Raw genomic sequence first — 72,089 nt, 5'->3', positions numbered from 1 at the left:
TAGTCAGCAGCAGAGCCTGTATTTGACCCTAGACAGTTTGCCTTCAGAGCCTATACCCCTGAAAACTTTGCAACTGAAATGAAGGCTTTAAATGCAGCACTCTTGTCTTGAGCATCTCTAGTTCATGTTTCAAGATGCCAACTTTGTAGATCATTCTGGTGAAAAACAGGATTTGATGAAACTGTGCAGTGAAAAAGTATGCTGTCTTTTCTTGCATTGTAGTTATTGCTGCCTCTCAACTTGATCTTTAGGCAAAACAAAGTAACTTCTTTTCATCTCTTCTTGAAAACTTACTTTTCAACTCTCAGAAGTACTGTGTTTTTAGAGAAAGAGGGGGAAAGGAGCAAAGCATGAAAGAGGAATTGGAAGAATAAGATAATTAGACAGAGTAATGTTCAGCTGGGCCTGTTTCTATATACATGGTTTAATATGAAGTACATCCTAGCAGGTCATAGAAGAAGCTTGTTTGATGTTTTCTTTGCCTTTCTGCAAAATTTCCCCATCCATTCTCTCCTCGGAACTCCTGATATAGGAATCTCAATTACACAACTTAGTATTTGACTTTGTGCTGTCTAGATATTTCTCAGCTGCAAGATTTCCTAAAATTCTAAGATTTTAGAAGTTAGAGTTAAAAGACACATTGGACACCATTTTTCCAAGTCTCCCATTTCCAAATGTGGAAATGGAGGCCTGGGCAATGTAGATTACTCGCCTAAGTTCACACAGCAAGTGAAGGACAGGGCCAGAATTGTAAGACAGTTTTGCTTGCTGTCAGACTAGGAGTTTGGATTGCACTGATTGCACTGCCTCTTGCCTTCTAAATTAGATTTTTAAAAATCTCATCCAAATATTCATTCTTGCATTCAGCTAACAGACATTTACAGAATGCTTCCCATGTGTCACACATGCACTAGGAATTGAGTTACAAGGAATAAACTATGGTCCCACCTCAAGCAGCTCAGGTATGGAGACCAAACATTCCCTTGAATATACACCCTCACAGGTGGTGAGCATTAACAGAGGTGTGTACACAGTACACCCACTCTGGATGGGTGTATTGGTCCTCTCTGTGTGTCCAGATAATTCCCTGAGCAGGAGTCTCCCAGGCAGGGTGGGAGGCAAAGAGCACCCATGCTGAGCAATGAGTTTTTGAAGTGGAGGAGGATGGTGTGGCATATGAGGTAAGGAGGTGTGAGGATGAGATAGCATACCTGGAGGGAGGGAGCCTCTTGGGGAGCAGTGGGCAAAGAGGCTATAGGGAAAGGGACAAATTGTGAAGGGCATAATATGGCATACTGGAAAGATAGACTTTATGCTGTAGGGAATGGGAAACTACTGCAGGTTTTTAAGCAGGAGAATATGTTCAGACAATATTCCCTCTACTCTTCTTAAATCTTCACCTAGAGTCAGGCTGGTGCTGGGTAGATAATAACATGAACTTAATTGACTTAAAAACAGAAACAAGAGGCAGTGGAAAATTTCCAATCACGTGTACACTTTCTCTTTCAGGAATTTCTGGGAAATAGCATGCTTTATTTTTTAAAATTTAACAGTATTTTTGGAAACAGCTACAATGCTTTATTATATTCGGTGGTTTTGCTGTAAAATTTACAGTCTTTGAAATAAAGCAGTAGCTCACTTACTCTCTCTTTCTTATTTTTTATACGTTTTGTTTGAGATATAATTCATATACCACAAAATTTACCTTTTACCTTTTAAAAGTGTATACTTTGGTGGTTTTTATTTTAGTATGTTCACAAAGTTGTGCAGCCATCACCGCTAATTTCAGAACATTTTCATCACCTCCAGAGAAATCCTGTACCTGTTAGCAGTCACTTCCCATTCTTTCCTCCTCCCCCAGCCTCTGACTACCACTGATCTACGTTCTGCACCGTTTTTTCCCAAAGGATTGGCCTATTCTGGACTTTTTGTATAAACGAATCGTACAATAGGTGGCCTTTTGTGAATGGCTTCTTTCACTTAATGTTTTCAAGGTTCAGCCACATACCAGCATGGATCAGTACTCCATTCCTTTTTATGGCAGAGTAATATTTTATTATAATATATAGCACATTTTGTTATCCATGTATCAGTTGATGGACATTTGGGTTGTTTCCACTTTTGGGCTATTATAATGTCACTATGAACATTCATTTATAAGTTTTTGTGTGGACATATGTTTTCAGATCTCTTAGGTGTATGTTTAGGAGTGGAATTGCTGGATTGTATGGTAATTCTATGTTTAACCTTTTGAGGAGCTTCCAGACTGTTTTCCACAGCAGCTGCACCATGTTACCTTCCCACCAGCAGTATTCAAGGACTTCACTTTCTCTATATCCTCCCCAACACGTGTTTTTATTTATCCTCTCTTCTGAAGGAGTGGTTCTGCACTTGGCATTAACACCAGAATCTCGCTATAATGCTGTTCTACAGGTAGGCATGTAGATAAAGAAACGTAGAAGGAGACAGCACGGATTAATGGGAGATGCTTACAGGGATCCATACTGAGCACTTAATGATCAGAGGTAGACAGTTAGTGGGTATTTCAAACCCACCTTAACCTTCATTTCTCTTTGGGCTGTTTCCTTATATACTGATTAGATTCTGTATTTCCTTCTATGAATAGTGCCAAATAGTAACATTCTCCAATATTGTTTAAAAATATTTTTACAGTCTCCTTTTGTGATTCTAGAATAAATTGAGAGCCTTCACTTTTCCTGGGCTTGCTTTGTAGATGTTTGTAAACTGACCTTTTGTCTTATCTGTGATACTTGGATATTAAACCTTGCAGAAGATGTTGTGAAGCTAAATTTTATAAATTACAAGTCCTTGTCCTTATCTGGGGCCTTTTCCAGTGATAATAGACAGGACCATTTATCTCAACTCGCAAAGAACCCATAGCAAGAAGATAACATTCCAAGATGAGATCCACAGAGAGACATGGCAAAGTGTTCTCCTTTCGCCTCTTTCCATAATATTCCCCATTGTTTATTTAATGACTGAAGTGTTGTGGTGGAAGAGAGGGTGTTTGTTGCCCTGGGAGGGGATTAGGAAATAGGCTGCAGTTTGGTGAAAATAGTAGAGGGAGTGGGTGCTCCGCTCTTACCATGTTGTTGGATGTATACCAACCCGAGGTGTAGATGCCTACGCCTGCATCTCTTTGCCTGAAGGCTTTTTTTGATCACCTTAGGGCACTCACCTGCCTTCAGGCTGGAAGTACTGGGGAATTAGCACCCCAGGAGTAGTCCCTAACCAGCAACTCATAAGAGTTGGTGTATGTATTAGTTTCCTCTTGCTTTTGTAACAAATCATCACCAACTCAGTGACTTAACACAAATTTATCATCTTACAGTTCTGGAGGTCAGAAGTCCAACACAGGTCCTGTGGGACTAAGTCGAGGTGTCAGCAGGGCTGAGTTCCTTCTAGAAGACCTAGGGGAGAGTCTGTCTCCTCACTTTTTCCAGCTTTTAGACTTCTTTGGCTTGTGGCCCCATATTACTTTGACCTCTGCTTCCATGGTCATATTTTCTTCTCTGACTTTGACTCTCTTGCCTCCTTCTTATAAGGATTACTCTGGACCCGTCCAAATAATCTCCCCATCTCAATGCCCTTCCTTAATTTAATCACACCAGCAAGTCCCATTTGTTAGCTAACAACATATCTACAGGTTCTGGGCATTAGAACACAGACATCTTTGGGGGTCATTATTCTGCCTACCTCAGTGTAAAATAACCCAGTTCCCTCACTCCTTGAGTGAGATAGCTCTGAGCATATGTTCTGCACAGTTTCCAGAGTTTCCCAGCAGGCCTTTGCTCCAGCTATCCATGTTGATTACTTGCTCGTTAATATACCCTTTCCTGGTTTCCTTCCCTTTCCTGTTTCACTAACCCCCCATTTCCTGGAAGAACCTCCCACATTCAAATACTTATGGTCCCCAACTTACGATTGTTCTACTTATGATTTTTCAACTTTACAGGGGTGTGAAAGCAATATACCTTCAGTAGAAATTGTACTTTGGATTTTGAATTTTGATCTTTTCCTAGGCTAGTGATATGTGGTATGATATTTCCTCTTGATGCTGGGGAGTGGCAGCTGCATCTCCTGGTCAGCCACACAATCACAAGGGTAAACAACCAATACACTTACAATCATTCTGTACTCAGACAAACATTCTGTTTTTCACTTTCAATATAGTATTCATTACATTACAGAAGATTTTCAATACTTTATTATAAAATAGGCTTTGTGTTAGATAATTTTGCCCAACTGTAGGCTAATGTTCAGAGCATGCTGAAAGTAGGCTAGGCAAAGCTATGATGTTCGGTAGGTTAGGTATATAAAGTGCACCTTCTACTTAACGGTATTTTCAACCTACGATGGACTTATGGGGATGTAACCCCATTGCAAGTCAAGGAAGATCTGTACTTCCATTCAAATCTCAGGGTCTACTTCTTTTTTTTTATTTTAACGTCTTTATTGGAGTATAATTGCTTTACAATGCTGTGTTAGTTTCTGCTGTATAACAAAGTGAATCAGCTATACACATATACGTATATCCCCATATCCCATCCCTCTTGCGTCTCCCTCCCACCCTCCCTATCCCACCCCTCTAGGTGGTCACAAAGCACCAAGCTGATCTCCCTGTGCTATGAGGCTGCTTCCCACTAGCTATCTGTTTTACATCTGGTAGTGTATATATGTCATTGCTACTCTCTTACTTCGTCCCAGCTTATCCTTCCCCTTCCCTGTGTCCTCAAGTCCATTCTCTACATCTGTGTCTTTATTCCTGTCCTGCTTCAGGGTCTGCTTCTTACAGCTCAATCGCTTAATATCTGTAAACGCTTAGAAGAGTGAATTTCTTTGAGTACTCAAAAAATGATGGGAGTAGGGGCTTCCCTGGTGGCACAGTGGTAGAGAATCCATCCACCAATGCAGGGGACACGGGTTCGAGCCCTGGTCCGGGAAGATCCCACATGCCGCGGAGCAACTAAGCCCATGAGCCACAACTACTGAGCTTGTGCTGTAGAGCCCGTGAGCCACAACTACTGAGCCTGCGTGCCGCAACTACTGAAGCCCGTGCACCTAAAGCCCGTGCTCCACAACGAGAGAAGCCACCGCAATGAGAAGCCCGTGCACTGCAACGAAGAGTAGCCCCTGCTCGCTGCAACTAGAGAAAGCCCGCCCGCAGCAATGAAGACCCAACACAGCCAAAAATAAAATAAATAAATTTATATTAAAAAAATTATGGGAGTAGGTCAAACGGACACAGGAGCCAGCTTGAAGGAACTCCCAATAGCCAAATCGAGACAATAAATAATGATTATAAAGGATTACTCCCTATTGAATAAAGTAAAGATCCATGAGTCCACTGATAAAGAAACAACAAACAGATAAGAAGGGAAAGTTCTTCCTACAGTCAAATCCAACTAATAAATGAAGAAGGGAGGATAGAATCATAAAATCATTATTTGGCAAACATCATAATAATAGCTGATTCAAGCAAGAAAGTTCAGTGGATACTAAAACCAGGGGGTAAAAATTTGGGAATAACAGGAGTTTACGTAGTCTCAAAGTATTTCCCTACAAGGACATTACAAAGGGTAAAAGAGTATAGCTTGACGGTGGAGAAATCTGGTAGCCATCACCTTAAGCAAATTATCTAATTGGTCAGTGGGACATATCATCTGCTTTCCAATGTGAGGCACTGAGAGGATCTCAGTGTATTCCTGCCACAAGGGCATAACTTGAATCTAATCATGAAAAAAAGTGACAGAACCAAATTGAGGAACACTCTATAAAACAACTGGCCTGTCCTCTTAAAAAATGTCAATGTCATGAAATACAAAGGAAGATTCAAGAACTATAACTATTCCAGAATAAAGGAGACTAAAAATACATGAAAACTAAAAGAAATACATGATCTTGAGTTTTTATTTTACTATTAAGAACATTATTAAGGCAACTGAAAAAAATTTTGAATAAGGGCTTTAGATTAGATAATAGTATTTTATCAATATCAATGGCCCTGATTTTATAAATTGTACTGTGGTCATGTACAAGGATATTCTTATTTTTTATGCTTAGAATACTTAAGAGAATTTTATTATTTTTGAGAAATGCACAGTGAATTATTTAAGGATGAAGGAACATCATATAAGAAACAAACAGTTCAGAAGAGAGAGACAGAGAGAGTGAAACAAATGTAGTAAAATGTTATCATTTGGAGGATCTGGGTAAAAGGTATCCGGGAATTTTTCGGTACTATTCTCACAGGTTTTGTCTATATCTTAAGTATGGCAAAAATTTAAAAACGTGAAAAGTATAAGGCATTTTAGTCATTGAGTCATTGCCCTGCTTACCTACAGGTTGCTGTGTTGACATTATGAGATAAATAAAATGTCCTCGGCTTTCTTAAGCCACACTGTCTCTGTCTTCACTGTGTCCCAGAAATATGTTGACTGTTGAGTAGAGTTTCTAATACCTGCAACAGAGCACTGGATTGAGAATCAAGAAACTGAAATTTGAGTTCTGGTTCAGTAGTTGTGTGACCTTTGCTAAGTCATTTTACTTTTCTTGGCTTCAAACCGTGTCTGGAATGTTAAAGATTTTAGCTGTTCTTTGATTCTTCTTCATCCCTTCCAGAACACTCATTTATGATTCTCTAATGTCCTTTGGATGTTTGAATAACTGAATCTTTTCTTCTGGGTATGGTTCATAATGACTTTGCCTTATAATACATTCCACTTGATGTGGCAACTATGACATCAAAGAAATTTCCAGTGGAAGGTTATTATTTGTTTGTTGTTGTTATTGTGAAGGAGGGAAAAACCAGGCAAAATATTCAAGAAAATTATTCAGTCTGTGATTCCACTTATTACATTTCTCACATAGGATATTTTATAAGTTTAGGTAATCAAATTTCATATTAATGACTACTGGGAACAATTTTCTTGGTGTAATAAATTAGCCCTTTTTGCTGAGTTATAGTTTGAGCTGGTTTATTTCCAAAACCTCCAGGCATGTGTGAGTTCCTAACTTACACTGAAGGAGAGAATGAACAGACTAGTGGAAACAGCTAGGAACAGGGGAGTTGAGCTGTCACTGAATCAACCCTACAGCTGCTCTGCTCCTTGGTATTTGGCTGGGGGTAGTTCTCTAGTCATTGCCCTTCCTCTTTTTTTTAAATAGAGGTAATGAGGCTTGAATCTCTCTCCTGCCTCTCAGAAGTGCTGCAGTGATGAATGGAAATGCCATTTGATAACTGCTGTGCATCCTTTGCTAGGGAGATATTTCAGTAACAAAGCATCCTCATCAGAGTACAGTCAGCTCCTGCTATAATGCCAGCACCCAGGGTATTAAGTCTTCTCATATTAGCAGGATCTACAATGTACTGTAGGTAGCCATGCTGAGGGAAAGGAACAGACTGCCCTCTTTCTCCCACACCAGTTATTTTTATTCAGTACTTTCATTTTCTTTAAAACACTTATCATAAGCTGAAATTATTAACTAATTATTTAACTTATTTATCTCTGGTTGCCCGTCAAGAACATAAAAGTTCAAGGGGGGCAAGAACCAAGTATGCTTTGTTCTTCTTTTGTCCCCAGCACCCAGCACAGTGCCTGACAGATAGTAGGGGCTCAATAAAGATTTATTTAGTGATGAATGAATGAATTATATAACCCATGATCTAATCTTCCTGTTCCTTTATGACAGTATTTCACCACATATGCCAAGATGCCAAGATAACTGCCCATGAGATTTCAAATTCCAATAACTGAATAGGCAATTTCCCATGAAAGTGATTTTAAAGTTACCAATTATAGAGAAGAAATAAATAAGTTGACACATGATACCAAACATGTGGGTCTCTCCTATATCAACGGGAACTTCTTAAGGAGCTTTAGCATATGTATCTGGTAGCACTGAAATGGGTAATTCACCAAGTATCAATAGATTCTTTTTAAGTTTGAAAAGTAATTTGTTTATCTCTTTTATTTTTCTGATGAAGAAATTCTTAACACACATTTTGTCGTGTTAAGTTGCTGTAAAAAGTGCACCCTTTTTTTTTTTGTCAGTTTTGAAAAGCCAAACAGTTCATACTACTGAGGCAGAAAGGGGGTGAAGGGGTAGTAGGGATACACACTGAGATTAATCATTTGCCCTAGATAATCTCCAACCTGTGTACCACCTCTATAGGTGATTGATTTTTGTTTCTATACAGCTTTAAAAGGTGAGGCAATTTGTGTGTTGAACCTTCCATCAACCACCTGTGAGGATTTGAGTCACCTGTCCCTCCAGCCTCCTTTGTTCTGGTGCCCAAAGTCTGATGACCTGGAGCTATGCGTGAAATGGGGGTGGGGAAGGGTGGAGACTCTTGCTGACTGCTTCAATTCCTTAATGGTAGTTGAGGTTGGGAAAGAGCCTTTGTTCTTGAAAGCTGTACTTTTTTTTACTCTCTGTATAAATTCTAGGAGGTCTTTTTTGTGTGTATTTTGGACATTTATTTGGGTCTCTTTGCCTTCCTGAAGAATGACATTGATTGTGTTATTGTTCAAAACCCTTCACCAGCTCCCCAACACTTGTAGATAAAGTCTTCAGGATTCACTCCGCACTTAAGTTTTCTTACAATCAAATTCTAGAATAGTGTTGTGTTTACGAGCATAGATTCTGGGATTAAATATCTGATTCCGCCTCTTGGATGACCTCGGGCAAATTGCTTAATCTTTCCAAACCTCCTATTTTCTCAAGGAGCAAACAATGGAACCTATCTCCTGGGGGTTGTTTTGAAGATTAATTAAAATTATGCATATAAAATGCACACTTTTATGCGTACAACATTGTAAAGGCTCAATAAAAGGTTGTTATTTTTACCACCTCTCTCCCCTGATCCAGCAAATGGAACTAATTACTGCTGCAAGCACTATTGCAAGTACCCCATAATTTACATTTTCTTTCAGACTTCTTTTGCCTCGTGCGTTTCCTCACTCCTTCCCCCTCTTTCCCGAGTTCAAATGTTCTTCGTTCTCTGATGCGCTCTCACAGTGTTGCCTCCTGTCTAACTGCTTCCACAAAAGTAATTCCTCCTTTCCTGCTCCCCACACTTCTAAGTGACCTCTCCTTTCTTTACATCCCGTTGACATTTTTTTCTGAGGTCAAAGTGGCAGCCGCTTGAATCAAGGATGCGCTTCTGGACTCCCTTTTCGTGACTGAGATCTGGAGCGTGTTTCTTCCTTTCCCCTGCATCTCTGAGGTAACGTCAGTCCTCCCTAGCATGCTGCTTGGCCTTAACTGGTAAATGCAACTACCCTGTGATTATGTCTAGCACACAGTAGATGCTCAATAAATATTTATTCAGGGAAAGGATCTGTGTGGAGTGAAAGGAACTGTCTATGGCTACCATGTGTATCATTCCATCAGAAGACCGCATTTCATCCTAAATTTGAAATTTAGGTGTGTGTGTAGTGAGGTTCGAAGACCCTTTGAACTTTGAGCCTGGGGAGGATTTGGTGACATGTCAGATATATTTTATGGCTCATGAATTTAGGTTGGTTTTGGGGATTCTATAGGTGAGAGCTGAATCTTTTCAGATCGATAGTTCTCTTCTCTGTGATAGCTACCATTTTCACTCATGATCCAGGTTAAAAGTGATTGCATGGGAAACAGAGTGCTTTGTTATTTGAACAGATTATGATGGATTATTTCTGTCGTCATCTTCCTTCGCAAGATGGTAGAAAAAAAAGATGAAGTCCCCTATATTTTGAAAAAAATGCTTCTTTTCAAGAATAGAATTGGCCTTGGGGCGGGGGTGCTACCTGTGGTTTTGCTCAGCGCAGTTGATATGGGCAAGGTGTTGAGGTTAAAAACAGAAAGGAATTTCCCACCTATATTGTAGGAGTTAAAAGCAGCACTTTCATAACCAGAACACTGTATGACCACAGATTATTTGTCCTTGACAGACTAAATGAAATAAGCCTGATACAAGTATCTTTTTGACGCAAGGTGGGAAAATTTTCGGGGGAAGCTTAAGTTTGCCTGTTTCTGAAATTCAGGAGACCGTGGTTCTTGTTTCAGTTTCTCTACTCACTGGATGGGGAGATTTGGCCAAGTTGGTATCTTTCCCTGTCTCACAATTTAAAAGATAACTTAATGACTAGGACCCTGCCTCTACTCTTCTAGATCCAACTAGAAGTTCTCTTCACTCCCCAGGAGAAAACCCAAGTGAGAGAGGGGCTAGGAGTGATTGTAGAAATGTCAGAGTGCTTTGCTTAGAGAAAATGAGAAAAAAGGGGGGAAAAGGAGACGGATTCACAAAAGATCAATTTAAGAGGCTCTTTTCCAGCAAACTTTGTCCTTTCTCTGCTTCTACCATGGTTGCATGGTACAGAGCTTTTAGGGAGGTGGTTGTCTCTCTGCACTCTGCCCCTAAGCAGTTTTCTGTCTACATTGTCCCCATTGTTTGGCATTTCTACAGTCACTGCATTGCATGGCTTTCTTTCCATTTCTCCCCTAGTGGCATTACTCTTAACAAAACTCTTCCCCAGCCTGCCTATTGGCAGTTGTGAAACCTGAGGGAGATTGTATATGAATTTCTGCTTGTCTGCAAAGCACAAGGCTTTGTGGGAAAAACAAAAACAGAAACAAAAAGGTGGCTGTGCTATTTTGACTAAGGCTTCCAGAGTTTGGGAATTGGGAAGGTGTACTCCACTGAACTATAAAGCATATGTACTCATCTGCATGGGGAGTACTCGAGGCTACCAAAGCCACTGACAGTTGCTAGCGATAATGCCCAGACATTGTAAGCTGTTGTGTGGTGTGTTCAGGAAATCACAACAATCCTGGGTCACCAAAAGTGGCTCAGCTCAAGCAGATGTCCTACGTTGCATGATATCCAGAAACTTGGATTGAAGTTAAGGCAACGTTTCCCAGTCCTCAATACAGAAGAAAAATAGAAAATACAAGAAATGCAGTCTGTTCCCCAAATCAACCAAATGCCATCTTGCTCCCTGCAGCAGTCCAAAAATCTATTACCAGCCAAAACAAAAGCTAACTAGGAAGAGGAATCTGCTCCTAGCAAAAACGTATTTTTCACTCCAAAGTCAAAATTGTGAATGAATTCACTCATTCAACACACTGCTATTGACTTTAGGACTGCCCAGTGTTTTTCATTGTCTACAAAACTGCTTGTCTCAATGTATGTACCTAATGGGAAGATAACTATAACTTACGTTGTCTGGGGAAAACGGATTGGAATGAAGATATCTGTAGAATGGTTATTTGAATCTTTCTCCAGAGAAAGACCAATAATTCAGAGGGTGAGTTGAGGGAATGTGAAAACAGGCTTGGAAAAATCTCCCAATGAAAAAAACACTACTAAATATTATGTCCCACTAATATACTTATTAAGAGCAGAATTAGGAAAATGAAACTTCTCTACCAAACTCTTCTTGCTGTCATGAATTTCTATTCTCAGGAATTAATCACATTAAGAATCCAAAGGAAATCCCATATGAATGGATTCTAGATTCAGAAGTATTTTGTATTAGGTTACACTACAGTGTTTTTGACCTCTTTTACTTGGGGAACAAAGAGGGGTGCAGTGTGTGAGTCTGGAGGTAGATGTGTCAAAGTATGGCTTGTTCTTTATTGCTATTCCCAGCCCAAGGCCTAGTTTCTTACGTTAAAAAATCAGGTTTTTTTCTAAACAAGAGAACCAGAAATATTTGTTTTTAGTGGGTAAGGAGTAAGTTGAATAGAGAATTTTTGTGCTTTAAGATCTCACATAATCAGTTTCCATTTTCCAAACACGCGCTTCCTATTTCCTTGACACCACAATCCCCAAAGGAAACCTGAACTAACTGCAGGCCACTGATGGGTAGACATATGCAATTAGGGCAATCTCTCATTTGTTTAATGCTTGGGTTTTTTGTATTTCTGCGGTTGAGATTCCACATTGAAGCCCCAGGGCTTGGGAGGTTTATCAAGTTGCTCTTGCAAGCTTCTCTTATCTCACCAGGAAGGAACTCCTCCAGGGATTATGTGGAATGGCTAAAAGAAATTAAATTGGGAGCAAAGCTCCTTCTGGGGCCCATAGCCCCCTTGTATTACTCAGCCTCACCTTCTCATCTCTGCACAAAAACTTTCCTCCTGCCTCAGCTTCCTATTTAGTTACTCTGTATTTTTAGTAGCCCTTTCCTCATGGCCAGAATGCCTCCAGAATCCCCAGCTCCTCTGAGAAGCCTTCTTCCATGTCATCGGAAGCTCTATGATCACGGGGACTTGCTTCTTTCACCCAGAACACCCTCCCTCTGAATGTTGGCTCCTTGAATGCTCACCTCATCATTTTTTTAAAATAAATTTATAAAGTTTATTTATTTTTGGCTGTGTTGAGTCTTCGTTGCTGTGCAGTCTTTCTCTGGTTGCGGTGCCCGGGCTTCACATTGCGGTGGCTTCTCTTGTTGAGGAGCACAGGCTCTAAGCATGCGGGCTTCAGTAGTTGTGGTTTGCGGGCTCTAGAGAGCAGGCTCAGTAGTTGTGGCACCCAGGCTTAGTTGCTCCGCGGCATGTGGGATCTTCCCGGACCAGGGCTTGAACCCGTGTTCCCTGCCTTGGCAGGCGGATTCTTAACCACTGCGCCACTAGGGAAGTCCCTCACCTCATCTTTTAATTCTGAGCTTAGGTAGTAAGATTTGAAGTTTGAGCTCCCCAGCTGTCCAGGGTTCTTTTTCCTGTGCTTTCATGCCACGATTTCATCCTCTTGGTGACAGCTCTTATACTGGGTGATCACTTATGTGGATGTTCATCTTTCTTTGTGACTGTGCACTGGAGAGCATGGGCATGGGATGCTTATTTTTATGCCCCTAGTGCTTGATGTAGTAGAAGAAAAGTGCCCCCAAAGGAAGGAATTTTTCAATCACTGGATACCCATATGATTATACAGACTTTAACAACAGGCTTTCCAAGAGAATTTAATAAATAATATGAGAAGATGCTTATTTTTTGCATGAAGAAAAAAAAACCAGTATACAAAATCATATATATCAGGGTTCTAATTCTATATTCATAAATATGTATATTTTATAATTATTGTATATATACATATATAAATATACACACAGAGGGAAAAAAGGCTAGAAGAAAGTACACCAAAATCTCACTTGGTTATTTTGATAAACACTATTTTTTCTTACTATTTTTCTCCAGATTGTCTATAGTGAACATATATTAGTGTCATAATCGAAGAAAAAAATAACATTTAAAAATGAATGGCAGATATGAACTACCTTATGATGGCAGGGGTACACCAAAGCCAGTTAGAATAAAATTTGGTGAAATAGAGCATTGTTATGTGTGATATTCTAACAAGAGGAAAAATAATACAGGAGCATACATTTTTAGTTAATATTCATAGTGGCCTTTTTTTCATAGTTTTATCAGTAGAGTAGGAGGTATTTAAACCAATTTGCTTCTTATAAGATAGAAAGCAATATATTTTAAAATGAAGGGCTATTGAGATCACAAAGATATGGCATAAAAACTCTTCACTTAAAGGTACCCCAGGGAGTTTATCCTCCTGAAAACCTCCTCCACCTCCACCCTCCTCCCATACACATGCACTGGTCCGCTGGAATGATTTACAGGAAAGTTAAGATTAGATTACACTGAGAACCAGAACAAGTCTTTGCTCTGGGTGATGTGGTGTAAAACAGATCAGAGAAATGATTAAAATGTGAGGCTGACCTTAATGGTTACAAAAGAAAATTTTTGGTTACAATGGTTACAAAAGAGAATTTTTCTCTCCACCAAAGCCTGTGGCATTAATCCCAGGTTTATACACCTTTTGTAGGAAGGTCCTTGCAAGATCCTTACAAGGTCATGAAACCTACCCTTTTTCTTGCTGCTCTCAGGGAAGAACTAAATCAATCAAGCAAATGAGATGGCCAGCCCAGTCCTCTGGGTGCCTTTTAGCTACAGAACAGTTTAGTGGTTAGTCTTGGGCCTTAGAGTCTGACAGCCAGGGTTGAAATCTTGGCTTCAAGATTTGACTTCGAATCAGGACTGATGAACTGAGGCTCAGTTTCTCCATGTAAAAAAATGATATACCTATTTCATAGAAATAACCATACTCTGAGTTCCACCCCTACCCAGACTACCCTCCTCCTTTTTTTAAACTGTTTTTTTCTTCTTCAGCTTCAGTGTCTTCCATTTGCTTGCATGTATTTGTTATCACAAATAGTCCTTTACTTTTTCCTCTCTCTGACTTACTATTATTTCCATATATTGATCTCAGGTTTGGGTCTTAAATTAGACCCCTGTACTCTGAGTCCTCACTTCTGGGCAGTGCCTCTCTTTGCTCCATTTTTCCTTCTATCTCAAGTGCCAAATTGTCTTTTGGGCTCTGTGTTCTACACTCCTGGTCCAGATTTAGCCTGCAGACCATTTTATAATGGAAAAACAATAAGTTTTATGCATATAGACCTCAAGTTTAAGTTCTGCCTTTTACAAGCTGTGTGATTTCAGGTAAATTGCTTGCATCTCTGAGGCTGAGTATTCATTTTTCTCCTCTCTAATGGAGGGACAATGGTACCTGCCCAGTACTCACTCCCTGGGGGAGGCGGGTCAATTAAAAGGATTAAATGTAAATAATCTATGTGAAGTTCCTAGCAGAGGGCTATGTACACAAAGAATGTTTCTCCCTCCTTTTTCTTTCATAAGTCACCACTGTAAATTTGTTTTTCTTCCCTCCAGGACCACCCTGTCTTGTTTATGTTAGTAAGACAGGCTGCGGTGCAGACTGTCTTATTAATATACCCAATTCCCATTAAAATGCTACGTAATTCAGGGCAGCCCCCCATTAGGAATTCATGACCATTTTGTCAGGGCCCAGGCTGAAATTTACCTTGTCAGTTTAATCTTATGGGAGAGAGGGAGGGAGGCAAGGTGGAAAGGAGAGGACTGCATGGTCTGACCCACTGTGTACCCAGAGCTACTTTCATGAAGTGAGTGAAACTGGTTTTACTTCATATTAAGTAGAATGTAACTGACAAAATTGGAGTATGTCGGGAGGGCTATCACATTTATTTTAAAAAAAAGAAAGACATCCTTTTAATGTCTTATGGCCTCTGGATAGAATTTTTTTCTGGGGAACAGAGAGAACCCTGAATAAAAATATCCCACCAACTCCACAAACTTGGTGATTGTACAAAAGCCATTTGTTTCCAGGTATGTCATATACACCCTTGCAACTGCCCAGTTATATGAATTTCACATAAGCTTTGGAGCTAAACATGGAGTTTGTTACTAATTTTACATACGCCTTCCATGATTTACTGCTAAGGAAAGAATGAGCTTGGCATTTCCTCCACAAAATCTTTCAAATTTTCTGAGCAGGTAACAGAGAGGAGAGTATAGGAGAACTGAAGGTTAGAATTAAAATTTAGCCTGATGTGAACACAGTTTTGATGGGTAGTTTAGAACTTCCCAGCACATAAATCTTTAAAGGGGAAGAGAGAAGAACATTAAGACATAGAGAAAGTTTTCAGTGTTATCTCCCATGGGTTCTCCTGTATGTACTTACTCTGTTTTCCCCAGGTGCTCTGTGACCTCCAGCCTCTCACCTTCTATAGATACTCCCACCTCCACCTTAGAAGGGTGCTGGATGGATGGAGAGGAAACTGGAAGTGACGGGCCCCATCATGATCACCCACTTACAGAACTGTAGGGTGTCACCAAATGATTACTCCTATGGGCCTTGGTTGTCTTTTCTGTAAATTGCGAAGAATAATAGCCAATTTATCAGGACTGTTTTGGAGATTAAATTAAATCCTCAGTTTCTCAGGATCTGTAGTACAGAATAGTAGCCTGAAATATACTAATGGTCAAACAGCTGTGGGAAATGCTATGTAATTTATATTAGTACCATCAAGTCTCTGAGGAGTTCTACAATACAAGAAACCCATTTAGTTCTGTTAACGTGTACTAGGCAATGCTGAACCAGCAGGTACAAAAATAATGAGTCCCCTTGCCATCTCCTTATTCTTACCATATACGCTAAGTTCCTGACTTGGAGTACAGAGAGAAGGAGCTGGTGCTAGTATTACTGCAAAGGGGGGAGGGGGGAGGACTGAGAAATCATGCCCACGCCAGATTAGATCAAGTCCTGCAGGGATTCTATGCCAAAGTCATTGCAGAGCTCTGGATGGATGATGACCCTCAAATTCATCTTCTAAGAAACATTTTTCCTCCAAGTAATCCCTTATGAATAATAATAAAAAACTCTATTTGCAAGCAGGGTGAGAGTGAAAGAACTGAGGTGAAGAAAGCATTTTCGGTTGTAGTTAGAATGCATCAGAAATAGTTAAAATCCCCCTATCAGTGAATAGAAAGGCAGAAGGCATGGTTTTCCCAGCAAAGTGTTAGGGGTGTGTAATGTTTTTTCCAGTAATGAAGAAAAGAAAATGCCCTGGAAGATGAATACAGAGAGAGGAAGCAAACACCAAGTAAAGGACTGATTGTGGTGTCCTTGGCAAATAAAGGAATGAATAAATAGAAAACCACATGAGAGAAAATAATGGACTTCAGTATTGTTTGTTTGTGAAAGAATGGAGATGACTCCTTTTTGTCAATCACACAGCCAAATTAGAAAATTTGATAACCAAACATTGCATTTGTTTTTATATTCATGGCATCAGTTCAGTTTCTCATTAATTAAACAGGCAAATTTGGGAATGCCTGTTTTAAGAAGCTGATTCAGAAATAACCTTGTAAAATCAGGTTAGAGATACATTATATGCCCTGAGGGCAGCCCGAAGCAAAAGGGAAAATATGAAATTAGAAAGTGACCTATAATAGTCACTTCATTGGTAAAGGTGACATAACCTCCATTACCAATCAGGACCTAGTTTGATGTCTAATTTTACTGGCTGTCGAACTTATCAAATTAAATTAAGTACAAATGAGGAAATACTTGGCTAGGGAAAAAAAAGTGCTATGCCATTTTGCTTTCTATCAACTGAAAACCAAACCAAGTAGCACGGACAAGGAAAAAGAAGCTCAAATATTTTATTGGAGGAGGAATAAAAGGGATATTTTTCCCCCCAAAGTGGCCTGGGAAAAGGTAGTTGGCAAAAAAACACTTGGATTTCCTGGTGACTGCTATATATCCAGAAGAGAAAAATGGTGGTTGTTTTTTGTTTTCATTTATTCCACTAATATTTGAGTGTTGATTATGTGCCAGGTTCAAATCATTGCTTTATGGGATAAACAATGCCTCCTCCCTGCTCTGGGCCTAATGCTTCGGTGTCATTCCCCTTTCACTGTTTTTCTTCGATAGTCCACTACTCTCTGTAGATATTTGAAGACAAGAATCCCCAACAGGAACCTCCACCCCCACCCCCACCCCGACCCCTGCCCAAGGCTGCATCCAAGGCATCTCTAATTCTTGATGTTTCCCACATGTACTCAGCAATACCCACAATGCAGAAGTTTTCCTGACCCTCTGCTCTGCCCTTGTGCTAAAATATGTCCTGAAGAAATGAGAACTTGAGGATATAGTGCATTTTGGAGCAAGGGCACCAACAGTTGTTGAGAACTGAAAAAGATAAGCTCTGCACAGCAACCTAGAAGGCTGCTGGACCCAGAGCAATAGAGGGAGGGCAGAGTTCTCAATGGGCAGGAGTCTGACCGGGGCAAGTTAACAGTTCCTCCCTGGGCCTAGGTTTTTCTGCCAACAAATGTAGGCTGTGGACAAAGATGCTCCTGGTTCAGACACTCATTGTTTTCCTGTGCAGCTTACTTGCTTCAGCATTTGAAGTTCTTTTCTCCACCTTAGAAATGGGAAGGAAGGTGACGATTTTTTTCCTAAGTGATTCATGAAACAAGGAATTTTACCAAGAAAGAAATCCTTCATCCTTCCTTGCCTGCGCTTTCTTTCTCCCTTTTCCTTGCCTTTGCTCAGCTGGCACCTGCTTGCTCTCAGTCCCTTTTTACAATTTCATCGTTCCTGGTGTGATAGCATGTCAGTGGAAGCAGGTGCCATCTAGAGCAGCCTTTTAAAAAAGTTTCTCTGCTTTATCAACCTGCATTTTCAAGTGGGTCCTTTTTCCTCCACCCATACCTTTAAATCTTCCCCCTCCTCCACTTTGTGGAACTGGGATCCTACCTAAATCTAGCTCCTTCTGTTGTAAATTTCACACACATTACCCGTGAAACACTTAATTCTGCAAAACTGTTTCTGTATATTATTTGGATGAAAAATGCCAACTGTAGAGAAGTTGTTCTGTTTTCTATTAATCATTTACTTGTCTGAGCAGATATCCCCCCACTGATATGTGGACTAATATGGATCTAGGCATAATGACAGCTGTTAAAAGAGGAACAACATGTAATACATTTTGGAATATTACATAGCAGCATGATTTAGACTTTGATGGGGAATATGATACTACTAAAAAAAAAAATCAAATTTTAACAAGACCCTTACAGAAAAGGAATGTGACATATCCAATGTATATATCTCTTTTACCATGTTTAGCTATACGTGGGATACAGTAATATACCTTTTTTCTTCAAATGAACTTTTCCTTCCATTAGGTCTGGTCAGTAATATTTAAAATATAGAAATCCTATTCAGTAAAATATCTTCATTAAAATATTTATTTCTTCCCTTAGAAAAAGAATTCAAAACTTTTTAGGGCCTAGTTTTAAAAAGCAACATGCTATATAGGTAATTTATTTTGGTGGTTGTTTTGGGGAATGTGAAAAATATCACCACTGCAACTAGAAAGAACTATAAATGATACATTATTGCAAGTGTTCTAAAAAAATCAGAACAAAACTAATTTATTATATAGTTCTGTCTTCATTATACACCACATGTTGGTGAGTTAAACACAACAAAATTATTGTCTTTTAAAAGTGTCTACTAAAGATAAAAAGAATAAGGTAACAATTAACATGTAGTTAGTTACATTAAAAAATCTGATATACATATTTCTATTGCCTGTTAGCTTGTTCTAAGCCTTTTAACTATTACAAAAAAAAAAAGTTGTTGTTCAAAAGCAAACATTCAATTCAGTTGATACAACATTACAGTACAGTCAACTAACATCATTCAACAAAGGTAACAAGTCTAGCCTTAGCTTCTCCAGTTACAAGTCTGTAGACCAAATTGCTGCAAAAAGTTCAATGCTGCTTCACAACTGTGTGTTAGCTTTTTGGAGGACATGGTACTGTCTGCTCATGGCTTCAGAAGAAGGGGTCATGCTACTGGTAAAAGCACAGGGGAACCCCAACCTGTCATTAATCATTTTATTTAGCATTTAGTCAGAACAGCATTATTGAGTTTAGCACAACAAATAAAACAAAATCATAATCATAATAATGATGAGAATAAAAACCAAACACAAACTGGAAGCCTAGAGACGCTGCCAGCTGTGTCAAACCCTTGCGATACGCTATACTAAAAAAATTTGAAATATCCACCCATCCTCTCCACTCTGCCACAAACTAGCAAAGTCAAAAATACAAAAGTCTTCAACTTGTTACTTTTGCAGAATAAAGCAAAAATGTCTTTGTGCTCCTTACTACCAGAAGCAAAATATCCACTGAGTTACCACATGTAATAGCTTCTGGAGGTGTCAACTTGGGTTGGCTTGGTGTCTGCAGTACCATCTTTGTCTTTCTCGCTGTCACCTTCCCAGAGGTTAATGAGTGGTGGGTACAGCTCATTTAGTGGGATTGAAGAGGTTTTTTGCATATACTTTTTTAATGAATGGTGGTAGTTTTTCCTCTTAAATCTTTTGGCAATGTACACAGCAATGGATGCAAGGCTAATGACGGCAAACATGGACCCCATAACTGCAGCAAGGGCTGTACTGGTTTCTTGATCAGAAATGTCCAGCGCGAAGGCGGCATTTTTGGTTGTGACATTAACACATGACTTTTGAGTCTGCTGATGAATATTGGACACTGTGAGACACACTTCATAATCTGTGGAAGGCTGCAGGTGTGTTAGGTTGTATTCGTGAACATCTACCGGGACCCTGGCAGTATATGTTATGTGGGGATTGTCAATCTTCATGGTGGCAGATGACCATTTTAAGTTTGACGTCATGACATTGGAATTAACTTTCCAGGACACTAAAATGGAATGAGATTCTGTCTGCTTGACATATATTTTCAGCACCTGGGTACCATCCAGAAGGGTTCCATTAACCTTAATTGTCACCACTCGAGTGTCTGCCCCTTCAACATTCTGGGCAACACAGGTGTATCTTCCTGAGTCTTCAGTTTGTATGTTAGATATTTCCAATGTACCTTCACTACTTAGTTTGTATTTATCTGAAAGCGTTTCCACAGTTATCTTATTTCCAAGGGGAGTGACCCAGTAAATTTCAGGTTCTGGCTCGGCCATGGCCCGACAGTCTAGGAGAACTGTTGTGCCAGTATCCATGTTTAAATTATTTGGGAATGTGCCATGAGATATCATTGGGAGGCACTGTTCACCTGAATCCTGAATTAAAACTTCCTTCACCTGCTGCCCTCTATATTCGGGCGGCATGGCACAGAACATGGATAAGGGCTCCATGAAGCGGATGCTTGTCTTGTTGGAATTAATCCAGTGGATAACACAGTCACACCTCAGGGGATTGCTGTGGATACTGATCTCACGCAAATTAGGAAGGGATTCTACTGTCTTCTGGTAAACGGCATTCAAGGCATTGTTGTTCAACATCAAGCTTTCTAGGGCAGGGACACTTCGAAAAGCCAAGCGGTGGATGTAAGATAATTTGGGGTTATTGGTGGCTTCTAACTTTGTGAGTTCAGGCAAGTTATCCAGGGCATAGCGGTCCACAGAGACAAGTTCCCCCATATTGTTGATTCCCAGTTCTTTTAACCGGAGCATATTTTTGAAGTCCCCTTCCTGGATTTTGTGGATGGGGTTTTTGTTGAGGTCTAAGAATTTCAAATTTGGAACTTTTTGCAGGGCAAGTTGAGGGACTTTGACCAGTTTGTTATCATAAAACGACAGGCTCTCTAGGCTATCCAAGCCCACCAAGGCATTTCCAGGAATATCAGTGAGATACATTCCTGCCAGAACTAAGCTTCTCAAATTTGAGAGGGGTTTGAAGTTCATATCCAGAATTCCAATCACGGGGTTTTCCCCAATCATGAGAATTTCCAGGTTGGGTGTTGAATCAAACCAGCGGCTATCTATCACTTTCAACCTGTTGGAGTTTAGGTGGAGCCTTAAAAGATTTTTTAAGCCTGAAAAAGCATTAGCAGAAATAGTGCTAATCTGGTTATGGTTGATGTAGAGTTCTTGAAGGTTGCTGAGATCTTGCAGACAAAAATCATTCATTTCCGTAATCTGATTTTCCTCCAAATGCAGAGTAGTGAGCTGGGTCAGGTTTGCCAGCCCTACCTCCTTAATATTCGTAAAGTTGTTTTGGGAGAAATCTAGCTCAGTCAGGTTGAAGAGCTGCTGAAGCTCATCCACGGTCTTTGCGATGTTATTGCTCTGTAGGAGAAGCACTTGAGTGTCACTAGAAAGGTTGCTGGGAATCCTTGTTAAGCGGAGATCATTGCAATCAACGGTGGTGGCTTCTCTGTATGTTGACTGCGGGGTAAACCAGGGCCTAATTTCACATACACAAAGTTGTGGACACTCGCTATTTTGTAGGGAAGACCCAGTTAATGAAGTCATCAGCAAGCTCAGCACCATTCGGCAAACTGCTAAAGCAAAGCTCATCCTAGCCATGCTGGCTTGCTGAGCAAGCTCGACTCCTGACAATCGTTAACAAAAGGTGAACACTGTATAGCGGTATGAAGGACAGCAAGCAGAAAATGTAAACATTCAAGCAAGGTCTCTGTTGAGATGTGCAGAATTCCAGAGTCTGAAGGGATGGTTTCCTGGAGTTTTTGAAAGGCAGGAAACAGTTTGGAGTCTTTTACCTGTGTCTCTCAATTCCAGGCATGCGCACAGCTCTGTGGCATAAGTTATTTCAGCCAAATCACAGTCTGGAGATGTGCCTGAAAATTAGATTAGGACAAATATTATGTTTATTCCATATACTTTCTAATACATTATAGCTTTTCTTTTGTCTACTAAAAAGGCATAATCACTTATAAATCTAATAGCAATGTTCAAAGAAACTAAAGCTTTTAAACTGTAGAATACTTTTCATATATTATTACACTTAGTAGTTTTAGTGTTCCTTCACATTTACAATTAAATTGGGTCCACTTGTATTACTGGGTAAAAACATTAAACACACATTGCACATACACACCCATTCACACACACATACACACACACACACACACACACATAATAGAAACACTTAGAAAAGCCCACAGATGTCATTTCTTTAAAAACAAAGGTGACTTAGAAACTACATATATTCATGGCTCCAAAAAAATCAAAAGGTAATTCCTCATGAAAGCAAAACATGAAAGCCAGTTTATTAAAGATTCAAAGTTCATTTTTAGTTATTTATATTTTAATTAATACTTCATTTGCTTTTAGGAATTCTTTCTTTTCCAAATGGTACATTCTGTAGAAATATTCAGCCAAACCTGATCTAGCTTAATTATTCTTATGCAAAAAATTAATCTAACAGAACTACAAAAGAAAAATACCAGTTTTTCTTGTATTCTCATAGCCACATCTGATCTTGACTGAATAAAATTGTAAAAGGACTCTATCCCATCACACTACTGGTCTTCATTAAAAATACAAATACACTTATACATGTATATATATATATAATCTCACATGCATGATTTCATCAATCTCATGGGAATGTCATGGCCACTTAATAGTCATGGATATACACCATGAATATGTTATTTAACTTTTTAAAGCCTCAGCTCCTTCAACCATCAAATAGGGTTGGTCATAAAAGTATCTCTCTTACCAGACTACTGAGAGAATTAAAGGAATGTACGTAAAGCTCTTTGTGTAGTGCCCGGCAGATATTAAATTCCCATGAAGGTTAATTGTATTTATTATCATCTTCTTAGATCGCTCATAGCTATGTAGTGGTTATTGGAGGATAAGTAAAAGAAGGAAAGCTGGAGATATTTGATCTTATTTAGCTATCATCTGTCGACTTTGATAAGGTCTTCTGAGGTCAAATATGTACTGCTCACCTGCTTCTAAACATCATATAGTAGCTAATGCTGCTAGTTTTCTGGATTCCAATCAGGTGTAAAAAGCCATTATGGATCCAGTGTCTGTCTTGCTTTCCCAAGACTACTCTAGTCACTTGCTAAGATATGGAAAGTAGAGATATATATTTCCTTACACTTGTCTTGTTATAATGCACTTCAGCTTTCAGTACTGAAGGAACTTAAGTGACTAGTGTTTTATTTATTTTCATAAGATTACTGTAAGGATTCAATAAAATAGAGCATATAATATATTTGAAGCCCTAGTGTTCAACACACAGCAGGCTCTCAACTCATATTTGCTACTATTACTACCTTCATACTTTGCAAAACACAGTTATCCTTGTGATGGACCAAGAAGTATAATACTACAAACAGCCAGTCCTAAAGTTCTGTATTTGTTACAGTTTAGTAGAAAGAATGAAAAATTCTACATTTTTTGGTTTGTTTTACAAAATACACAAACCAAGTTACCAGCTAACAAGATGGAGTTTTAAAAAACCATCCAGTCCAGGTCTGGCAAATCAGAAGTGGGAGAAGGAAGTGTATGTGTTGCATAATGCTGGATCCTTGCTATTCTCTGTGGGGAGAAACACACTGACATTCTCCTCTCCCCTGATCTGGATAGTTTACCATATATCATGGACATGCAAAACTTTTCAGTATTTAACACTATCTGATTTTGACTTTTATCAAGAAATTCCATAAAATAAAAACATACCTCAGAGAATAGCATTTTCCAAATATTATTAACTCCACAAGTTTATTCCACTCTTTTGTTTCCATATAGAGTAATCCTAAAACAGGGACAGTAGTCACAATAAATGTTCAGTTAAGAACATTTCTGCCACAGGTTATTCCTTAATTATAATTCAAAATAGAAAACTAGGAGAATTGTCTTGTTGGAATTAATCCAGTGGATAACACAGTCACACCTCAGGGGATTGCTGTGGATACTGATCTCACGCAGATTAGGAAGGGATTCTACTGTCTTCTGGTAAACGGCATTGTTGTTCAACATCAAGCTTTCTAGGGCAGGGACACTTCGAAAAGCCAAGCGGTGGATGTAAGATAATTTGGGGTTATTGGTGGCTTCTAACTTTGTGAGTTCAGGCAAGTTATCCAGGGCATAGCGGTCCACAGAGACAAGTTCTCAGTTTCGTAACTGAGATGGAATTTCAACTAATTTTTGTTTTGACTGAATTGAAGAAAACAGCAGGAAGTAAAATATGTATTAGTAAGTCATGTGAGACTCCCAAAGCAATCTGTTACCATGCAAAAATACCTTTTATGGGGCTATACTTTGAATATTGTCATGAGTGATGCCTCCATTTTAGTTTAAGTTGTATGACTTGAGGTTATTATATTGAAATATTCAAAATTCTCTTTGACACACATACACACCTCTTTAAACACACAAACAAACCTCACAAGCTCAGAATGTCAGCTGTCATATCAAACACAGAGGGAAGACATTTTCCTTTCTCAAACCTGCATTTGGCTCCTTTGGGAGTAGAGAATGAAACTTCCTTAACACAAAAGGAGGTGTTTAAGATGTTTCTATTTGTATAACATTGTAAATTCTCTTTAGCATTTTTTCCCAGACTTACTTTTGAACATGAAATTATATATAGAACAAAGCTTCAGAGCCCCTATACCATTTTATACGTTTAAAACTTAGGTTATATCTCAGGACCTATTCACTAACAGTGTTTAAAAGTAAATCCATTATCGCAACAAGAGAAGAAAACTACAGACCAATACCTGATGAATATTGGTGCAAAATTCCTGAACAAAATACTAGCAAACTGAATTCAATGACACTTTGAAATGATTATACACCACGACTAAGTTGGATTCATACCTCAAATGTAAAGATGATTCAATATATGAAAATCAACCATTGTAAGACACCATATTAACAGAACGAATGACAAAACCCACATGATCATCTCAGTTGATGCAGAAAAAGCATTTGACAAAATTCAGGACCCTTTCATGATAAAAACACTCAACAAACTAAGAATAAAAGAAAAGTGCCTCAACATAATAAAAGCCCGATATGAAAAGCCCACAGTCAAAATCAGACTCAGTGGTGAAAGAGTGTAAGTTTTTCCTCTAAAATCAGGAACAATGCAAGGATTGCTACTCTAGCCTCTCCTATTTAACTTAACGTTAGAACTCCTAGCCAGAGCAGTTAGATAAGGGAAAGAAATAAAAGACATCCAAATTGGAAAGGAAGATGTAAAACTGTCCCTGTTTGCAGATGATATGATCTTGTATATAGAAAGCCCTAAAGATGCCATGCAAAAAAAACTCCAAACTGTTAAAACCAATGAACAATTTAAGGAAAGTTTCAGAACACAAAATCAATTGTGTTTCAGTACATTAACAATGAATCATCTAAAAATGAAATTAAGGAAAGAATCCCACCTACAATAGCATCAAGAAGGATAAAACACCTAGGAATAAATTCAACCAAGGAGGTGAAAGACCTGTACACTGAAAGCTACAAAACATTGCTAAAAGAAATAAAAGAAGATACAAATAAATAGAAAGACATTCCATGTTCATGGATTAGAAGACTTAATATTGTTAAAATGTCTATCTACCCCAAATAATCTACAGATTCAATTCAATCCCTATCAAAATCTCAATGGCAATATTTGCAGAAATAGAAAAAAATCTTAAGATGCATATAGAATCTCAAGGAACCCTGAATAACCAAAACAGTCTTGAAAACAAAGAACACAGATGGAGGCCTCACACTTCCTGATTTCAAAACATACTACAAGTGGGACCTCCCTGGTGGTCCAGTGGTTGAGACTTCACCTTCCAATGCAGTGGGTATGGGTTTGATGCCTGGTGGGGGAGCTAAGATCCCATATGCCTCATGGCCAAAAAACCAAAACATGGGACAGAAACAATATTATAACAAATTCAATAAAGACTTTAAAAATGGTCCACGTCAAAAAAATCTTCTAAAAAACCCCAGAAAACATACTACAAGTAATAATAACCAGAGATAGACATATAGACCAATGGAACAGAGAGCCCAGAAATAAACTCTTCCGTATATGATTAGATGATCTTTGACAAGTGTGCCAAGACTACACAATGAGGAAAGTATAGTCTGTTCAACAAGTGGTGTTAGATATCCACTGCAAAAGAATGAAGTTGGGCCCCAAGAGGATAGCTACTGTCAAAAGAACAGAAAATAACAAACTTTTGGTGAGGATATGAAGAAATTAAAACTCTTGTGCATTACTGGTTGGAATGTAAAATGGTGCAGCCATTATGGAAAACTGTATGGAGGGTTCCTCAAAAAATTAGAAACAGAATTACCATATGATCCAACAATCCCACTTCTGGGTATGTATTCAAAAGAATTCAAAGCAGGATCTCAAAGGAGTATGTGCACACCAATGTAAACTGCAGTATCATTCACAATGGCAAGAGGTGGAAGCAACCCAGATGTCCACTGATGGGTGAATGGAAAAAGAAAACATGGCATATATATAAAGTGGGATATTATGCAGCTTTAAAAAAGAAGGAAACCCTGTCATATCTACAATATGGATGAACCCTGAGGACATTACACTAGATGAAATAAGCCGGTCACAAAAAGACAAAATACTGTATGATTCCACTCATATGAATTATTTTAAATAGTCAAAATCATAGAAAGAGAAAGTAGAGAGGTGGTTGCTAAGGATTGTAGGGAGAGAAAAGAGAGGATTAGATTTTAATGGGTAGAGTTATCAGTTTTGCAAGATGAAAAAGTTTGAGAGATCTGTTGTACAACAATGTGAATATATTTCAACACTACTTAACTATACACTTAAAAATGGAAGATGGTAGATTTAATGTTAGGGCTTTTCATTATAATGAAGTAAATTAATTATAATACAGGCCAACTTTTATCACCCACATACAAATTAAGATCTTAAATTCTGCAACAAATAAAAAATGACTGGCACAGATCTTTTTAAAAGTAAAATTGCTTTGTTCTAGGGCTGACTGAACTAAGTTGGTGAAATGTGAGAAGAAAATATGTTCCACAAACAATTCTGGCAGTTTAAAGGAACAGTCCCTTAAATAACAAACCGTGGCTTTAAAGGCCCAGAATTGGCAAGGGATGCCTTTCAAAGAGGCCCACAAACAACAATATAATTAAATTTGATGCTTCTTTTTCTAACAATATATGTATGGAACACTCTGCTCTGAATATAAAATTCCATAGGAAATGGACTGCATGGTCATCACCATCCGTGAAGTTGGCACTGACCCCCATTTCTCCCATAGAATCATGTCAGATGGGATGTTAGTTTAACAAAATCACAATAGTTGATAGGAATTTGGGCTAGGATCCTCATTCATTAAGTTCTTAGGGAGTTGAGCGAAAGAAATAAGCAATCACAGTAACATGACAGTTATGTGAATTCTAGGTATACTAAATCCAAATAGCGCTCAACTTATAGAAAGAACTCTGTCCTGGGGGAATCAAGCGATCTGGACTCAGAGTCCAACTTCTTCACTTACTCACTAGAAGTGTTACCTTGTATGAGCTACATACATTCATTGTGTCTTAGTTTCTTTGGCTTAAATTAAGGCTAATTATACATACTTCATATATGAAAACTATGAACACTAAATAAAATACTCTATGTGAAAGTATTCAGCCCAGAATCTGGGGAAGAGTCCAGCACAGACTGAGACCTCAAATCCTTGTCTGAATCTCTGGAACCTCATCAAGTTTGCCGTTAAATTTCATTCTCACACTGCAGGGCTTTTGGGAGGTAATGAATAGGCAAATCTCTTTAAGACTCTTGGGCATAACAGGTACTTTTTTAAAATTTATATCTTATTTTATTTAAAAAAATAATTATTTTTTCTAAGTATTTCTAAACTATTATTGTTTACCATTTCCATTATATTTTCAATCAGTATTATTGGAATTAATAGTGTTAGAAATTCAGAGACCAAATATTACACTTGGGCTAAATTAAAACCTGATGCAGGCAAGCGTATTATGAAACACAAACTCCCCACATGGAAACTAACATCATCTCAGAGACATTATTAGTCACAGCAATGAGGAACTAAAAGTTTGATCTCCTAAAATATGAAGAAAATGCCTTCATAGGACATGTGCTTTTATGCAAAGTTTCTTTGGTGGCCAAATTCATGTACATATGTACACCATGTACATAATGTTCAGAAAAATCAGTCTTTTAGCTCTGTCAGTCCCCAAAAATCCAGGGCTAATGCCACATTCAGATTTGCATGTCTTCTTTTGGGAATGGCTTGAATAATGGAGAAATGGGATTTTTGTTCCAGTAAGCTTTCCTCTGGTTATAAACAATGATTGTCTCAATACAAATTCTCCCTGTAGCCACCCTCCTGATGTGGGTGGGGGCTTGCATGGGGGGCTAAGGTACAGCTAGACTTCCCTTGATGGAATGACCCCCCATAGGGAATCCCCCCGGGTCTGAAGGCCACCTTGACTTCTCCTGCAGGTACAAGTGGCTGATTGTTAGACTCACAAGGTTGTTAAGCTTTTTGAAACAGGAATTTAGCATAGAGTTAAGAGTGTGGCTTCTGGAGAGACATACCTGGTTTCAAATTCAGCTCTGTGAACTTGGGCAAGTTATTGAAGCTTTCTATTTCCCTTGTTTTAGAAAATGGATATAATGAAACCTTCTTTGCCAAGGGTGGTTAAGAGAAGTAGAATGAGATGTTAAACACAGAGCTTTTGGTCGAGGGCCTGGCACATAGCAAATATTCAACAGATGTTAGCTATTATTGTTTACAGTTTTGATGTCTCATATTGAATCTGAGTCTCTTTATGGGCACTGAGGATGACAGGGTAGTGGAAATCAGTAGAGGGTGCCCTTTGTGGTATTAGCAACTGCAAGTCCTGAAAAGGGCCTGGCCAGAGACCTTCTAACAATGTAGATGACTAGTGTAGGTGGAGATCTTCTAACAGTGTAGATGACTAGTGTAGGTAGAGCCAGAGAGAGAGAGAGAGAGAGATTACAGAGATTTCTTTATGGAGGGTATATTTTATTTCCCTTGAGCAGGAAAGAAGGTCTTGCAAATGCATTCTGAATGCTGAATCTGCATGGACTATTTTTTTTTTTTTTTTTTGCGGTACGCGGGCCTCTCACTGTTGTGGCCTCTCCCGTTGCGGAGCACAGGCTCCGGACGCGCAGGCTCAGCGGCCATGGCTCACGGGCCCAGCCGCTCCGCGGGATGTGGGATCTTCCCGGACTGGGGCACGAACCCGTGTCCCCTGCGTTGGCAGGCGGACTCTCAACCACTGCGCCACCAGGGAAGCCCGCATGGACTATTTTTAAAGACACTAGTTTCTTGGACTTTTGTTTGGCCCCTGACCCTTTCTTTTAGATTTTTTTCTCCATTTTCCAAAATTAAGTTCCTTGTTCACACATTATCCAAAGTGAAGCACCCTGTAGTGTGTGTTAGTGATCACAGATGGAGGGTGCGTATGGGAGGAGGAGCTATAGTCATCTCCATAATGCATGAAGAAAACAGTGAAGTGCATCCCCTCGCAAGGACATAACGGAGCTTGCTGAGGCTCTTTTGCATAAGGAACTGTTCCTGAGAGCCCACATTATTCATCAGCAAACAGAGCAGCAGTGTGTGAGTGGGCCGAGCAACAGGATGAGGACACCAGGGAAAGGATTCTTACTTTTGGCTTCACCACAAACTTTCTAGGTGACCGTGAGCAAGTCCAGTGACTTTGTGTCCTATTTTATTTGTCTTACAGTAAGTGGGTTGAGAGGAGGGACAGTCACAGCTTCCTAGACCAACATGAACCTCGGGAAGTCATCTTAGCCCATTCTCCCATGTCATGAAAACTATACTTCGAACCATTTTCAGAGAGGTAATCCTTCCTCCTGCCTTCCCTTCTTCTTCTTACCTCCTTCTCTTCTTTTCCCCCTTTCTTTCCTTTGTTTCCCTTTTTTGGTTCTTAAATTGTTGTAGAGGAATGGTGTTTGATCTCGAACTGCAGTGCCTTCAGGGGCCAGGTAGGTCAAGTCAGTTGAGTAGAACACAGAAGGAAGTAGTGGTCGTGTAAAAAGCTGGAGAGTGCATGCACTCCAAGAGGCATCCATGGATGTTTATAACTGTACAAGCTAAAAAGAAAAAAAATCTACTTTTTGAGGCTTTTTATGGCATGTGGCAAGTCTGACACATCTGAATTATTTAAATATCACCATAAATAACCATTATCACCAATAATGCTGAGCTAATGGGAGGATCTGATAATTAGATATCAATTTTCAAATATTATTGGCAAATACTCCATATGTGAAAACCTATAATTAGAAACAGTATATTACGGTGTGACTCTTTGCTCTGAAGAAAACCTGTTTAGTGCTTTTAAAAAAACCATTACATTTACAAAAATTCATCTTACACTCCTTTTCTTTTGGAAGACCTACTTTTAAAGGCAGGCAGAACCTTAGAGATAACCTAGGTGATCCAGGATGACCCAGTTAATTGGCAGAGGAACAAAATAAAACACAAATGTCTTGATCCCCGATTCAGCATTTCCTGCTCTGACCATTTTAAAATTCTGTGTTGGTTTTTCTGGTTCCCAGAGAAAAATTTGGTTGTCCTTTCCCTAATTTCATTTTCTTCTTGTATTTGTTATTCTTAATTAACAAAGACTCAAAAATTCTCTGGCACACTTAGGCGGTACAAATGCACTAGTGTGTAAAGCAGAGGATGGACACAAGTGATCCTTTGATTCCCCCTCATTTTCCTTCCTCTTTTGGGCTGGGGCAAATCCATCACACCGCAGGTGCAGCATCAGCCAACACCTCTGGGAGAAGCTCAAAGGCGCAGCTGGTCTCCAAGCTGAGGGTATAAGCTGGAGCCACAATTCATTAGGCTCCTGAGAGGAGCTGGGCATGGCAGCACATTAGCCATTGTAGGAGGGTTGGCCAGGAATGGTAAACAGGGCAGGCTAGGACTGCATGAACTGAAGAAGTACAAAAGAAAATTTTAAAAAGGCAAAAGAAAAACGAAAGCCAAAAGCCCAGAGCCACCTGGCGTGAATCCAAATCGAAGTAGCTGGCTTGGCATGATCAAGAAGGTGCTTGTGGAAGAGCCCTGGGGAAGAACATCGACTTCAGATTCTGATTTGGCTTCAACTGATCAAAGGCTAGCAGGCTAGCCTCCCTTTGAAATGAGGAACACAAACTGTGAAAATTGGATAAGGCCTTAGAGATCACCTGGCACATCTAAAAAAACCTCTCATTTCACAGAGGACACCTCAGAGAGGTGAGATCACATATTTGGAGGCCAAGCTGGACTGCATTCCTACTCTCCAAAAACAGGGTCCTTTACAGAACCCTACACTGCTTCACTTGGTCTGGGATTAGTTGAAATTCATATTCTGGCAGGGTCTAAATGGGCAGGGTCCAAAACTCTCTGAAGGATGTTGGCCTCTAGCACGCCATTAATCGGTTACCATTTATTAGACGCATAGGAAAACATTCAATTTAGGAAGAGTGCTGTGGCTTGTTTAGTAACCTCTGTCTTGACCTTTGCTTAGGTAGATCAGAGATAGGGTGGACAGCTCAATCAATCATGCTGATGGCCAACTTATTACAAAAAGTTAAGTCAGGTCATCTAAACAATGTTCATTGATTTTTTAAAACATGGCAGTGAATTGATTATAATGGTTGATTTGTTCTATAACTTTAATTTGTAAAATGCATAAATTGAACTTCCTTTAATATGATGGATTGTGTGTTGCAAACTCTATAAGGGCATAGATATTCAAATGTGAGAAGTGTAAAGTGGATTTCAAACATGAGTAGGAGTTGGAAAGTAAGCATTAAAGACAGGAGACGCCTCATGAATAATAATAATATGAATTAGCTAACTTTATTAATAGACTTACTTTAATAGAAGACTTACTATGTACTAACCACTATAGTGAGTGACTTACATGTATATGGTATAAAGTGTGATCGTCCCTATTTTTCAAAGAGAGGTCAAGTCGCTTGTCCAAGATCTCAAATAAGACTGAGTCAAGGATATAAGGCTCATGCCCTAATACTGTCTAGTTCTGAATCTTATCTGGTTTGGAGGTAGTTCAAAAATCAGAGGGGTGCAGAGATTGGAGTATTAGATGAAGAGTTAGGTGACCCGAGTCCTTAGCTCTGGTTTTTCCTCCGACTCAGATCATGCTGGCCATCTTTCCTGCCTGTAAGTGGTGAGGTTGGGCAAGTCTAGATGATGTCTTAGGACTCTTTTTCTGAGTTTCAACTCTTAATAGCACCCGTGTAAGCAGCACTTCTTACACCTGCGAAAAACACTTGATCCTGGCTTTTTAAGAGAAACTGTGTTTAGCAATTTTTTTAAAAAAGAAATGGTCTAAAGAGGCAGACAGAGCTAGGGCCATGTCCTGGAACTACGTACGTCACCTTGGACAGATTAGTCTAACTCTCTGGGCCTTGGTTTCCTCACCTGTTGGAAGGGGATCAACATTTATCTGCCTCACATGGGTGTTGTGAAGATTAAATGAGACAGCATGTCTTGAGCAGTGCCTGGTACATAGTAGAATCTCAATAATCATACATTTCCTTTGGAGTTCTCAACTTAGAAAATTAGAGTCAGGTGCTGAAAACCGACTTAATATCTATTCTTCCAACAAGGAAATTAATACATTTCCTGAAAATTATCTGGAACAGCTTTTCTTTTCTTTTTTCTTTTCCTCTTTTGCTTCTCTCTCTCTCTCCCTCTTCCTCTCCCTCTCCCTCCTCCCTCCCTCTCTCTCTCTCTCTCACTCACTCTCACTCTCAAGCCCAACCCTTATTTAGTGCTTTATTTTTCCCTCATAACATCCTTGGGAGGTAGGAACTATGATTGTCCCTTTTCACACTGAAGAAACCAAGGCATAGAGATATTAAGTAACCTGCTCAAGACATACAGCTAGAAAGTGATGGAGAAGGACTTAAACTAAGACAGCCTGGCTCCAAAGCCCATGCCCTAAACACCACCTCCCACATGTCACATGATCATCCCAAAGAACCGTTGCTTTTGAATCAGAGGAGTGGGACTGTCCATGAAGTATCAAAAGTATAGATTGGCTGGCTGGGAGCATTTATAGCTCTTAAAGGCAATACAGATTCCTCCCAAATGACTGGAGCTCAAGAGATCAGAGTGAAGATCTAGGGATGGATCATCTCTATGCCAAAAATCTTGTGTACCACTGAGACATCTTCTATCCCTCAGTTAAGGACAGAATAGATTTCTAGAATATTAGAAAGATTTTAGAACACAGGCACAAGAGTAGTTCTGCAGTTTGGTTGCAATGAATCTTTACAGAAGAATCTGGTAGGTACCAAGATTTTTTTTTAAATTAATTTATTTTTTTAAATTTTATTTATTTATTTATTTTTGGCTGTGTTGGGTCTTTGTTGCTGTGTGCGGGCTTTTCTCTGGTTGCAGCAAGTGGGGGCTACTCATCACTGCGGTGCACGGGCTTCTCATTGCGGTGGCTTCTCTTGTTGCGGAGCATAGGCTCTAGGCGCATGGGCTTCAGTAGTTGTGGCACGTGGGCTCAGTAGTTGTGGCTTGCAGGCTCTAGAGCGCAGGCTCAGTAGTTGTGGAGCACGGGCTTAGTTGTTCTGTGGCATGTCGGATCTTCCTGGACCAGGGCTCGAACCCATGTCCCCTGCATTGGCAGGCGGATTCTTAACGACTACACCACCAGGGAAGCCCAGTACCACGATTTTTATTTTGTTTTATTTTAACATGAAATACAGGTATATAAGCAGGTGTCCTTCTCCCTCAGACCAAACAATGGGCAGGACTCAGAAAAGGCTCAACCTGCAAACTCCCCAATTATCACATTACCGCCTTCAAAGTTCAATTCTCCCTTTTCCCCAGCTCATTTCCAAAATGCATTTTCAAAGGCAATGTCATTTTTGGAATTAAGACTATGTCACGCATTTATTTTAATGAGACAATGCTAATTAAATCTTTAGATGCTGGTTACTTAGGGTTTCAATTTTGCAGTTTAATGGTAAAGCCCTTTAAGGAATTCTCCCTTGCAAGCACTATGCTAAAAGGGTGCATACACCTCTCTACCTTTAGAGAGGTTGAATGACAACCCAAGCATTTCCATTTCCAAATGAGTTAAATCCTTCGCCAAACAAAGAAACAAAAAATAAAGCAAGGGATGGGCATTTACCAACACATTTATGTATCGATCTTAAATACTCTGGCTGCAAAGATGTAAACAAAAAGCGAAGGGAGTTAAATTGTTAGCCCAAGAAAGATAGGAAGCATCTCTTCCAAATAATGAGGTATTTTCTAGCCTTGTAGACACTTCCCATTTTTACATCTAATGTTTGTTGTGGAGTCGTTTTGGCTGAGTAGTAGTCATAATAATAGCAGTCAGTACTTGCTAACAGCAGTTAGCTCTTACAGTGCCACAGGCACTGCACTAAGCACTTTACATAAATTATTGCATTTAATGCTCACAACCCTATGAGGTAGGAAACATTAATTTTTCTATTTTTATGGATGATGAAATGGAGACTCAGAAAAATGAAATAAGCTGGCCAAGATCTTGGAGCCAGTAGAGTGGCGGAGAGTCTGTGAATCCAGGCACCTGAGGCCAGAGGCCAAATGATGCTCCTCTTCTATCCCAGTCTGTCTGGGCAGGGGGAGTCCTTGCCAAGATTTTAATCTGCCAGGACTAAATTGAGTTTCATGCAGTAGAGACCCTGTTTCCGTCTTGTTCACAATGACGCTGCCCTGGCATCTACATAGTGGGCACTCAATAAATAAATAAAATAACTGAATCAATTAAAATGTGCTTTCCAGGTGCCCAAATATGACAATGATATTAAACTTGCAAATGTTCAGTCCTACTGGGTCTCTTCTACATTTGGGCTGATATAAACCCTGTGCTTTTAAATGTCACACTTTTATTTAAAATAAAGAAGAAGAAGAAAAAGCTTGCAGTTTAGCACATATCTGCTCCCCATCCATCCTCATGCTTGTGATTTATGAAAATCCTGCTCTCTCATTTTTTTTCCAGACTCTGATGAAATCAGGATTCAGACTAAATGCAAAAGAGATCTAATAAACTGATGCCTACTTTAATTAGATTCATTAAATCAAACAAATACTCATTGGGTGTTTACTGTGTCACAGAGCCAGAAAGACCAGACCCTGCCCTTAAAGAATTTATAATCCTGTGGAGAGAGAAGAAGACAAATACACAAGTGACTCTGTAAAATAAGATACATATCAAAAGGAAGGAAGGAGCGAGTAGATATGTGGATCCTTGGGAAGGAGAGATCAGAGTTGCCAGCATGTGACAGCTCCATCAGCGCTCTCCAGTCCAACCCTCTGATGACAGAAGTGTTCTGTACTGGTGCTTCCCAACAGGGGATTGAGTAAGCTACTGAGTACTGGAAATGTAGCCGGTATGAATGAGAAATGGAATTTAAAATTTTTATTTCAACTACATGTAAACAGCCAGATGTGGCCAGCAGCTACCATATTGGGCAGCAGAGCCCTAGATCTACAAACTTAGCTGTTTATTACCCAGGGATCTTTTTAAGAATGCAGATTCTCATTCCTTATGGAGATTTTGATGAGGTTGGTCTGGGATAGGGTTTGGGTGTATAAAGCTCCACATGGGGCTCTAAAGCAGACCAAGTTTAATCCTCCAGCCTCAGGCTATCCTAGCTGGGCTCTGCCCTATCACCACGCACAGGCTCAGAGGGTCTGGCAGCCACGTTGGCCTGGGCCTGATAAAGGCAAAGATGTCGCTTGACTTGGCTTTGCTCTAAGCCACTCTGTTTCCTTCCTACATCTACTCAACCAGATGTTTTTAGAGGTGACCCAAACTCTAAGCTAATATATAACTGAGGTCCAAGGTTGTGTTTTATTCCTCTTGGTAGGCACTGTGCCACAGTGCCTGGCCTATGAGTGGTATATAAATGTTGGCTGAAACAACCAAGATATGTCACAAAACACATTTTCAAGAGTCTTCCACTCATGGGGCCTGCCACCCCAGAGAACAAAGTCCACCTGAAACAGGTGTATGGATGATGGTGTGCAAAAGGCAAACATAGGAAAGCCAATGCACTCTTTAAAAGATTCATAATTTGACTCCAGAAGGAAAGTCATAAAGAAAGAATTCTTTTGTCCAGATCTCAGGATAAGGCAAACAAGTCTGGACTCCTGCCTTCAAACCAAGTATCAGAGTGCACCATTGTTCTCCTTACCTTCTTTGAAAATAGTTGTCAGAAACCATCCTGCATAAAAACTAACCTAAACAAAAAATGTCTGTCCCTGTAGCAAATGCCATGATTCTTTGTCTATTTCCTAAAGACAAGGCTGAGTGTAGGAAACTTTTTAGAAATTATGAATTTTTGATGGTGTTTGCTACACAGTGCCTGGTAGAGTGCTGAGTATTTAGGGGGCACTCAGAATCCGTTGTGGAATGAATAGGCCTTTAGGTGCTAATGCCCCTGTTTTGTTTTAAGCATTTTAGTTGGCTCCCATCAAAAACATTTGTCATTTTGGGATCATACCCTTGGGCAAGATAATAGTAGAAGACATGAGATAAAAGTAATGTTAAAAACCAGCAAGGCAAATTCATATTATGGTAGGAAAGATGGAAATCCTTTTTGAGAACTCAGGAAATGATCTCTATATTTCCTGCTAGAAGAAAGGGGATGGGAAAACATGCCAACTGATAAGGCAGCTCTTGAGAAGATGAGAGTAAACTCAGGATTTGGAGCCAACAGACTCCAGCTCTGCATGCATGAGATTCACTTTTCTAGACTCCAGGTCCTCCTTTGAGAGCAGTGTGAGCATCCTTTCTTCATGGGGTCGTTTAAAAGGCTCAAATAAATTGTACTCCCTCAAAAAGATATGTTGAAGTCCTAACCCCTGGGACCTCAGAAAGTGACCATTTTTGGAAATAGGGTTGTTGCAGATGTAATTAGTTAAGATGGGGTCATACTGGCGCAGGGTGGGCCCCAATCCAATATAACTGGTGTCCTTATAAGAGGGAAGATGATGTGAATACAGGGACACACAGGGAGAATGCCCTGTGTCAATGAAGGCAGAGACTGGAGTTATACAGCTACACCAGTACACAAGGAACACCAGTTTGCCAGCAAACCCCCAGATGCTAGGAAGGGGCAAGGAAGGGACCCTCTGCAGGTTTCAGAGGAAGCATGACCCTGCTGATATCCTGATACCTTGATTTCAGACTTCTAGCCACCCAAACTGTGAAACAATAAATTTGTGTTGTTTACGTCACCCAGTTTTTGGTACTTTATTATGGCAGTCCTGAAAATAATACAGTGCTATATGTGTATTAACTACTTTCCTAATTATTTTTACATGAATGCTTATTTTATTTAATATTTAAGGTGCTCACTCTGCTCACCACCTTTCTCCCCACTGCATACCTACAACACATACACTGATTATGAAGAGAGGTTGTTTTCTACCATTGCCTATACATCCTGTGGATAGGGAGATACCCATTCTTAATTTTAAATGTCGTGGTAAACTCGACGATCTTTAGAGCTTCTTCTCTAGGACTTAGCAAGCAAGACTAATACTTACTCATGAGCTATTTCAGCTCCATGCCAAAATCATTTTTCCTCCACTGTTTTGAAAGTCATGTGCCAGTTACAGTTTGCAGACTTCTTGAACCTACAGTCTTTCAAATCCCTTTTAAACCTCAGATTCTAAGACAGGCAAAGGAAGCTGGACCAGGAAAAAAATTTTTCTTTCTGTTTACATTACTTGCAGGATCAAGAAATTTTTTTTCTTTCTTTCTTCGTAAGAAATGAGCTATTTTTGCATAACTGGAATCATAAGGTAGCAATTTAACATTATTGAATTGAGAAACCGACAGAAGGCTAAACAGAACAAAACATGAACCAACAACTGGGCTATTTTTATTGCTCCTTTTTAGTACCAGCAAGCGCAGTGATATAAAAACTACCATGAAATTAATTAATTTTAGTCTTTTTACAAATTATTTTAACTCTCCTCCCATAATATGTCTATATAAAATAATTGCTCTGTAATTACTGACATGATTAAATGTTAAATAAATGCGAGATCTTTAGTTGGGCAGCTTTAACATGCCTAGAAGGCTGAGTTTCACTACTTCTTTTTAAGAACTTCACAGTATATTGCTTAGTATTTTCACTGCACACATGGATTTCACCATGCCATGTTAATAAATGTTCCATAAGGAGCCAGTTGCTACAATGGCTCTTGATTATACATTCAAAACTACAGATAGACCAATGAAAAAAATAGACTCATCGTGGTTGGTATGGAAAGTGCCAATATGTAGGCTGCTAATACAAACGCTGTAGATTTTTGGATGCCAACTAAGTCAAGCAACTCCATTAGATTGTATTTTCTTTTGCTCCCAGACTGAACGAGAGTTTAGTTTGTAATAGTGAAAATAACTTCTCATCTAAAAAATGGCAAACATTTTTACATCCATTTCAGAATATTTATTGCGTTTTTCTTTGCTCAAAGAGAGTTCTGTACTATCTTTTGTTATATTTTTTTATATCCAGTAGTAATCTTTATTACCTAACTGACATTTTCACAAAATTTTTATTGAAAAAATGAAGGCATCCAATGTCCTTCAGAGGGGAGCCTATACTTTTAGATCTCATCTAGCGATATTTCTCTAAAGAATCTGACTGCTTAGAATTTGCCAAATAGGAGACTAAGTGCTGTTTAAATCTCAGACTGAGAAAATGTCAAGAACATATCCCTTCCACATTGAAGGGATATGTTCCACATTGAACATATCCACGCATTCTATACTCTCCTTTAAAATTTGGAGACCGACATATAGAAGTATACGTATCTTTAGTGTAAAAAGTTCCTGCTACTCAAGGTTAAAGACTGCAGTGTTTCAGGGAGTGACAGTATTTGCCCTTCAGTTTGATAGACCTTAAGCACATTGTATTTCTACAGAATGCCATCTTTTTTAAAGAAGCAAAATAAAGCCATCTGTCCCTGAACTCTTAAAATAAACTTGGTTTCAGTTCTTTTTCTAAACTATTTTTATATGACTTTGTTCTAATAAGGACTCAAAGAACCTGATTTTCTTCATCATTGGGAGAGGATAAATATAGCAAAAAGTGTGCCTGCCTGTTCAAACCTTCCCTTTGAAGGCTTGGGGGCTGCAGTGGCTCTGTAAGGAAGAGTGCTAAGATAGCCAAAGGCCAGGGGTGCGGAGCAGGATATAGAGCAAGAGGAACAGCACCGTGGGAAGTGCTTTGCCTATATTCTCACAGCACGAGATGGTGGCAGGTGTGATTATTTTCATTTTATAAATGACCTTAGGGCTCAGTGATCAAGTGACTTACTAGAATTCCCACAGCTAATTGGTAAAAGAGCTGATATTAAACCCAAGTATGTTACAGTCTGAGTGAGAACCCTTTCTGTGAACCCACTTGCCTCAATGATCTTTTTTTTAAAAAATAAATTTATTTACTTATTTATTTATGGCTGTCTTCGTTGCCGTGCGCGGGCTTTCTCTAGTTGCTGCGAGCGGGGGCTACTCTGTTGCGGTGCGCGGGCTTCTCACTGCGGTGGCTTCTCTTGTTGCAGAGCACGGGCTCTAGGCATGCGGGCTTCAGTAGTTGTGGCACGTGGGCTCAGTAGTTGTGGCTCGCGGGCTCTAGAGTACAGGTTCAGTAGTTGTGGTGCACGGGCTTAGTTGCTCCGCGGCATGTGGGATCTTCCGAGACCAGGGCTCAAACCCGTGTCCCCTGAATTGGCAGGCAGATTCTTAACCACTGCGCCACCAGGGAAGCCCTGCCTCAGTGATGTTATGGGACCTCCAGTGAGTAGCATGAATACACTGCAGCGTTCTCCCAGGTACACAGAATAAAACTAACTTGTAAAGTAAAACCTTGGTTAATCAGAAGATTAGGCTCAGGGAATTTGCAAATTTAAAGGTTTCTTAGAAAGCTTTTAGCTTCAATCTCTAATACCCACTTTCTTGCCTTTGATAATGGTAGTTAAATTTTTGTTTTTTTAAAAGACATTTTTTCTTCAAGGCCTTGATAATGAACTCATATTGGAAATTTTTTAAAAATCTAAAACCTTGGTTATTAACTTATTTTCTTCCAATTTCCCATTTTCTCCTAAAAGTGGACTCTAGGGGAAAAGAATTCCAGTTAATTAGGATTTTAGTAATCTGGTTTTTAAATTGGTTTAGTAAATTAAAATCAGGTGAAAGCTACCTCCCTGAATTTGAAATAGTTTCTTATTATAGTTTCTCTTTGATGCCAATGTGTTCATCTATGTTAGTATGCATTCGAAACTAATGGTCCAATACTCAAAGTACTTCAGCTCATGGATGACCTGGATGCCATAAATCCACCGGAGCACATTAGTGGGATGGTTCTTAATTACACAGTTTAGGCTTTGTGTAATCAATGGTGCAAAGGAACAGCTGAGAACATTAAAATGCCAGCAGGCATTGTAAATCATAACGCATTCTATACTCTCTTCAATTCGTGTGTCTTATTAAATTAAAAGTTAAAAGAATAGTTTCAGTTAAATATCTTGTATTGCCATCCTAACCATTAAAATATAATATAGTCCAATGCTATTATAAGATCATCTTTATTACTTTCCCTACTTTTCTAATGGAAATTGTAGTTACTTTTTGAACTTTAAATATAGGAATGATATTTTTAATGAAGCAAAATTAAAGTTATCTCTTAGAAAGGTTGACTAAATAAAAAGGTTATTTCATAACAAAGTACATTTTAGAATAAAATGCAGTGCAATCTTTATCTATCTAGGACTAACATACACCTTAAAAGCTTTCTGTAGAGTTTTAGGTTTAAGAAGTACACTATTTAAACTGTGGAATGTTCAACTGGTTATAATAGTGATGAAATATATTAATGTTGTTTTATTATTACTTCAAGTTATATTTAAATGAGGATAATGAAGACATAATTTGAACACAAGACCAGAAAATGAGAATTATTTTCTTGGAGAATTAAGCAACTTGTAGTAAGCTTCAGCAACTTGGGATAAAATATGGACAGGTAACTGATTTTTGCTTCAGGACTTTTAAGTCTCCAAAATCTAACAATTACCCATGTTAGCACTCATGAGAAAATTCTGAGTTCAGAAGTATTACCATCAACATGTGGCTGGCAATTAGGTTATTGTACCCTTCAAAGGAACAATAGAAATGAATTAGAATAGCTGACCGGGCAGTTCTTCTGTGTAAGGCGCTGTTGGGGAGTGGGGGGAAGCAGGCGTCATAAGTGGAGGTGAAGTTGTATGCAAAGCAGTAGTGTCTTGAGACAATTGTGAGCATTTCTTTTCACATGACACCATGTTGTTAGCTTACGATTGGTCATGGTGAGTGTACTTTACACTACAGAAATTGGCAAACACTACGAATCAGGCTTTTCTTTTTGGAGAGCTGACTGTTAAACATTTACCAGCACACTGCTGGTGTCAAGGCACCAAAGTAGCAGAGGCAGAATAGGTACATGGAATCAGAACTATTTCATTGTGAATGAGATTCAAGGTCTCTAAGATAGGAATGGAAATCAAGACAGAAAAGAAGGATGGTGCCTAGCTATGGAGGGCTTTTTATGCTTCACTAGGAAGTATTCTCTCAATTTATTATCCTTGTCAGAGACCTAGCAGAAAACGAAGGTACATTCAAAACGAGTGAATAAAGAAAATTTTTAAAAAGGGACCATTTACAAGGCATGGACAAGGTTAAGGTAAACTCACAAAGGATGGCCAAACACTCCTGAGCTAGCTACTGCACGAAGCAGAAGTCAACAAAAACCAGATGGCAGAGGACCCACTGGGACAGTCCATACAATCTGATTCTCAGGTTACAAAGCAAAGTGGAGTAGGGTGGTTCTGGAGGGGTATGGAAAATATCCAGCACAATCTCATTATCAGTGGGGACCACTAAATGTCTTTGCAGGGAACTATGGGATCATTTCTACAATTCAGAAAGATTGATCCACCAGCTGTGTGTAAGACAGGAGAGGGAACATAATGGATATGGGGAAACCCACTAAGAAGCACTTTCAATAAGCTAAATAAAAGGTAATGAGAAGTGAAATTCGTAAGACTTAAGAAGATCTCAAGAGGCATGGAGAGAAAAGTAGAATAATAGGGCTTCCCTGGTGGCGCAGTGGTTGAGAATCTGCCTGCCAATGCAGGGGACACGGGTTCGAGCCCTGGTCTGGGATCCCACATGCCGAGGAGCAACTGGGCCCGTAAGCCACAACTACTGAGCCTGCAAGTCTGGAGCCTGTGCTCCCAACAAGAGAGGCCGCGATAGTGAGAGGCCCGCGCACCGCGATGAAGAGTGGTCCCCGCTCGCCACAACTAGAGAAAGCCCTCGCACAGAAACGAAGACCCGACACAGCCAAAAATAAATATAAAAATAAATAAATAAATAAAAGATTACTATTAAAAAAAAAAAGAAAAGTAGAATAGTAATAAAAGTGTTCAGGGAACCAGAGATGTACTGCTATAAAGCACAGTACAAAGATGAAGGATAATGGCATCTTACTGAAAAATAAATGACTATCTCCATCATCTCCTTTGATAAGTATTTGGTGATAGTGTCTGAATTAAGTTATATGTCAATACAAAGATGAAGCGAAAACAAATTATTACAGGGGCAGCATGCTAACTCAGTGCTGAAACGACCTCTGTATTATGAACCATAATTGAGATCAGGCAGAAAAGTAGATCTCTCCATGGAGGACAAATCAATAACAACTAGGTTTTATGGTCATTAGCACCCTAATGAAATTACTCACCATCTAAATCTCTTGGAGGATCTTGAACACTCAACATCAGTCACGTCTTTCATGTTAACACCCGGCCAGATGTGGCTAAGTGCAATTTACATGATGGAGACCAGGAACAAGAATGATATTCCACACATGAAACATTTGCATACCAAGCAAGAGGGTTTTAAGATAACCCTAAACTAGTATTTAAAAATTTACATCTGTGGGCAACACAGTTGATGTGTTGTCAGTTAGCTAGTGTCTTAATCAGGGGTTCATCTACAATAAAAGGACATGTATTACGGGGTGGGGGGAAGGCAATGGAGAGCAGGAAATAAAAGAATGTGTATTAGCTTACTAGACACTGTGTCACTCTCACATACATTTTATCTTTAACCAAGAGGTGGAAAAGTTAAGTAACATGCCCAAGACCACACAGAAAGGAAGGAGAGACTTTCTCCTCCTGTGCTTTTTAGCTCTTAGTCTTGGTATGTCAGTCCAAATATGTCAAGGCATTGGCATGCCACTCAGCCAGCTCAGGCACCTGAACCCTTACTCCTGCAATTCTTCTCTCCAGGAATTCAAGCCTTCTGTTCTCTTCCCCTTTTCATGACTAGATTCAACACATCCCATCCCTTCTGTACATAATGCAAACTCCCCCCTTTGCGGAACTTCATAATAATCTGTCTTGTCTGAACTCGTGTACTTTCGAGGAAGGGGGAAAGGAAGGTCTGAGATTAATGGCCTCCCTTTTGCTCTATTCTAAGCCTCACGGGTCTTCTGTTTCTCAAACCCATCGAGTTTCTTCCAACCTCCAAATCTTAGCTTACAAAGCTCCCCCCTGCACCCCACTGCCTGGCTAATTCTCACTTATGCTTGGGATTTTGGTTGAAATGTCACTTCTTGAGGCAGGTCTTCTCTTAGAAGCCTCCATGTAATGTTCTATTCTGGCCTCATGAACTTCTCTTTCACTGGACTTAACACAGCCATACTTTTACATTTCCTTGTGTGATAATCGGATTAATGCTTTTATCCCCCCTCAGAAGGCAAGCCCCACATAGGAGGGGACTGCATTTCATCTGTTTTGCTCACCACTGTATCCCCAGCTCACACAAAAAGATCTGTACAGAGGTGATGCTGTCAATATTTGCCAAGTGACTGAAGTAAATGACTGTCATGTTCTAAGCATTATAGCAAGAGCTTTCCCACACATCTTCAGAGCAACCCTGTGGGGTCATATCACTCCTCCATTCTACAGATGAGACAGCTTGGGGGATCAGACAAGTTAAGTCTTTTAACCAAGATCACACAGCTAGTATGTGATAGCGTTGAAATTCAAACCCAGACCCATCTCATCCGAGCCCCTCTTTTTTTCTATTGTTGTGGAATTTCCACAGTTGATCACTTAATTATTTTGTCTCGTCTCTATTCATTCTGTTTCCCCAATGAATCTCAAAGCTTATCTGGGATGGAAATAACACCTTGTACACTTTTTTCATTCCTCCACATCACCCTGCTAATAGCACTGGATATTCTACATGCATTTAATGAATACTTTTTGATTAATAACACTTCCTTGGCATTAGTAACATAAAAGCATCCTCAGATGATTTCAGCTTTCTATAATAACCTGTCTAAAATAGTAATGTATTAACATCTCTGAGTATAAGCACAGGTTTAAGAGCTACTAATTTCTACCAAACTATTTAGGAAATAATTTTTTTTTTAATTATGAGAAGAAACAGTGTGGCAAAATGAAGAAGACATATGATATGGAAATCCCTTTCCTCTTTCATCCCCTGAATATTTGTAAGTGTGTTTTCCATGTGCCAAGTACTCTTCTAGGTGCCAGGGACTCAAGGCTGAGTAAGCCATAGCCTTTCCCTTAAGGAGCTGTTTGGTGGAGGGGTGGTATCACTATGATGTGAATAAATAATCTTAAACTAAGATAACACACTATGCTTGAAGTGAGGACAAGGAAATGTGGGAAAGTCAAAGACAGTGTGACTAACTCAGCCTGGAGGAAAACCAGAGTTAAAAGCGCCTGGTCCTATACACTAACTGGCTGTGAGATACTGGACAAATTCTTTGTCTCAGGTTTTTTCCTTATCTTTAAACCAGGGATAATAGTTGCTATGCCGTCCTCTCAGCACACTAGAAAATGCTGTTTATTGGCAAGGGTAACCAGAGGTGACTAACTGGGTGGTACTGGCTTTCCCCAAGGGCTAAGAGTATCAGTATCTCCAACTACCTGTAAATGCACCCAGCTACCAGTTGGGAAGCTCTGATTAGAAGGATTAAACAGACAATGAATATAAGGTTCTCTGTATATAATTATTATTTCCAGCCCTCAAAGAATTCAAAGAAAATGAGGCACTTAATTGTATTCTAACACTCCCATTCATGAGTAAAGGAGAATCTGCTAGCTGAAACAGGGTAGAGGCTATAGAACCTAAATCATAGCAACTTTTTCCTATGTCAATCTACCAGGGGTCTTCTTAAGAGTCACCTGATTTGGCTCGCCTGGTACTTCCTCTTGCTTTGTGACTGACCTGTTCCCAGGAGGACTCTTGGTTACACTGCATTGGGTTCTAATCTGCTCCCAACCAGGAGCTTTGTAGTTTGGTCAAGAAGCAAGAAGATAAATGTTATGAAGATGGTGATACACAGAATCAACAATAACAGTGGTAGCAGCAGGATTTATTGAGCATTTACAAGATGCTAGCCATTGTTCTAAGAGTTTTATATGCCTCAACAACTTTATTATCTAACAGTGGGTTTCAGAGAGTTGAAGCTTTTGGGTCTGTTAGTTCTAACAATGTCTTGAATTCAGCTCCTCTTTGGGGAATGATAGCTCTGAACTGAACCTTTTCTCTCTGGTTAGAAAATCTGATTCTATGAATCACAACTTAGGGGTATTATAATATTTTCAGAGAGAGAAAAGAGAGAGTGGATACAAAGCAGAATCTAGAAACCAAAAAGCTTTAATGTATTCATCTGTTTGCCACTTCTTTCAAAGTACATCCGCTGACTCAAGATTTCTTGCATGTCTGGACAAATATAAAGCTCTCTTGGGGTTCATCATAAAAGGTGACAATGGTGTGAACTATCGACTTCTCAAATATCTAGTCTGACTCTTCTTGTCTGTTAAAATACCTCCACTTGCCTCCAAAAGAGCATCCAGACACAATAGCAGTCAGAATGCCAGATTTCCACATAATAATACCACTACTACCCATTGCTACTATTTACTAAGTACTTACCTTGGTCCAGGAAATGTGCAAAGGGCTTTAGACATATGATCTCATTGAATGAATCCAATGATTCTATAAGGCAGGTTCTATTATTATCCCCATTTTACAGATAAGGATACTGAGGCTCACTGAAATCACTCCAGGCCACAGCTAGGATGCAGTTTTGGAACCAATTCTTCCCAACTCTAAGACCTGCCTATTTATCCACTCTCTTTGCCCTGCCTCGGATTGTACGTCCTTTAATACTATGGCAGGGACTCACATTGTTCTGATGCATCACTTGGATGCCAGAAGGATCTCTTAAAGCAAAACAATATTTAGAAGCAAATCTCAAGTAGTTTCTAATATTGCTAGCAGCTTTAAGCTCTTGTAAAAATCACTCAATACTTTTCATAATATTCAGCAATCTCCTTATCTCTGCAAATATCAAAGTAACTTTTTTCACAATTAATAATTTGACTTCTTTTCTCTGTGTAACAGAAAGATGTTTTTCAATTTTTAGAAACCTTCTAAATTTAGATGATGATATAATTCAATATGCCATGTGACGGTACTGGTTAGGAGAATGCAATCTTTAAGTATGCATTTTCATCTATTTAAAATACTTATCTTAAAAACAATTTAAAAACATGCTGTTAATAACTCCAATGTAATTTTAAAGGATAATTCCATGATGATTGGTTAAATAAAAATATCAGATTTTAAAATTTAAAGTAATAAAATATACATCATGTTTTATTTTACATAAACCTTACTTTGGTAATGGAATTGTAGAATTTTTAGAGCCAGATGGGCTATGAAAGCTAGTCTAGTCCAATCCTTTTGTTTCGTAGCTGCAATTAAAGAGAAAGAAGCATAGCTGAGTGCTTTAACAGTGCAGTTGCAGAGTCGGACCCAAGTTCACATCCCTGCTCTGTCACTTACCAGCTCTGAGACTTCATCTGTCATCCAGACTTCATTTGTCATCATTCTTGAAAGTGCCCTGCTTAGAAAGCAGGACTGCTATAAACTGAGAATTCGAATAAAGGACTCTCTCCTCTAAAACAGATGTATATTCTATTCATTCATTCATTCATTTGATAAATATTTATTGAGTACACACTAGTTTGTGGCCTTGGGCAAGTTACTTTATTGCTTTGTACGATAGTTTCCTGAGCTGTAAAGCGGGTGTCTACGTTATACAGTAGTTGCAAGGATTAAATGAATGAATGTGGGTAAGGTGTGTGAGATAGTTCCTGGCACACTGGAAAGGCACAATAATGTTGGATAGCATTACCTTTCTCCTACTGCTTCTACATTCTATATTAGGTAATATGGTGGGCCCTGGGGATGCTATTTGGGAGTTCTATATAATATTTCCTTCCTAAAAACTAAAGCATCTCATGTGCATGGAGTCAATCTCTCATTCCATTGCTCTATCCTGAGGGTGAAGCCATTTGGAAACTTCTTCACTAGGGTTCTATTTTGACAGTGTTATCCTTCATGCATGAAGAGAAAACTATCCCACCAGTATTTGCCCACATACTTTGTGTTTTTTCTTCAGATGGTTTTGAAGAGACCCAAAATTTTCACCTGGCCTCCCAGGAGAGAAATGATGAGTTTGTGGGTATGTGCGGGAGGTCAGCTGGGATTCCAGAGACAGACTATCCCCTTGGGATACAGCAAAGCTAATTGGTCCTTTGAGGGGTTAAACCTGACATGTAGTTCTTCCTGCAAAGAACTACAATCAGCTGGAAGAACAAGTGGAGAAATCCAGTTAATTGCCACTCCAGAGTCTTCAGTGGTTCTATCATGCTTGGATAAGTTAATATACATTCCATTAGTGTCTCGGAAACTCTCAGGTCATGGCTGAAGTCCTACATAACTCTCGCTCATGATCTTGGAAATCACAGAATTATGAAGATGAAAAGAAATTTGAGCAGTCAGGCAGCTTCTCAGTCTTCCTTCTAACAAGAAAACATTGCTCCATTGCAGAGAAGTGAGAAGTAGTTAAATCTTTAAAATCTTGAGAGAAGACTCTCCCCAAAGCTCATTTTTAATGTGCCAGTCTTAATTAAAGCAAAAACATAAATGTCTCAGTATGGAATCTAGTATGTCATCCCTGTTGTATGTGGGTGTGCATGTGTGTGTATGTACACACTGGTCATCGTTCTCTGGGAGGAAAAGTTAAAATACCCCTGCCAAAGAACAGAGCAAAATCAAAGGCAGAAAGCCACGCCACTTCTGCATCTCTTTTCTAGGCAGAACATCCTCAGTTCTGCACACACATTCTGGGTTATATCATTTTCTTACCCTAGCATCACTCTCCTATGAACCTTTCTTCCCAGCTTGTCACAGTATTTTTTTAAGCTTCTATGGTCAGCTTAAAATAAAATATTAGAGGGAAGGTCTGATTAGTTCTTAGGTATCTGGGAAACCCAGCTTAAGTTTCTCTGCATTATACATTATAATTGATGCATCCAAAATCCTTGCTCTTTTTGGTAACCCAAGAGGTACAATGCTGAATCACTGTCATATTATTACCTGTTCTGACTTCATGGTCCAGGAAGCAGCCTTGGTGTGAATGGGAAAGGCACTGGGTCTGAGAGAGGCAGTGAGGCTGGTCTTATCCCAGCTCCATTGTTTCCCTAGATGTGTCCTTAGACAAACTGAACTTGCATTAGGAAGAAGAGCCTTGCAACCCCTCTTCTTTTATAGAGAAACATTAGAGAAATATTAAGTGACTCGTCCAAGGTCACACTGAATCTCTCCATGGCTCTGATTCCTTAGTTATTGAAAAAAGGGAGAAGGAATGATAATACTTGGTGTCTCAGATTGCGGCAGGTCAAACGAGATACATATTTAAGGACTCTGCAGAATTTGAGGTTCTAAAACATAAGCCATTATTCACTTTGTCAACTCAGCTACATCTTCTCTTTAAGCAGCTTGTACAGCCCTATGTTTCTTGCCAATGACATTCATTCTGTTTCCAGCCTCCTCTCCTAACGACTCAAGACACTCTGAATTCTGAGTCCTACGAGGAATTAAGAACTCCATCCCCAGTGTAGAGTTCCCAACAAACTTAAGGCGTCTGCCCTCTTTCAAACAACCATCCAACTCACTTATGTTCAATGAGGTTAGATCTAAAATTGTCTCCTGCTGAACACTGCTGTTCCAGGTGATAGCCCGTTCTGGGAATTGATCAGAGTGTTTCTTAAAGCTTTTGCTGGCAGCCAAACTTTGAACGAAGGCTCCTACTTGTGTACAGATTCTGTAGCTCACACTTTTACCATCACAGCGTGCTTTATTGTACTTGCCAGTCTCCTTTCTGTAACCTGTACGAGACTTAAACTCACTGAGGGCAGAGCTGCTTCTACCAGAGCAGGATTCCTCAACCTTGGCCTGACTGACATGTGGAGCACATACTTCTCTGTTGTGGAGGGACTGTCTGTGTATTTTAGGATGTTTAACATCATCTCTGGCTTCTAGCCAGTAGCACACCCCACCCTCAGTTGTGACAATAATTGACAAAAATGTCTCCAAATGTCCCCTGAGGGTGGGGGGTGCTCAAAATCATCCCTAGTTGAAAGCCTCCATGCTAGATCTAGCCAAGTGCTTTTTCAGACCAGGCACTCAATAAATACTTAAAATGCTTATGATGGATTAAGCATACAAGATGCAGAAAAGTCAAGCTAATTTCTTTCGGTTTTAGTCCCTCTTATGATGCCTGGTACATGGCTGGTGGTCAGTATATATTTACTGAGTGTGCAAGCGTTCTGTAATCCTAAGCAGCTTCCTATATATCCCAAGTAAAATTCTTTCCCTCAAGAGAGTCCAAGTGAGGTGGTGGGGAATTGTCCTATTAGGGGGAGAAAATTTTCAAAAGAACAAAGCAATATCTCAGTTGTGGGATTAGGAACCAGAAAAATCACCTTGCCGTGTCCCCCAGACCTTTAGCTCTCCATTTCATCATGATGTATAGGGCAGAAATCAAATTCTTTGCAGTGGTAATACTAGAAATATCTACCAGTGTTCCTGGATCCTTTAAAACACAACTCGGATAGGGGCGTGAAGCACCAGGAGGGATGCAGGACATCCAGAAGGTCACACGTTCAGTCATTGGTGTCAGAGCTGGGAAATGAGCCTGTGCCTTCCTGAGTCTCTGTACAGTACTTGATTACAGTGATTATTATAGATGCAAATTAAGACTTATTACTATTGTGAAATAACAGTGCAGGTTAGTGATATTCTTTATTGCCATGCTAACATTTTTTTCTAGAGGGGAAAATTATAGGCGTGAAACCAATTAAGCAATCTTTCTTTCTTTGTAAAGCTTTTTTAGTTTTCCTAAATGAAGAGTCTCTCTTTGTGCTTACTGCTTAATAGCGCAGATTGATTTTTTTGTCCCCTAGGTCTTACTGAGATAGATGCTGTCCTTTTTTCCCTGTATGGACCAAAAATGACTATGCTGATACATTATCTCACAAAGGGCAGTCATGAATAGGAGTAGCAAATATTTTGAAATGAATATGTAACAGACATCCTCCTGTAGAGGTTAAGCATTGTTGGAAATGCCTCCCTTGGACATCTTTGCTAGTCAAAGTCTTGCGATTGCCTTTTCCTGGACCTCACTGTAGGATGGCTCTTCTCCCATGATTGAAATGGTGGCTCCAGAAATGGACAACAGATTAATCTATGTATGCCTCAAACTTTAGATAGTTGTCCTTTACTCCCAGGTCAACATAATATTTGCAACAAAAAGCTTTCACGAAGAAGTATGTCAGGTCATGTGTATATTGTTAATGTAACTATGGTAACCAAAAAATGCCACCAGTGTGTCTGTTTCATATACAAATGAGGGGGCAGTTGTGGAGTCCACATGTCTGCCAGGGGTATAATAGATGTGAGCTAGGATGGCCAGAAAATTACAAGACATTTATATTAATCAGAGCTTTCAAATAACATTTCAACCCCTGAGCTATGAAGAGTGTAAATGGAAGGCAATAAGCCATCGTAAACACAGTTTTCAAAACTAAATGTTGTAAGTCAAGGCAGCAGCATCTTTGGAGGGTACCGTCAAATCAGAGCTGACAGACCTCCAGTCTGTATCAATGCAAGTTTAAGCCTAGTTTCTGTGCATCTCAGGATGACTTTTGGTATATTAAGTGTAATGGTTCCATCCAAGTTAAATGTTTATGTCAGTTGTGGTACTGAAGACACACACAGCTTCCACAAACCTTTTAGCAATCTCACTAATTATGGTAGTTAGTCCTTCCAGCCCTATTCTCCCAACCTTGTCACGATACAAATGAGGAAACTGAGGGTTGGTGGGGTTAAGAAGCTGATCTAAGATCAACTGGCTATGACTAGTTAGCTTAGTTACCAACCAAATAACTGATAAAACTGCTAATAATATCCTACCTTTGTTAGACCTTTTGGAAATATTCAAAAAGTAAAAATAAGAATAATAATATATAAGCCTGCATATTGTTTCTTAAAAAAAAACTCTAACATAAAATGGCATATGTTTTAATTATTGAATAATATGCTTAACACTTCTATAGGGTGGCCATAAAGTCTGAAAATATATACTATATTATTTTACCATGTATTGTAATTTTAATGTCAGTAAACAATTTATTATTCATTTGTCAATGTTTTGAGACTTGGATGGTACATCCAGTGATGTATCCATAAAATAAGTAAAACAAGAAAATTTAAAAGGCAAACTTCATTTAAGAAGACTTGTAGAATGAATGGTTCCTTTGGTCACTAAAGTATTGGATTTTACATATAGGGTTTAACTTTTGTCTCTATTCTGCACTTTGAGCCAAAACAAGAGAGAATACATGTTTTTCTGACTTCATCTATATAATTATAATTTCATCTTGAATAAAATATTAATCAAAGCTCTATTCATGAGTTAAAGATACTTACATTGTTCCCCCAAACCAAAATATAATTATGAATCTAAAATGGAATTTGCTTTATCTCCAGACTGCCTTAACCCAAAATAGGTGTTCAGCATAATAATTCTGAAAAGTTAAATACAATATTTGAGCAAGCTTACATTAGTGCTCAAGCAAATCATTCAAAGAACTATTATTTTGTAGCTTAAAAATAAATTATAAGACAGCATTATGAAAGTCTAGTAAAAAGTGACACCCAGGTCCTATAATTTACCATACTTTATTCATGGCTTATTTATGGTGACATTAAAAAGTCCACCATTCTAATTATTTATAATCATGCCCAACTGGCTTGGGAAGTGGCATTATAATTCTGTAGAGACATATTTTCTTTAGTACCTACTGGGTTTGTTCCCATGAGTGTCACTGGTTTAGAATATGTGATAATTGTTCTAACAGTTCAGGTCAAGAAGCTAGCCTTAGCAGGGTCTAACCAGAGAGAAATCAATGGCTGAGTTTTTCCCTGCTTTTTGGGAATTCCAGACACTGCCCAGAACTACCTATATTATTGTTCAGAACCAGAGTTGGCAGTTGGATCCGGTCTAAGATTTTATTTAGCAGAGTGATCCTTTTCTAATAATAAGTACTTTATTACTTTTATTTACCAAGGAGTAAGCCCTAATCTTCCCTTTCATTAGACTTGCAGAACAAAGATTTCACACAGGCAGGTAACAGCCGAAGTAAGTTCTCACAAAATATGAGGCTTTGGTCATTTTAAACTTACATTTGTTTCAAAAATACCTAGATGATAACTTTACAATAAAATGGCTTATTGCCTAGTTTAGAAATGTCAACTGCATTGTACAGGTAGCCCTCAAGTCCATAATAAAGACAAAATCCCAGGCTTAAGTCACGTAAGAGTTTATTATAGTGATTTGTTACTTTCTGACTTCTAGATAGCTCTAAGACAGAAAATGTAATCTTGGCTATAACATTTTCTTACTTAAATTTGACTCAATTCATTTTTCCCCTCCTGGGAAAGTACTGCTTTATGTGTAAAAAAGTCACTGAACCAGCGAAAATAACTTAAGGAAACATGTAAAACAGCAGACTAACATCTGCTACCCATCCCCCACCCCCACCCCACTGAGTCCTCAAAACAATGTTGTCTTGTTTTTTTTTTTTTTTGGTTGTATTTTAATGTCCCTTTCAGTGAATATATAGCATACAGTGGCAAACGCTGTTCAGTGAATAGGTTCTTTTTCCCTTCAACAGTGTTTGAGACTGACAAAAGAAGAGGCCACTGGGCTGGCCTGTCAGTAGGTATATAATCCCTGGGACTCACGTGTGGCCCACACTGCCCGCCTTTTGTTCACCGGTTGATCAGTGCCAGGAGGTGAGCAGTGCAGTGGTCTATTAGCTACTCTTAGACAAGGCAGAAATGTCCCTGTTTTGGGGTCTATTGCATGACTGCCTCGCTATTCATTGTTCTGTCCTGTGACCCGAAAACCCCTCAGGTGACTAGGAACGTGATGGTTTCATCACCTGCAGTTCTACAAGTTTGGTGCTTGTTACTAAAATGATTTTGACTGGACTATGGACATTCTAATGAGAGATTCCTGTTAGTCACCTACAACTATCTTCTCCTATATTGTATATTTCTGAGGATGGAGAGCAAATGTGAGCAGGAGGTGGGATTACTAAAAGAAAAACAGAAGAAATTCTAAATAAAAGTTGAGGGGTCAATTCAGAAATTACTTGAAACCACCAGAAGTGAAATTAAGTTACTGTCTGCTTCATATAACCATTCTGCTCACTAGTTCAGAACATCCAGCTTGAAATTGCACAAAAACACACAGCCAGGTAAAGAGCAAGCAGGACTTGAGGCTTTCAATACAATAGCACTCAGGGAATTTGGCTCCTGAATAAAGGTGTCAGCACGCCTTGGAATTCCCAAAGAGAAAAACTCACTGCGCCTTTATTCCATTTTCTTAAGGTCTATTGTTAACTAAAGACTCCTTGTCTTTTCAAATTCCTTCATGTGAATGGATGAGGCCAGACATCTGCCAGGATTCGCTCACATTTGCATGCGAATCAGAGACTTCGGGACACACATGGCCCTGGAGCCAACAACACCACTTTTACTCTAGACTTACACTGATCCAAGTACCTTCCTGAACTTTCCAGTTCTCCAGTCCTAGCTCTTAAAAATGAAGTAATGAGCGTATTCGGGTAATATTAGTTCTTTAGACCATTGTGGCAAGGCAAACTGCGAAACAAAACAACATACTGTCTTTCAAAAAAATCCTACAAGCAACAGCTCAAGTCAGTAATACCTGTCCCCTGACTGAATTCCACTTTTTCTTTATTTTCTGGGTCTGGGAGTGAAAATGCTAATGCTAATGGTGGCATGAGATTTAGAAAAGGGTCTCTTTTCCTGGACCCGTGGCCTTTTCCTCTGTGGTTCGAATGCCTCAAAACCATTCTCACCCCGGTCATTCATTCATTCATTCATTCAGTTCCAGGCACTATGGCTACAGCGGTGAACCCAGCAGTCAAGGTCCCCTGTCTCCCAGAGCAGGTACCACCGCCGAACCTCCAAGTGCGAGTAGGCAGGCCGGCTCCCTCACAACCGTCCTGGGACGGGTTTTCCCACCAGTCCCGAGTGCGCCGCGCCCCTCCATCTACTCGATCTTTCCACTCTACCTGGGCTTGCCAAGCAGGGACTCCCCTCCGCGGAGGTAGTCGGTGCAGGGCCCTGGGAAGTGCCGAGTCGGCGGCTGCCCACACCCCTCTCCACGCAGCACAAAGGACACTCGCTGGCAAACTTTCCTCGCCATCGACCCCGGCCGCGCGGGGAACCCAGCACCGGCTCCGTGCCTCGAGCGGACCGAGGCTTCCCTGACATTTCAGCATCCTTGGCAAGCCTCCTGAGGCTGCCGCCCCTTCTGGACTCAGAACGTGTAGGATGAGGTCTTTTCCCCACTTCGACCGCGCGACAGTTGAGCAGATTCTTCCCAATACCCTGACTTCAGTACACTCGATGCTTTGTGAATTACGCCCCTTGTCCCTTTCTTTACCTACAAGGCCACCGCCAAAACATCCTTCCTCTTTTCTCTTTCCACAGCCTGCCACCTTCTTTCCCCTTCTCTTAGTCCTCTTTCCAACTCCCCGGGCCCCCTCTCCGCGCTCTTCTCCGGCTCCGGCTGCCTTCCTCAGTTCACATTCCAGCAGCCCTCCTTCCTCCGGATACCCGGGCATCACCCTCCCCCGCGTCGGTCCCTGAAATCTAGCAGGCTCGCCTCCGGTCAATGCCTTTTGCTCGCTTCTGTTCGGCCTTCCTTCCGAAGTATCGTTCTCCCCGACCCCAGTGATTTTTTTCAGTAAGGAGGTCACTAGATTCCGGTTTCCCCGACTTCGTCGTTTTCCCCAGTTTCATGAGCCGCGCCCCCTCGTTCCCCTTAGGCCCGCGATCTTGTCCCAGGTTCCCCAGACCCTTCTATGGCCCGCCGCACCGCCAAGTTTGCCTCGACTTCCCCTCGCTGCCGCCCACATCTCCCGCCGCTGCCCGGCTAGGCAAGCGCACTTACCCCGAGGCCCGGCTGGCGGGGGTGTCGGGGTGCGCACGGACCAGGCACCGGCGGTGGCAGCAGGAGGAAGAGGAGGAGGAGGAGGACCGGCTGAGCGGCGCCTCCCTCCCAACCCACAGGCACTGGCTCCTTGGGGGGCTCCCGGCAGAACACCAAGACAGGAGGCGAGGCAGCCACACAAGCAACAGCTGCTGCGCGGGCCTGGGCTCAATCCGGCTCTCGGGGGCCGGGGCAGGGGCAGTCAGGATTGGGAAAAAAGGCAGAAGTGGGGTGCAGAGGGCGGGGCAGCGAGCGTCCAGGTCCGGAGGACGGCGTCCGGGGCGCCTAGGGACGCCACCGCGCGGATGCCGCTGCCCGGGCTGACGCCGGCGGCCCCTCTCCCCGCCCGGAGGGCGCTGCAGGCGCGGACGCACTGGCCTCGCCTAGCTCGCCGGCTTGCTGCCGGCGCCCTCGGTGCGCCCGGCTTTGTGCTCCCCGCAGCCGGCGTGCACCTGGTGTAAGCAAAAGCGGTCAGCTGATGGGCTGCACTCCGATTGGCTGCTCCACGGTCTCCTCCCCTCCCGCCCGACCCCCTTCCCGACCTCCCCCTCCGGTCCTCCGGCCCCCCACGCCCGCCCCCGGCTCAACCCAGTGCTGGGACACCATCTGTAGCCCGCCCAACAAAGGCGTAGCGCCGCGGGTCTCAGGTGGCCCGGCCTCCCTGCGTCGCCGCCGCGGCCGCTGCAGGCAGCAGCGGGCTGCCGCTTTTTGTCTAGGGGACGACAGGCTGCGGCTGGGTTAGGCAGGCAAAACACATTGCCGTTTCTTAGCATAAGACACACCAGAAAAAAAAAAAAGCCCACGCTAGCAGGCCAGCTAGGCACAACGGTGCCAGATCTGTGTGCAACGTAGAACTTGGGCTCCGGGGACTGAGAAGCAGATAAAATTCAACCCGACAGAACCAAGTCTCAGTATGAAATCTGACCCTTCCTCCTAAAATGAATGGCGATTCCTTGTGCTGTGTGTACATGCCTGGGTGTACGTGGACGCGGAACTGGTCTGAGCCCTTGCCGCGGAAAGAGAGTATTGTGGCACTTAAATGAACGGTGAAGCAGCTTCTTATTTAGGGAGGCTTTCGGAAAACGTTTCTGAAACTTTGTAATTACGGCTTTCTGATTTGTTAGGTGTGAAAGTTGTGTTCAAACAAGCGGAGGGCTGAGAATATAGTCTGTTTGGAGAGGGGGGGTGTTAGAGAGCAAGGTGGAGACGGGTTTTTGGAAACTGCTCATTAACCTGAGTTTCATCTTCCAAGTGGCCAGCTTAGAGCCAGACTCCAGAGAAGCCCTTGGTGCTTGTTACTGGGGGATCTGATTTAAGCTAGAGCATTATTAACCTCTCAGTGCCAAGCAAATTCACGCAAGAGAATGGGGGGACATTTCCTCATGATGTCCAAGCTTAAAACTTCTGGGGAATTAGGACGGATACATTCATTATTATAGAATCATCTTTTGAATTCCTTGAAAACATAGTAGAAATTTAACAATAATCTTGTATCTTGATTCCTATAGCATTTCTTGGTGTCTTTCATAGATGTCTGATAAATATTTGATGCTCTCATATGTCCATTTACTCTATATTATCCTGAAACTGTCATATAAATACTAATGGGTCACAGTGTGCCTTAGAAGGCTCTAGGGAAAGAAGATATTAGGATTTAGGGAAGAAGGTAAGTGAAGAGTAGAAGGACAGCTATAGGAAACGGCCCATTGCAACTAGAGTGGGAGGGTGCTTCCTATAAAAGAAGATTTAAAAACTTTCAAAATAACTTGTCTAGAACCTTTCTCAAGAGCCATACTTTTGTCTCTTCCTCCCTTTCTCATGCTGACTACATGTAGCTTGGAGTTTGTCCGAAAGAAGGTTGGCCTCTGGTAGAAACACAGAACTTGAATGATCAGGGAAAGACAAAACACAGGTTTCTTAGGGAGTCTCCTTTAGGTTTTTCTGGGAGAGGAGGGGAAACAATGCTGTACCTTGCACAGTGGGGCTTTACAGAGGTAGGTCCTGGGGAGCAGTTGAAGCAATTCTTGGTGGTTTGGAGTTCCTTTTCCCAGGGGCAAGATATCTAGCAGCCTCCAGGTTTTGGAAGAGACTTCATGAGAATGGTTTTTAAGCCCAGCTAAGAAGAAACTGAGTCAGACTCCAAGGTATGAACTTTGAAACCAGGCTGACACTGCTTTAAATCCCAGCACTGCAATTTAGGAACTGTGTCCCTCTGGGGTAAGTCACTTTACCTCTTTAAACCTTAGTTTCCTTGGCTATAAAGTAGGGTTAATAGCAGTATCTATCCCAAAGGGTTGTGCTGGTTAAGTAAGAGTAAGCCTGTAAAATACTTGGTGCAGGTCTTGGTATGTAGTAAGCATTCAACACATGGAAGCACTAGGCATTATTAGCCAGGTAGTGAGGACGAAAGCAAGACATCAGGTCAGACAGGTGGGATGATTATTTCACAGAACCGACACAGGTGACAGAATATTTTAAAAGCACTAGCAGCTCCAGTGAGAGAAACAGACTCTGTCTCTCCACTGTTCATTTCTTTTTAAATCACCATATCATTTATTTAAACTAATTTCCTTCTTCCCCAAGGCAAGGGTGAGAACGGAACCTCTGCCTCTTTCCCCTTGACCATTGCATATATTTGGCTCCTGACAGAAGAAGCATTATCATTAGGAAGAAATGTATGTGCCAGAGTTGGGGAGGGGGCCTGGTTGTGGAGGAGCATGAAGACTGCTGTGTGTTGGAAAGATTGCTGTGGGACAGAGGAGGACAAATGTAGGCAGAGCGTTTATAAAGAAATCTGAAGTTTGATTCAGTCATTGGAAATTTGATGAATTGCCTAAATGGTTTATGGGTCCAAATTTTAGGAACTGCCATTTTGTAACTCTGCGAAGTGGTTTCAGGATTGTTTTATCAACTGACACTTCAAAGCCCCTTGTCGTTGGAATGAATGAAGAGGAAACACTCAGTCAACAGACAGGGATAACTAAACCAAACTCATTTGTTTCTTTTGTAGAATCCTCAAATGTATCTGAATTACTCCTAGTGAGCTCACCCAGTTCTGGGGTCCTAAATTTATTAGTAAATATTTATTTATTTCTTACATATTTGAAAACCTTGGAGGCTTTGAAGGAGAATGGAATGGATAGAAGGGCCCCAGAGTTCCCAAGGGAGCCAGGTCTTACTGTTGATGTAGGGAGGAGTTCTTGCCCCTGGAGTTGGCCTTGTTGAGACACTACAAATCCCTTTGGGTTCCCTCATTATCCCCTTGAGGTTCTTCAGCTTCAGTTTGAAGAAACATTATAATTGATATTAGCCTAATTGTACTGGTGTATGTGGTAAATGAGGGAAGAAAGAAAGGTGAAGCTTTAGAAGGTGATCATCTTAGAATAATCTTTAAAAGGACATCTGTATTTTAAGAACAAAATTATAATATGCCATTTTAAGCCACAACTTTTAAAAGCTGAAAATATATCCCTCTCTAAGGGCTTAATTTCCAAAATATATAAACATCTCATACAACTTAACAACAAAAAAACAAACAACCCAATTGAAAAATGGGCAGTAGACTTAGACATATTTCCAAAGAAAACATAGAGATGGCCAATAAGCACATGAAAAGATGTTCAACATTGCTAATTATTAGAGAAGTACAAATAAACTACAATGAGGTATCACCTCACACCAGTCAGAATGGCCATCATTAAAAAGTCTACAAATAACAAATGCTGGAGCGGATGTGGAGAAAAGGGAACCCTCCTACACTGTTGGCAGGAATGTGAGCTGGAACAGCCACTATGGAAAACAGTTTGGAGGTTCCTCAGAAAACTAAAAATAGAGTTGTCATATGATCCAACAATCCCACTCCTGGACATATATCTGGACAAAACAATAATTCAAAAAGTTACATGCATTCCTATGTTCATAGTAGCACTATTCACAATAGCCAAGACATGGAAACAACCTAAATATCTATTGACAGATGAATGGATAAAGAAGATGTGGTATATATATACAATGGAATACTACTCAGCCATAAAAAATAATGAAATAATGCCATTTGCAGCAACATGGATGGACCTGGAGATGAAGATATTATCATACTAAGTGAAGTAAGTCAGAAAGAGAAAGACAAATACTGTATGATATTACGTACAATGTGGAATCTAAAATATGACACAAATGAACTTTTCTACAAAACAGAAGCAGACTCACAGATATAGAGAACAGACTTATGCTTACCAAGGATTGCAGGGGGGAGGAATGGAGTGGGAGTTTGGGGTTAGCAGATGCAAACTAGTATGTTTAGAATGGATAAACAACAAGGTCCTACTGTATAACACAGGGAGCTATATTCAATATCCTGTGATTAAACCATAAGGGAAAAGAACATTAAAAAGTATGTATCTATATGTATAACTGAATCACTTTTCTGTGCAGCAGAAATTAACACAACATTGTAAGTCAACTATACTTCAATTAAAAAAAATAATAATAAAGAAAATATGTCTCTCTCTAATTGATATATTAATAGTGTTCTTTACAGCCTCTGAATTAAGATTATAGTTTCAAAACTGTAATCCTCACCAAGCTTTCAGAGGATGATGACTGTAAAACTCATAATTATGTGATTGTTGTGATCATTGTTAACTCTCACATGAAATGTGTACTTCTCTAAAAATTTTTGACAGTTGAATGACTTTACTACATATTCATATTTCCTGTTCTTTCAGTTTTGTACTGCATATGAAATCATTCCAATACAAAAAAACTATTCATTAAGGTTTCTGTAATTATTATGTATTAATTATTAGCAAAATAATTTGATTATTATTAATTAAAATTATTTTAGCATTTAAGTTAATAATTTGACATGAAACTAAGGTGACCAACCATCTTGGTTTGCCTAGGACTTTGCAGGTTTTAGTCCTAGAAGTTTCACATCTCAGAAACCCCTTAGTCTGGATCAAACCAAGATGATTCATTGTTCTAAATAACTCACATTGATAGGTTTATGGTACTTTTGCAACTTTAGTTGTATTATAACCTTGCACATACACCAAATTATGTCCTTATGCCTGACTGGATCAAGAATCCCATTTCCACTTAATTTAATTGCTGCATACATAGCCCTTGACAATCATCTAAGCCAACCTCCTTATTTTATACATAAGAAAACTAAGCCCTAGAAAGGGACTGTGCCAGTCTGTTGACGAAGCCTACACTAAAAAGCTACACTATATACTGTCTGAAGGCAGAGACCAGATGGCCGTCTCCTAGCCCAGCACCCAGCATGTAATCAGTACTCCGTAAACATTTTTTGAATGGATGAATTGAATCAATTAATAAATTAATGTCTCTATATAATTAGAACACATATATCATGAGCATTTTCTTCATATTATTAAAAAGTCTTTAAAACTATAATGCTTTATGGCTGTATCATTCCACCAGTCTTCTGTTGGTGAGAAATAAGGCCTTTATCAATTATTTGCTAAAACGTATGTTATAGTAAACATACTCATTAGAAATGCCCATTTTGGTTATTGAACTACGGATACATAAACTATAGCTTGGATCATCAATTTAACATATTCAATTTTTTCTGTTTTCATTACTATTTATTTTTAGACAACCAGGCCTTACTAAAAAATAAAGGATTATTCAGGTTTTTTGCTTCTATGTTATAAAGATTTTAGTTGATATGTTTGTTTTCAGTTATTTGCTCTCCATTCTGATTTCTCTTTTGCCTGTATAATAATAGCTAACATAAATTAACATAAATTAAGTACTTACTCTGTGCCAGGTAATACACTTAGTAATGTTTCTTATACTGAAAGAGGCAATATACTATAATAGTTACAAGCTAGAGCTCTTTATTCATGTTACTAAGGTTTATGTTCCAGCACAACCCGTATGGATTTGAGCAAGTTATTTAAGTCCTCTTTGTATTTGCATCTATATCATGCGGTTTGTGAGGATTAAAGAGATGTTTATGTGCCTAACATATAGCAAGCATTCACTAAATATTAATGTATTAGTAAATATAATGCTAGCTGCTGGAACAAATAAAGAACCCCAGGAGCTTAAATAAGGCAAGTTTATTTCACACTTGTGTAACAGAGTGTGTTCCTGGCTGGGTGGCCTCCACATGGTCATTCAGGGTGTAGGCTCCTTCCATCTTTTGATTCTTCTTCCTCTATTTCTGCATACTCCTTCCCATTCACACAGAGGATGGGGAAAGAAAGACAGAAGAAAGGACCACACGGGAAAATTTTATGGGCCAGGCTAAGAAATGGCTCACATCACCTCCACGTACGTTCTATTGGCAGGAACTCAGATACATAGCTACACCAAATAGCAAAGGAAACTGGCAAAGGTAGATGAGGTGTGTGCCTAAGAGTAGAAGAAAGTTTGCAACACACAGCGATCTGTATTAAATATATAGCAACATATATTAGAAATACAGCAATCTCTCTTACTGTTGGTTCTCATCTTGCTTAGTCCTCATAACAAGTTTGACAAGGTAGGAGAGCCAGCACATGACTGACTCAGGGTCATACAGCAAGGAAGAGGCCATAATTACAGCAAACAAAACATACATAGAACAGCTGCTAGACAGGGCTTTCCAATTCTTACTTCCTTTTTTTAACTATTATAAAATTTTTAAATTGAAGTATAGTTGATGTATAATAGTATATGTTACAGATGGACAATATAGTGATTCACAATTTTTAAAGGTTATACTCCATTTATAGTTATTATAAATATTGGCTATATTCTCCTCTCACTTCCTCTTAAAACTGTTCTTGGTGGTGGGCTTCCCTGGTAGCGCAGTGGTTGTGAGTCCGCCTGCCGATGCAGGGGACGCGGGTCCGTGTCCCGGTCCGGGAAGATCCCACATGCCGCGGAGCGGCTGGGCCCGTGAGCCATGGCCGCTGAGCCTGCGCGTCCGGAGCCTATGCTCCGCAAAGGAAGAGGCCACAGCAGTGAGAGACCCGCGTACAGCAAAAACAAAAACAAAAAAACTGTTCTTGGTGGATGGCTAACCTGATTACCCTCACCATATTGCCTTCCCGAAGTTCCCAGAGAACTTAAAGCATGGAAAGGTGACTGTCAGCTGCCCCAATAGCAGCTTGTACTCCTTCTTTCATTGACATCCTTTTTCTTTCAGTGACCGTAAAACTTTAAAGAAGTTCAGAATATTTCCTCGTAAGAAAATGCTTACAGACTACTGCACTGGAATTCAGTGCCCCTATTACCATAAATTTAATGTCCACATTTACTTTTAGTCCTAGGGGCCTACCAGGCTATAAAAGAAAGATTGTCAGGCAGAGTAGACACAAATGGTTTATACACATCCTGCAGAAACATGGAAGCTCACAGAATTTCCCTACATTTCATCCAACACCTTCCTCTGTCAAGTTTGTCTGCATTTTTGACTGCACTCCATTTTATAACAGACATTCACACTTTATATCTCTGAGCATGTTAACAGTCTCTTCTGAGTAAAACATTGCCTGTATTCCATTTTCATGGATAACTTAACTACTCTCCTACCAGACTGATCATCTAATGCAATCCTTATTCCTCTGAAGTTTGATTCACTTGTACCCTTGAGTCTGTATCCTGCCCAAACCTTGCACTGTACACCGTCTTTTGGAAAAGTGACTTAGTTTTGAGTTTTGTGACTTTGGGAGAAGAAAAAACCACAGAAAGACGTGCGACATGTAAGTGGTGACTTAGGCTTGTCATTAGAAATGAGGCTGTATTGCAATTCAGTTCAGCAAGTACCATAGGATTTGAGGGCTGAAAAGAACCTTAGAGGTAATCTGGCTCAACCCTTTCATTTCACAGATGAGCAAACTCAAGTCTCAAGAATGCTAACATTTCTGTGTACCTCAAGAGCACCTGGAAAGTTTGGGTGGATTTAAGCCCTTATCCAAGGTCACACTGCTGGTTAATAGGAGCACTAAACCTAAAATCTCGTTCTTTGATATTTAGGTGAGGAATCTTTCTCTAGCAGTAGTATAACTTTAACTGGGATCCTCAGGGCCCCCAGGATTTTGTGGATACACTCTCAGGAGTCTGCTAGATTGCTATAAGAAAATGTTATTTGTTTGAATTCCAATAATAATCTGAAAAATTAATATAAGCATATTCTGAGTCATTTGAATAGCATCCTTATAATTGAAGGAAGAAAAATGCCATCTAGTGCCACTGCTTGTCTTTATGTTTGTGTTTATGATCACGTTCATGCCAAGCAGTACCACTTAAAGTATTTGGAACTAATGAGAGGAAAACGGGGTGGTTTCGATGTAGAAATGATGTGTTCTCACCGGGTAAAGGCCACATGATGTCTCAGCACATTCCAAGAAAGAAGGTTCCTGAGAAACTTCATGAGTTGAAAAGTGAGGGGAGAAAAAAAAAGGATAAGAGAACTGAATCACCCCACAACATGGAGTAGTCAAAACTAGAGAGAGAGAGAGGGAAAGAGAGAGAGCATGAATACCATGTTCACACTTAAAAAGTTGACTTAATTTTATGGAAAAAAGGGGAAAAGTTCAACTCTTACATAAAATTGATGGTTGAATTTGAGTTTAACTGGTTTGGTAGGTTTTTTTGTTTTTTTTCTAAACAGTTTTATTTACATATAATTTCTAGTATAAGTTGAATTGTGTCTCCACAAATTCATATATTGAAGTTCTAACCTCCAGGACCTCAGAATGTGACCTTATTTGGAAATAAGGTCATTGCAGATGTAATTAGTTAAGATTAGTCATGCTGCAGTAGGGTGGGCCCCTAATCCAAAATGACTGAGTCCTTATAAAATGGGAAAATTTGGACATACATGCACATGGGCAGAGCACTAAGTGAAAACAAAGGCAGAGGTCAGGGTAATGCTTTTCTACAAGCCAAGGAACACCAATGTTTGTCAGCAAACCACCAGAAGGTAGCAGAAAGTCACAAAACAGATTCCCCCTCACAGTCCTAAGAAGGAACCAACCCTGCCTACACCGTGATCATGAACTTCTAGCTTTCAGAACTATGGAAAAATAAATTTCTGTTGTTTAACCCACTCAGTTTGTGGTATCAATACTTTGTTATAGCAGCCCTAGCAAACTGATACAATTGCCATATAATAAATTGCACATATTTATAGTATCAAATTTTGACCTCTGTATACACCCATGAAACCATCATCACAATCAAGATCATGAAAAGATTCATCACCCTCAAAGGGTTCTTTGTGCTTTCTTGTATTCTGTTCCTTCCTACCCTCTGTGCTCTCCTCCTTGCTGCCCATCCCTAGGTTCAGTAAACTCACCTGCTTTCTCTAGATTAATTTGTACTTTCTAGAATTTCTTTCAGTCAGCATAATTATTATGAGGTCCTTCCATGTTGTTGTGTGTTTTAATAGTTTGTTATTTGCTGCTGAGTAGAACTCCATTGTGGATATGCCACAATATGTTTATTCATTCACCTGTTGATGGGCATTTAAATTGTTTCCAGTTTTTGCCTATTACATATAACACTACACTGAGTAATTGTGTTCAAGTCTTTATCTGGATGTATGCTTTTATTTCTCCTGGGTAAATACCCAAGCATGAAATGACTACATCATACGGTAGGGGGTTGGTTTTTTTTTTTTTTTTTTTTTTGCTTTTTAAAAAGTGCCAAACTGTTTTCCAAAGTGGTGGTACCATTTTTTATTCCCAGCAGCAGTGTGTAAGAGTGACAGTAAGCCTGCACATTAACGACTCTTGAAGGTGAATGTTTTCAGGGAGGCAGGGAATTTTAGATGCTCTCAGAAACCACCCTGCCTATTGCCTTACACCAGACCTGACTCACACACTTAGATTACTGGCCTGTTTGGTTTTGAAATGTACAACCTATGATTTATAAACTGATTTAGAATTGGCTCTTCAAATATATTGTGCAAATGTTACTTGTATATAAGTCTCTAAAGAGTCCTGGGCTAAAGACAGAAGATATAAGTGTGCCAGTGACCGGGCATGTACCTCCCAGTGTGCCATCTGCCAGCTTAAATGTGCACCCTGGAAAGTCAGAGTAAAGACATCTGTCCCGCCTGCGTCCTCAGAAGGTGGTGTTTTGGATCAAGTCAAACTCTTCAGCGAAGCACTTTGCAAACTCTGGAATATGTCAGCCATTTTCTTCATGATGCCAGGAAAATGGAAGGTCCTCTGAGAGATGGGCTTCCGGCATGAGGCTTCCACAGACTGTGACAGCCTGCATGATGTGGGTGGGCTCTAATGTGGAGTGTGTCGGCCAGCTGCTCCTTTTCCCTTCACCCTCATTCCTGGGCAGAAAAAAAGTTACCAGCAGACTCTGGGACAAATAACTAAATGCCCTCTGGGGCAGTTCCTTTTGAAATCTGAAAGGAGTTTGGGATTGGAAGACACGAAGCAATTTTCTCTGGAATTTTCCTTATCATAGTTAAGATTTTGTTTTAGTAAGAAGAAGAAGAAGGAGGAGGAGGAGAAGAAGAAAAATATAGCAGCTAACTCTTATTAAGCATATATTATGTGCTAGGCATGGTGCGATTTTTGCATGGATTCCATGTAGTTCTTACAACAATCCCATGAGATGGGTAGGTATGATTATCGCTCTTGTTTTTTTCAGATAGGGTAATTGAGATCTTAACGAGGGTAGATAATATGCCCCAGATATCAGAACTCATGCTCTTAGCTATGCTATAGTATATAATCTCAGATTCTATCTGTGATACAGTACTATAATCTGAAAGACCTGCACCATGTTGGTCATATTGACATAGATACACCTTTTGGGAAAAATTTTTTTAATAAAAAAAAAAAAGATTGATGTAGCATTCTAGGAACTGTCGCCAAATATCTTAATACTTTTGGAAAGGAGAAATCTGAGGAATGCTAATCACATTTTATTAGAATAATGGAGACATTCACAAAATAATAAGATTTGATAGTCTACAGCAGGACATTTGGAAACTTTTGAAATGTAAAAGGAAGCAATATTTTAATTTGTAAAACTGGAGCTTTTTAAAAAGTGTGCAGGAAGGGCCAGCCAAAGGCCACCTAGGTGATTCTTTTTTTTTTTTTTAATGTAGATTTTATTTATTTATTAATTTTTGGCTGCGTTGGGTCTTCGTTGCTGTGCGCGGGCTTTCTCTAGTTGCGGCGAGTGGGGGCTACTCTTTGTTGCGGTGCGCCGGCTTCTCATTGCGGTGGCTTTTCTTGTTGCAGAGCATGGGCTCTAGGCGTGTGGGCTTCCATAGTTGTGGCTCGAGGGCTTCAGTAGTTGTGGCTCCCGGGCTCTAGAGCACAGGCTCAGTAGTTGTGGCGTACAGGCTTAGTTGCTCCGTGGCATGTGGGATCTTCCTGGACCAGGGCTTGAACCCGCATCCCCTGCATTGGCAGGCGGATTCTTAACCACTTTGCCACCAGGGAAGTCCCACCTAGGTGATTCTTAAGGACTGGGCAATTGAATGGGATCTGGTTTGCCAAGGTCACTTTCTGGAACATCACTTGGTGAGCCTATCATGAGAATTGGATTCTAAACTCAGCTTTACCACTAATAGTTTCACTTCTCTGAACCCCAAGTTCTTTGTATATAAGAGTACTGATAGAATCAGAACTGATAGGCAGCTGATAGAATCTGTAGTTGTCACATTTTCTTCCTCCCAGAATTCTTTGGTTAAATAAAATCATAAGGAAACACTACATCAAGACATAAAAGCAAATTTGTCTGGGTTTTTGGTTGCAACCACCAAATCTACTGTAGGTAGTTCAGGTAGGAAGAGCTTAATAAAAGATACAAGTAAGCCTACAGGGTCTCTGGAAGGCTGGACAGCTGGGCATGCATATTGTCCATCCAGGAACAAAGCAGCTAGAGAATTTTCCACCATGCCCCTATTCTGGTGGAAGCCACATTGTCACTTGCCCATCACTTGATACCTACCACACTATAGACTGGAATCCAGAAACTCTACACAGCTCTGCCTAATGATGCTGCCATTGTCCTTGCCAGAAGATCTGAAACCCCAGCCTATGGCTGCCTTTTCACGTAGCTCACTTGTACCTGGTGTGTTGCTTGACTGAACCCAGGCACTGTGCAGGACAGGAGGCCAGCTAGAAAGGGGTTGCAGTATGTGCTGGGTGGGTCAGCTCACAACATATGCCATCGGTGCTCATTGAAGGTGAGCAGGAGCCCCTCTTTGACCATTACCTGTCACTGTTCCTTGATGCTGATGGGACCCTGTTGGCTGGTCACTTGCTAATCAGGCTCCCAGGGCTCTGTAGACCAAAGGTAGAAAACCACCAAACTAGATTATTTCTAAGATTCTCTCTAGTGTTAAAATTTCTTGATTCTATGCATTTCTAAGGTTAAATTAGAGAAGTTTAAATAATTATTTCCTGTAGGATTCAGCCAATTCCAATATATTCTCTATAATTAGAGTAGTTAAGGATATTATACTCAAGGAGTATGGCTTCACCTACATTTACATTTTGCTTGATTCCCTCAGTTAGTTATATTGGTACAAGAACATCCAATTCACACAAAAGGAGAGAAAAAGGAGGGCAAGGGAAAGAAAGGAGGGACATTTGAAAAAGACATTGCACGGGATTTTTTTTTTCAGAAGGGCATATTTAGGGCCTTTCGATGGAAGCATTTTTAAGTTTGCAAATACTTGCAGATGCAGGTATAGGAAAACTGCTTACAGTGTTTGGCACAGGTTCAGATCTACAAGTTCCAAGTACAGAGTTTCAAAAATCAGAAGAAAGAACAAGCAAACTTAATCTACCCTAAATATACAAAGATCCGTTTACATTATCGTTTACTCCCTAACATCTGTCAGTTACCAGAAAATAACTATTCTGGTTATTATCTGGACACCCCAAAGACAACAGAAATCAGTGAGGTACCACATTATTACGCATGGCATATCCATCAACTGTATGATAACATGGAACGTACTATGTCCTTGTGCCTAAGAGCTTGGCTTCTGGATTCAGTCCCTTTAGAAGCTTTAGTCAACTTATCCATAGATGGGAATAATAATAGTAACGGTGTCATGTTGTTGCAAGTATTAAATGGGCTGATTATTAGCACATTGCCTGAGACATGAGAACTGTTTTCTAGAACAGTCTTTGGGGCACCTACCTTGACCTTTGCTCCTTTGGAAGCCCAGCTGGTGTTGGCAGTCGAGCAGTGATTTGGGGAGGCTGCTGCCCAGGAGAGGAAATGTGGCTCCACCAATTGATCTTCTAGCAGAGAGAGATGTGATATTCATAAATGTTCAATTGACCCCCGAGTCCTCTACCATCATCAAGTTGTAGACACAGAGCTCTCCCTTGCTTGGAACCTTCTTTATTTCTTTAAGATTGCCATTAGTGTTTATTACAGACTGATTTCATCTATATACGATTCAGTAAACACTGATGAACATTGACTAGAGGCAAAACGCCGTGGTCCATGAACTGGGAGGCTGGACAAACATGGACACAAATTCAGCAAATATATGTTGAGTTTCTACGATGTTTAGGGGCTAGTTTTGGCTCTGAGCTTTAGCTAGGCACCAGGGGATCAAATGTAGGCTGTGGTGGGGACATGGGAGAATGATGCTAAAGAAGCAGATGTTAGGATTGACTCTGCCCCTACATATGTGGGAAAACCACAGGTAGGGTGACCAACTGTCCCAGTTTGCCTGCAACTGAGGGGTTTACTGGTGCACAAAATTTTTCTTTTTCAAACAGAGACTGAGTGATTTCCCAGGATGCAATATTTTGGTGCCCCAAACCAGAAAGGTCAGTCTAGACCAGAGTGAGCTGGTCATACTAACAGGTTTTATATCCACTATTAGGCAGCCTCTCTACCTTGGAGGACTTTAACTCCCTGCATCTAAAATGAGAAACTGTGCTGGGAGGTAGCTGTGATGTCGTCCAAGGTGGTCTGGAGTGGGGTTTAAGAGGGCAGATGTGACTCTGGCCCTAGCTCTTGGTATTGTGATAACCCTTGACAAATTAATTACCTCTCCAAACCTCAGCTCCCTCATCTAGAGAAGCAGGTATTGTATAGATACCTACCCTCTGTGTGTTTGAACAGGTTAAATGAGATAGTACACATGCCTAGCACAGAGAAGAAATGTAGTATTTTAAAAATTTTCTGTCTTCAATTAAGAAAACATACTACCCTGGCTTAAAAATAAGAAATTTCATATACATGTGCTGGTCTGCATTAAGCTTCGTCATTTGTGCTTCATGTATTGCCCTGGAAATTCTCTTTAAATGTTTTCATTGGTTGAACTCCAAGTGCAGGTGTGAACTTTTTCTGTCTTGGGTATCTTTTAAAAGCTTCTAGAACTTAGCATGGTCACATTTTGGGAACACAAAGTGCTGCGGTTACTTTCTCAGGCCCCAGAGATAAAATATGCAGCAAATATTTATTTTTTATGTGTTTTTTAAAATGCAGGTCTACCATGATGAATGTTATTTTTGTATAGATCATAGGAGCCAGCTCAGATTGTATCCTTTTGAAGCCTCCCCCCTTACCTAAGTTATTGCCTCTTAATCCCTTTATCTGCGTGATTTCCTTGCCATGTGCAAATTTAAGGGAAAGGAAAGGTGACAGAGACAGGACAGAGATATTCATTTTGCCATGTAAAGTAGGCAGAAATCTTTCTGTGCCATGAGTCTGAGAAAACACAGTTGAAATGTCAAAAAAAGAAACAACAGGCCCAAAACGAAGTTGCCTGTGCTAAGTCCCAAGTCAGCAAACCAAGACTTCATACCCAACCTAATTGCAGTTTCAGCCTCTCCCAGGAATGTGACCTTTAATCAGTCAATCTGGAATTATCTGGTCAGTATTAATGAGGTAATCTGCCTGAAAGCCCCCTGGCTTTCCCCAAAGGAAGGTGACCTTGCCTGAAACAATCCTTTCTTCACTAGAATAGCTTCCTTGCCCTGCCTCCTTCTGCCTATAAAAGTTTTCATTTTGTACAGCTCCTTAGAGCTCCTTTTTATCTGCTAAGATGGGATGCTGCCCGATTCATGAATCATGAAATTAAGCAAATTAGATCTTCAAATTTACTCCGTTGAATTTTGTTTTTTAACAGACTTGGTGACAATGGTGGAGTCGAAGGAGACTTCCAGTGGCTTCAGGGACAATGAGAAACAGAGGCATAGTAACCACAAACTCTTCTGAGTTCTGTCTTTCTCACCATTTCTGAGGGCTGTGGGTAAGTTCTTCTTGGTCTGAGCTCTGTTCTCTTTGTGTCAAGCTCCTGATCTAATTGGCTTTGCAGTACAGGGCAGGTCAGCATGAGTGAGCAGATGGTCCCATCCAGAACCCAACACCCTAGCCTTTGGTTCAGTCCAGTTTTCCATTTGATTGGAAAACGTCAGCCTTTGGTTCTGTCCCTAGATTCCACATTGGGAACTCCTGGCAGTTTAGTCTGGAGTTCCTCATTTGTCTGGAATCAGCCTGCAGTTCCCTTTCTTTGGGATCTGCTGGTTCAGTTCTTTCCCCAGCCCCCTGTTCCATGGGAACTGCTGTTGGTGTACACAGGGCTTTCTATTGGCCATTCCACAGTAACATCTCAGTGATAATGCTGGTATGTTTTGGGTTTTTTTTAACATCTTTATTGGGGTATAATTGCTTTACAATGGTGTGTTAGTTTCTGCTTTATAACAAAGTGAATCAGTTATACATATACATATGTTCCCATATGTCTTCAATGCTGGTATGTTAATGTGCACATGAAGTAGAGGCTATTGCTAATGGACATCTCAGAAGCCAGAAAGCCACAGAAATGTACATGAGTCAAGCAATTAAAAGGTGTTAGAGTGCGCACCCCTAACACACCCATGTTAGGTTAAGTTGGTCATGGAATGGGTTAGATTGACATTGACCTGCCAATCTCGAGAAAATTTCTGTGCAATGAGGTACACTGCAAAACATTACACAGTTTCCCAACCCAGAGGCACATCCCTTTTTTTTTTTTTTTTTTTTTTTTAAGAAGTAGATTTATTTAGAGAGAAACATACTCCACAGAGTGTGGGCCATCTCGGAAGGTGAGAAAGGCCTCACATCCCTTTTAGGTATTAGTTTGGCTCCAAGAGACCCAAAGTTTTAGCTAAAATAAATAAATAAATTAACGATAATAAAATGGAATGCTTAAATTCCAGAGTTGGGCATGCCGTCTCTGGCACAGGTGCTTATTTTATGTCTAAGAACTATGGTCCCAGAAGCTATAAATATCTACAAAAATGGCAAAATCTTACTAAAGGCAATCTAGTA

At 40.1% G+C, this 72,089-nt stretch overlaps 1 protein-coding gene across 2 annotated transcripts; it reads right to left on the bottom strand.

Moving 5' to 3' along the window:
- Positions 1 to 18,804: 18,804 nt before the first annotated feature.
- LRRN1 (leucine rich repeat neuronal 1) lies at positions 18,805 to 56,228 on the bottom strand. 2 transcript variants are annotated; one of them, XM_027121436.1, is made up of 2 exons: positions 55,761 to 56,228; positions 18,805 to 22,029 (listed from the first exon to the last, which is right to left on the bottom strand). In XM_027121436.1, exon 2 carries the CDS (start codon positions 21,755 to 21,757, stop codon positions 19,607 to 19,609), a length of 2,151 nt encoding a protein of 716 aa, XP_026977237.1. In that variant the 5' UTR covers positions 21,758 to 22,029; positions 55,761 to 56,228; the 3' UTR covers positions 18,805 to 19,606. The 2 variants fall into 2 exon arrangements, with proteins under 2 accessions (XP_026977237.1, XP_026977238.1); XM_027121437.1 differs by lacking the exon at positions 55,761 to 56,228 and adding an exon at positions 43,056 to 44,738.
- Positions 56,229 to 72,089: the final 15,861 nt, after the last annotated feature.

The sequence above is a fragment of the Aethalodelphis obliquidens genome, unplaced genomic scaffold (assembly GCF_003676395.1).
Source record: "Aethalodelphis obliquidens isolate GAN/ISIS:26980383/991018 unplaced genomic scaffold, ASM367639v1 scaffold22, whole genome shotgun sequence".
In the NCBI taxonomy this organism is placed as follows: Eukaryota; Metazoa; Chordata; class Mammalia; order Artiodactyla; family Delphinidae; genus Aethalodelphis; species Aethalodelphis obliquidens.
This window is presented reverse-complemented; position numbering and strand designations above follow the sequence as displayed.

Bases quoted from the DNA above. Each gene is read 5' to 3' on its own strand.
- LRRN1 (XM_027121436.1), bottom strand. From the start codon at position 21,757: ATGGCTAGGATGAGCTTTGCTTTAGCAGTTTGCCGAATGGTGCTGAGC.